Here is a 72089-nt window from a genome sequence, read left to right on the forward strand (position 1 = left end):
TTTATTTCCTCATGTATGTTGAATTTCAGGTTATTGTTTTGGAGTTATTGTTTTCAATTTTGGACACTTAAAAAGAAACCACACTCAGTAAAAAAAGACCAGATCGATTTTTTTTTGTTTTCTTTCAGACTAAAAGCAGCTTATATAAACTTTCTGTACCATCCTTTGGGCTGTTCTGCTATATTTTTAACTCATGAATTATGAACAATTCCTCTGCAGTAACGGATACCTTTCCTACAACATGTATCCATTTGTACCAAATTGCCATCTACGTTTGCTATGAGCCTGTCCTCAAAAGGTCAGGACCTCAGGAATTCCTCTGTTTTCTTACTGGGGTTGGCAACTTTATTGTTTTCCACGCGTCAAAACCACACTTTTGTATTGTCAGCTTCTCTTTTACTGATGGTCCCATTATAAGACTATAAGCAAGAGCTGCTGTGCTTACCAATATATTGTTGACTGGCTGAAGGTACGTCTTCTTTGTCACCTTGAAAATCCCTCCCAGTTGCCACAGGGAACAAATATCTTAGATAAGCCTCCTGTTGGGACCGCAAAACCTACTCCTCATGCGTTGTGCCAGTATTCGAGGATGAGAATTTGAAGTCTACCAAACACATTACTGAGGAAAGAGGTAGAACCAGACAGCTTCCAGCAACTGAAAAGAGAGAAAGATTTTAGAATTAGAGCACCTTCAGAAAAGGGTATATAAAAAAAAAAACCCAACAGCTAACATAAATGTGTATTCTTCACCGTTAGAAGGAAATGCACATAAAGACACCTGGAAAGATTTTTTTTTTTTTTTCCTCCTGACAGCATCATTTCAAATGCACATCAAGACATTAGTAATTTGAAAGATAACTCCTTTGAATGCGATTAGAGAAAAGGACTTCAGCATGAGGCCAAGAGATATAAAAGTGCAATTCAAATTGGGTCATGAAAATCCCTCGGGCTCAAGGCAATGAGAGGAGAAGCACTGCTCTGTAACAAGAACATCAAATTCTACCTGGAGCTGCTCAGCCCTGGCCTGCGTGCCCACTCAGAATGCTCCACTAGCAGTTGTAAAGCACTACTGTGTCAAGCCTCTCCCCAATTACGCTCCCATCTAGCTATCATTATAACTCTCTACCTCTTCTCCCTCACCCTTAACAGCACAGACTATTGTAACCAGACCATTCTACCTGCTACTCTCACAGTAGCTCACCAACTTAAATGGATTCTCTGCATTCTCCAAGAGATAGCCAGCTATGTAAATGAAGACAAATAAATTCTCCTCTGCTACCACATAGTAATTATACACATTTTATAACGGCAAATCTTTAACAGCCACAGGTTTGAGAGGTGGGTTTTTTTGGTGGGGAAACAAGGGCTTTTAGACAAAACAATTTAGAGACGTGTAAGGATACAAACTAAAATCCAAGTGATTAAATTTTGTAAATGTTTGGAATTATGAATCAAAAAAGACACCAAAATTAAATAAAAATATTTAAATGTTTGAAACATTAAAAAAAATCTACATGGTCTGATCGTCACTATTCACTATACATCCTCTCACATTATGCAAATACTCACTAATTCCCTTGGCAGTATATACTTGGGGACACGATATAAAAGAATGATTCATCAACAGGCATATCACAGATCAGAAGCAGGGTTACCCTTAGTAAGACACTGAATTGCCTACAGCAGCAGAGGAAGTGCTTTCATCCAGACAGAGCTCCAAAGCACTCTCCATGTGACACCACAGCCTCCTGCAAGTCTTCCAGTTAATCATACTTAATGCTGAAAACAGGGAGGAGCTCCAGTGCTCAGGAACACTCTATGCAGATCTGAAAAGCCAAGAAAGCATTCCACACTGAGTGGAGTGGAGCAATGGATCAGGTCAGAGCAGGCCTAATTAATACACATTATATTTGGGAACCTTTCTTTAAATAACAGCTAAATTGTAGAGCAGGGGGAAATACAACACAGAATCATTCGAGGGTGAGGAACTAAACAGCAGCCATTCTTCCAGTAATAGAGAGTCATCAGGAAGATATTATCCTCACTAAATGTAGATCTTTCAAAGTCAGTAAGAAATTTTATAAGCAAAAACAGACTCATCTTGGGATTATTTTATAGAAAGGTAAAGAAAAGGCTCCAATCCCAGAGTCATGCTTTCTTTAGCAAAGACTCCATTTGTCATTTCTCTTATTCTGTACTCACTGAAGAAGTGTAGAGGCTGCTGTGAACTACGGCCAACCAGATCAGAGTCAGAAAAGAGCAAAGAAAAAAACACTAGCTGGCTAACAGATGAAGCGATTAACTACACAAGGGGAATCCAGTAAAAGCAAGTGAGGCTAACTAGCAGGGAGCATGGCCTTCAAGGGCATTCAACAGAAAACTTGGCTTTTTTGGCATTTTCTGTATTTCTAAATTGCTACTTTATTGCAGTTCCTTTCTCTTGCCTGTTACCTCTTCTGTTATTTCAAATCCTTGCCTCATTGTTGCAAACCTGGAAAAATTGCTTATTTCTAAGCTATAAGAAAAAGGAAAATCCCCTAGGTTTCTGGACAAGGCTTCAAAATGATATTAAATATTCTTAACAATAAGCCCTGAAATTTGAACTGCTTATTCTCCTGGTCTTACTATCATACATGTATTAAACAAAAAGTATGATCTTTTGAGGCACTGTCTATCTCCAGCTCCTGCTAATTTCAGTCTAGATTTATGGAAATTAAATGTTTTGTACATCAGTTAAAATATGTCCTAAAATTGATAACTGAGCAAACACAAAGATTCACAAATACAGTATTTCATACACATATTCTGCCAATGGAGGGGTATGTGTTCATGATTATTAAAATTATAAAATTCTATTTATTATTTCAAAAACAATTATAACATTAGTATATAAACAATTGCCCAGAGTAGCACTCATAATGTATCTCAACGTTTCCCAGCTAAGCAGAAAAATATCCAAAGATGCAAAAATTTCCCAAATACAAAGTCAGTTTCTTGAACGTTAATCAAAAGAGTTTAGCCCGATTTTAAAACCGTTAGAAACTTCTGCAGTGAGGTATGTATTTCATAGCAATACTCACATTGCACAATTTCTCAGCAGACTATTTGAACACAAGTTGGAAGCCATGCAACAGTCCATCAAAACAGACCCTGCACTGGGAAGCAGAATGCTTGGATTTTATCCCTCTGTCTAGGCGAGACTTCAGATAAATCATTAATCTCTTTCCCTTCATGCTCATCATCTGGTTTTTGCCTACTACAATTGTAGTAATCATGTTTCTGCAATGACAATGGACCTTCCAAAAGTGGCTAGAGTCCACATTTTCTAGTATTACGTTTATTGTAGCCATAAAGCAGGTATCAAGTGTTGATGCAAAGGCAAAAATTTGTAGCTGCCTGGCCTTCAAAAAGCAGTCTGAGGGTTTGCAAGACTTGGTGACATAATCCTTTCTTAATGCACACATATACACAATATGCAACACAGAATAATTTATATCTCATGGCATTTACATGCACTGCAATTCAAAAATTTCCAAGTTTTCCATAAGATAGTCTCTTTTTGATATGTCAGTTTTATTGTGTGAAAAGATGGAAATTACATTCTGATATAGGAAGGATGCCTACTGATGAGATAAAATACGCTTTATTAAAAACAATCGGGCTTATATGAGCATTTCTGGTGGGTTAACCCTGCCCAAAATGCCAAGTGCCCACCAAAGCCACTCTATTTCCTCCCCCTCCTTAACTGGACAGGAGAGAGGAGAAGAAAAAAAAAACAACAACAGGCTTGTGGGGTTGAGATCAGGACAGGGAGATCACTCAGCATTTACCATCACAGGCAAAACAGACTCAACTAAAGGGAAATGTAATTTATTACCAATTAACTCAGAGAGGAGTAATGAGAAATAAAACCAAATCTTAAAACACCTTCCCCCCACCCCTCCCTCCTTTCCAGGCCTTAACTTTGATCCCGATTTTCCTCCCTCCTCCCCCTCAGCGGCACAGGGGGAAAACAGGGAATGGGGGTTGGGGTCAGTTCATCACACTGCTGTTTTCTGCCGCTTCTTCCTCCTCAGGGGGAGGACTTCTCACACGTTTCCCCTGCTCCAATGTGGGGTCCCCCTCACGGGAGAAAGTCCTCCATGACTTCTCCAGCGTGAGTCTTCCCACGGGTTCAGTCCTTCATGAACTGCTCCAGTGTGGGTCTCCTCCATGGGGTGCAGTCCTTCAGGAACCGACTGCTCCAGCATGAGCCCCCTCACGGGGTCACCAGCAGCAAACCTGCTCCAGCGTGGGCTTCTCTCTCTCCACGGGCCACAGGTCCTGCCAGGAGCCTGCTCCGGTGCAGGCTTCCCACGGGGTCACAGCTTCCTTCAGGCATCCACCTACTCAGGCGTGGGGGCCCTCCACGGGGTGTAGGCAGTCATCTGCTCCACCACTAATGGGCTGCAGGGGGACAGCCTGCCTCACCGTGGTCTTCACCACAGGCCGCAGGAGAATCGCTGCTCTGGCACCTGGAGCATCTCCTCCCCCTCCTTCTTCACTGACCTGGGTGTCCGCAGGATGTTTCTCTCCCATATTCTCACTCCTCTCACTCGCTGCAATTCCTGCTGCGCAACAACTTTTTCACTCTCTTACATACGTTATCACAGAGGCGAAAAATGCTGTTGCTGATGGGCTCAGCCTTGGCCAGCGGCGGGTCCGTCTTAAAGCCAGCTGGCATTGGCTATATCTGACATAGGGGAAACTTCTAGCAATTTCATACAGAAGCCACCCCTATAACCCCCCCACTACCAAAACCTTACCACGCAGACCCATTACAGAATTATATATTATCTTCTAATTAGCTGTCAAAGCAACAACCAAAAGAAACGTCTCAAGACAGAACTGAGATCGTGAAGTTGAAGCGGTGAGAAATTACAGTGGTTCACTAGGTACAAGGAAAGGTTTTGCCAGCATCTGGTTCATATAAAGGAAATTCCAGTGTCGGCAAGTTATCATACATCCGAGAAATTTTGTCAGATGCAAAATCATCACATAAAAGAAACAGTGATCTTTGTAGTTAAAAAAAGACAACACTTCTTAATTTGAGAGAGAACCTTCCAAACAACAGTACAGATGGCAGCATGTAATATGTTGTCAGATATTGTAAGATGGTTCTTCTACTGCATGTAAGATCTGCCATCCTCCTGCCTGGGAAGAACCAATCAGAACAACTCACAGAGCCTTTCATGAACTTTTGGTGCTTGCCATCAAGTTTCCTGAGGTTCCTCAGACCCAAGTATTTTTTTTCCAGATAGCAGATGCCCATTGTGACACATCATGGAGCGTATTTATGAGTGACTATAGGGTTACATAACAAATATGCACATATTTTGCATCACATGAGGGAAAGTAAACATAGTGAAATATGCATATCAGCTTGCATGGTAATGGTAAACAGACTTAAAGTGGCCATAACTGTCCAGGGCAAGAGCTGGATACCACTGATATATCCACAGTACAGTAGTAGAAAGCTAAAAACACCTGCAACGTTAGAGCACACCACACGATAGAACTGACTTTTGTGTGAAAATATGAAAGTGTGCTACAATAAAAGGCAAAGTTAAAGAAAGTTGTAAAGAGCAGAAGCTAGCTACAGCCTGCCTTTTTGGATATGCATCCCTCCTGCTACAAGCTGGCAAGTGAACTTGCCTCCCAGTATGGTGTACCACATGCATGTTTTTCACTGCTGTGGTTTCCTGGAATAGCTCAGTGTACAGTAAGAGATGGAGCATTGGCAAAGGAAGAGAAGAAAGAGGTCACATTCACAGGAATTCTCAAGTATCATAAGTTAAAATACTGCCAATCTATATTGCTGGAACTGGTCCTGCTAATGAGACAAGAAAAAGCATACAATCCACTTATTTTTTTAAGCAGCCCCTCTTTACCGCAGTACAAAGTATTCCCCTTTATCACAGCAGGCAGTACAAGGACTTTGTCCTTTCAAATGGTGTTAGCAGATAAACATAAATTTAAGGAGTTGATCTAGCCTACTGATGTAAGGTTTTCCCATTAATTAGGCAGTTTACTACTGAACCCTAATTTCCTACTATATGCTGTTAAGATACTGTATAACATTTAATCACATTTCACATTGGTAATACATATTTGCAATAACTAACTATTTCCTTTCTTCTTTATGAAAACGTGTTTATTTTTCAATGATAATAAAAGAAATATCATGACTGAAAAAATTGTGTAACCTGAGCAATTTAGATCTAAATATACAACACCTAATAAACAGTGTTATGACTCTCTACAATTCAGGCATTATATCAACTCAAACTTTTGTTTTTCATATGATCATCATTTCTGTAAAGGAAACTGAACAGAGAGAAGGTGGTTCCCTAGAGGATTTCCTTGTTTTCACAAAAAGCTAATATCTTTCTTTGAGGATAACAAGAACAACACGAAAAGTTTGTTCGAAATAAATTTTGAAACTAGGTTGACGTGAGTGTCTGGGAAATTGATGTCTCATCCACCGTGCATAATGTATCAAGGAATTTCAATCAGCATAAAATGCCGGTCAAACTCATCTCAAGAATACTTTCTATTTCAAGCCTACATTCTTGTTACATATATTTTATAGCTTTGGGTTAACATTATGAAGGTGCTGAAGCATCCCAGTATCTAGTAAACGTGTTGCAAAACAGTAAAACTAACAACGGCTCCCTGAGCAGCTCAGTGAGGACTGATAGGTTATGTGGATAACTGTACTTTTAACAGGCTTCTATAAGGAGATAGGACTTGACATCAAATGAAGCAGGCGCTCCCATTATATAGCTCAGGTTGATTTCATCAGGAACATTTTGGGACAGTTAGTTGACTAAAACTGAAAGATTTTCAAGTTCCTCCAACTTCCCTGCAGAGGGAGAAGCAGAGCACGCACACTAAACAGAAGGAACAAAACAGACAAAAAGGCTTAACGGAACAGCATTGGAGAAAAAGACTTGGTGCTTTGAAGTAACAGAAGGAAGGAAAAAGCAGGAAGATCAGACAAGTGCAGACCAGACACACTGAAGAGAAGCTCATCTGGAGCAGTCTGGATCAGTGTCCACCTGAGAACTAGATTTCCAACAACTGCATTATTTGAAGCCTTCTCTTCCATTATGTACATCATCACACTGGTGCTATAGATGTATCCACATTCCAACGTTCAAAATACATTGAAAGTATTGTTCAAAAAAGTCAGCTAATAGGCAGGTTACAAAAAAAAAAGTTAGCTTATCCTAAAATAAGCTGTCAAGGATAAATACAGAACATAGATTCTAGAAGATGCTATAAACCATTCGGGTAACAGATTAGTCGGCAACAAGTAAAATTTCTTAGGTGAATTACATAAAAAGTGGAATAACTGATACATAATCACACACACATACATGCCTTAGAATACATACTCTAAGAATAAATATAACCAGCAAAGAAAACAACAGGTGATGTTAAATCTTGTTTTATTTTTTGCCAATAGCATTATAGCATGAAGATAGTGACAGTCTACAAGAGGGACTTCCCTAGCAAATGTAACAGAAAGAATGTGCCCAAACAGATGAAAAATGAAAAGGTAAACACTCTGTACCATGATTTTTAAGGAATGCTTTCTATCATTTAGTTACAGAGCTATTTTCCACGTGTGCCTGTGGTAATCTTCCCTAAATAGTTAACGATGCAACTCCACATGTAAGTAACTTTGAGACACTTGAGAGAAAGATTGATTTGAGCCGTCTTATGTAAGTGGAGTGGAAGAATGCTAAGTAGTAGTTTCATTCAGTAAAGTCCCAGCCTAAAACAACTAGAAATGGTACTTACATTTTAAGAATTAAAAAAATTGAGTAATTGACAACAGTTTATTTGATTAAATCACAGAGGACACTTTTCCTGATATATGCCACTGCCTTTCCCTCATTTAATAAGCCAAACAACATTAGCATGTTGCAGCAATGTAAGACTGGGGGGTGTGGTGTGGTGCTTTTTTTTTTTTCCCCCAAATCTGTTACAAATACAAGCATTTTATGATTTTCCAAATTATCTGCATGCTAACGTTACCAGAACACTGAAGACAAAAGGAATTTTCAAACTAAATCACATTACAGTTAATCCCAAAGTATAAACACATCCATGTATATTTCAGTTCTTGAACAAACTTATCTTTGTTCAAAACTTCTTTTTAATGCAGCTTCCACTGTACAATGCTTCATATAAAAAGATATTCTAATGCAGAAGGGTTGAAAATCCTGTTTATTGGTTTACCTGTTCCATAAGTTTCTGTTCTGATAACCTGCAGAAACCCAAATGAGACGTTCTAAATCATAGTAAGGAACGGATACATTTAGAAACAACCCATTATGCACTCCTGCAAAGACAGGAACCCAAAACCAGGCAAGATACTTAATAGATGGACTTTCAAAACCAAAGGGTACCTGGATATGTACATAGATAGCTTACACTCACTCAGCTGAAACATAATAAAAGACTAAACCAAAAATAACTTTGCCAACTGAACATTTGAAGACAAAGAACACCAAAGCAAATTTAGGAGACCTAGTGTAATGATAACAGAATTGAATGTAGAACATACGTTTGAATGAGCTCAAGGGTTTGCATCATCAGTTGCTGTTTAAAGTGTTTTCCACATTACTCTTTGATGACTGAACCATCAATAATTAAAACACATAAATAACCAAAACATCTGATTGTTGTTCTTTCCTGTTACCTACATATTAAGAATCTATTGCTATACACCAAGCACACATACCATTGGCACTGCAGAAGCCAGTTTTACAGAGCTCCACTCAAACTGTGTTAACTTGCAGCACTGTAAGAGAAAGGCACAACGATGCAGAAGTTAGAACATATCACAAAAGAGATTTAGCTTTAGCATTCATGAATGCTTCTGCTTTTCTCCTTCCCCACTCCCTAATTTCCTACCATGAAAAAAACATTAAGTGACCATCATTGCAGTTTCTCTATACATACCAAGAAAATGCTCTTTCTAGCACAAATATATAATTTATTTTTATCCTATAAAACCTCAAGACTCAAGGATCTCCTTTATGAAGTTTCATCATATTTAAAGAACTGATGATAAAGTCATAGCAAAATGTGTGTGACAGCATCAGGAAAAAAAAACCAATATTATTTGTATTAAGATGTAATAAGGCACATTGTCCATGCTTAGGTTTAGCTGCAAACATCTTTAGTAACAGTATTTGTAAAGTAGATAAAAACAGAACTTCTAGAGCCATCATTAAAAAAAAGCTTCCCAACTTCAGAAACAAAGAAACAATTACGTATTCCATTTCCTGAAATACCAAAAATATCAAACCAGTCTAGAAGCTGGTGATTTTAATTATTTGCGTCAGAACTGAGAACCACATAGAACAGCATTTGGTGTTTGTTGACTTTCAATAATTGAGATTTCTTTCTTCTGGAATCCTCCGGGAAACAGACCATTCATATGCTTTGCTCCTGATCCCCATTTTTGGCTAGCATAATTTAAATAGCGCATCTCTCACTGACAAGTTCCTTCATGCTGACAAGGAAGAAAGTTGCAGTTTTCCCTTTTATTTTTCAGGTCTCCTTATGCTTATTTAATGAAGCTTAAATATGGATGGCACCTTCCTCCTTACATCAGTTGAAAACATACAAAAATACATTCAGCTGCAAAAGCACCTCTTTTTAAACCAGTCTTTAAATAGCTCCCTTAGTCTTCATTATTATTATAGAGACTTATGCTTCCTTCATACACGTGAGCCACTCAATCTCCGAAACAATCTGTCCACGTAAACTCACCACAATGATTTCAGAAAAAGTATGAGAAAAAACATATGCAGCACTCAGAACAAGAAAATTCTTATTATTTTGCTTAATTTCTACTTCTTATTAGATGAGTGTTCAATACTAATTTGTATATTTTGTTCTTTCTTCTTTAACTATAATTAACTCTACAAAGAGTCTATCACCTAGTCCTGCATGGGATCAGCCATATCCAACAGATAACTCTACCTAAACCCTTACTGACAAATTTCTAGTCCTGTTGCCAGACGACATGGAAAGAGTTCATTGTCTTCTTCACAGAAATATTACGCACAGTGTTTTACCAAAGGACATTCCTGTTCATCCATTTAAGCACCACTGGATGCTGCAAACTGGCTTGTAACATTTCCCTGCTCCTATTCCATCTCCTACTTGGCATGTAATCCTTCTTTCAGCTCACTGTTGTCTTTTGCCTTTTCTGTTGCTTTCTTAGTTTTGGGATTTCTTGTCCTTTTTTTTAGGCTCATTTACCCAAGTGTTCTGGAGGTGGAAAGAAAGTGGTATATAGCTGGAGCAACCAAGAAGATATCTGCCAGCAACAGGCACTGACATGTGGGTCCACACACAATACCTGACTATAGAATTTATTCAGGTCAGTTCAGATAATACGACAAAATTCACTAACATTGGCCAGGCAAACCTATTCCTATACTGATACCCAGAACAACTTTTCTATTTTGTACAGCTTTAGTTGCTTGTGATCTCTAAAAGCATTATTCATCAGCTACTTGCTAACTGCTTTTTTTGCAGATTCCATCATGAAAGTATTAACTACTCTCAAATCTCTGCACACATTCAGATCCAGGAAAAAAATTCCACATTAATAGCGTGCTTACATACCTACAGACACAGACTGCCAGGCACCAGCCCTACCCATGCTCCAGATCATTCCTTCTAAGTCCCCTTCAAACCAGAAATCGTATCGGAGTCTTAACATGATACTGAGCCTTCACTAATACACTGTCAGGGCGCAGCAAGAGCAGGCCAGTTCCACCAGGAGGTAGATCAGAAGGTAAGGATGACCAGGGCAGTGGCCTCACCAACAAGGGCACAGGCCCCCAGCATCCAAGCAGGGTAGAGCTGGCCAAAGCTTAAATGGAGCTCCCAGGTCAAGACACAGAAGAACTGGGTGGAGGTCCCAGGTGAGGCTGATTAGGGCAATTAACGGCTACCATTCTCAGCAGGCTCCTGACCTCTACCTGCTTTTTGGGCTACAGTAACTTGTGTCTGGCCAGCTCAGAGTATAGATGCATAACTCCACTTTGTGGTAAGTATCCATTTTATTAAACAGATGAGATATGCATCATATTTTCTGAACATGTTTTGCATTTGGACTTGTGAAACACTCAGATTAATTTAAAAAAATATTTCTTTATAGCACACTGTGATGTCTACTCTTTAGAAGGATCATAAATATAGTTATTAACAAAAGTGACTGAAATGTAGACATTATAGGTTTTTAAGGAAAAATGTGCTAGAATTTCAACTTAAGTTTACTAATCACAGGACCTCCTTATACATCAGAGACTATACTTTATCACTTACCATTATAGGCTATGAAAAGTTTGGTATCTAAGCTTGTAAAACTGACATAATGATTCCCAAACAGGGAAAAAAAAAAAAAAAAAAAAAAAATTCTACAAGCTAGACTGTAACCATCTTAGAATGAGTCACTCAGCAGAAAACTTCTGCTGTCACAAAAGTGAGGAAGTAATCTTAAGAAATGTACACGCATACTTTTATTTGGGCATATCTGCAAGCATTAGTATGTATCCATGTGCATATGTAACATTCAGCTTGTTCACATGCACAGACACATTGACAAAGATCTTTATTTGATAGAAAGCTAAGTGGTGGTAATTGTGGAAATCAGTACATACATCTCATTTTACATGTTCTTGGAATGCATCTTTTACAAGTTTATATACCAAGACCATAGCAAACTTCAGTATTAAGTCATGCAAGAAGCACTACACTATATTCATGCAATACAGAACTAGTTCCTTAGTATAAACTGTTTGTTTGTCAGTTCACACATTGATCCAACAAAGGGCTCCTACAAACTCTGTGTTATCATATCCAGTTAAAGAAGTCAGCAACTTGTTTGTTAGATTACAGCTGAAATACAACATTGAATATTGCATCCCTCTGAGAAAAACATCAGGAAGAACACAAGCACGTCACCACCATTTGAAGGAGAAGGAGACAATTAATCAAGCACATTCTTACTGTTTCTATGTTGAAGGACAGGAACACAGAGAAATTTTAAATACTTATACATATCATATACACAAGCATACAAATAGGGATTTTAGATTCATGCTTTTCAGATTCATATTTTTGGGGTTTTCAACTTTTTTTCCTTTAGAAGGATTAAAAAAGGGAGACAAGGCAAACTACAAAACTTTAAACTCATTTTTACCTATTCAATTTATACCAGAATAAAGGAACATACTACTAAAACTTTTTCATTCTTAACACAGGCTCTTACGTCCCTAGTTATTAAAACTGTTTTATTTGTAGCACTAAATGCTTTTTCTAGAGTTTACCAGAGGCCAAACTTATGTATGGCAGAATCAGAAACTGCTGCTATAATTACACTTTCTTATACCACCAACCGTTTAAATAAATGTTTGTTTAAAGAGTCCCACCATTTTCAGAACTATAGGCTGTACCACTGCTCACACAAACGGAAAAGAAGTGTTTAACTGCAAAAGCAACCTCTGTGCTTAAAAAAACAAAAACAAAAAAAACCACAACACACATCTACATTTAGAGTGAAGGGAATTTCATAAAAAATACAAAACTACACTCATCTCGTGTGAGTCTTAAGCTATAACCCATGTCTGAAAGCATATCTGTATTTGAGCAAGTTTATGCTGTACTAAGTAGAAACACGAAGCTTCCAGTTTCAAAATGTAATAGTGACACGTTTTATATTTAATAGTGAAATATATAGTGCATTTCTTTTGCAAAGGTCATAAAGACAAGTTATTAGGAGATGCTGCTAAGCCACTGGCACAAATATCATCTGCAAAAGAGAGTCTTTTGATCAGTTACTTTGGTTTTTAGTATTCTGGCTTTGTTGATGTCCTTCAGAGATTCATCTAATTCAGAACAGGCTGTCATGTATGTGCCTGCAGGAGAAAGGGAGCTCCTCCACAGCTGCAGGAAGAGAAGCACCTGTAGCTGACATTGGCTATGTATCCCGAACATGAGTACAACCTGTTAGTTAGAAGTCTGTTAGTAATGAACAGAAACGGGAGTTTCTCCATCTTATTTATTCTTGGCTCAAAAGTCATTATTACTCCAACTAAATGGATATTATAACTGACTTAGATTGTTCAAAGCAGCTGCCCCAAATTTTTTCTGTGCAGAGATGTAAAGCACAGTTACAGCTGTAGAAATGGCAAATAGCTAGAAAGTAAGCTTGACTACGGAAAAAAAACACGTTGAAAGGTCAAATCCAAAATCTTAACAACTTGGTTTTGCTTAGTTCCTTCAGCGTACTAAACTCAAACACAGAGCTTACATCAGTCTCTCCTAATATTTTCCCTCAGTTTTGCATTTATAAACTTCATGAATTCATATTTAAAAAACGAGTGGCTTGCAAACTTTTTCTTAAAAAAAAGGAGCTCAGTTATTCAAGTAATATTTTTTAGCAAGATACGTGAAAACAATGAAATGTTGATATTGTGACTACCCAGCATTACTCTAATCAGTGATTTAATATCTTTAGCTAAAACAAAGTGAGGAATTTTCTCCAGGAAGATACCACTGGTACACTCCATGGGTGCTTTTACTGCCCAGGAGATTCTCTAATTTGAGTGAAAAGACATAATTTTAATCAATTCGATATATTTGCTCATCTATTCTAAACCTAAAAAAAAAAGAAAGCCCATCCACTACTCAGAGCGCCACCTTTCCCTGATAGAGGATGTTCTGCTCTCCCAAATTAATATTTAAGCTACTCTCTTATTTTCTCTCTCTCCTCATAAAAGCAGTTTCATCCACATGTGCAAAAAGCTCAAGATTCCATATTTCCTAATAAACTCATCAGTGAAAATGGCTCTGCTCTTCTTTTTTTGTTCTCATTAGCAGGTTGAAAAATAATTACCCAGCAAGGCTGTGAACTGAGAAGGCAAGGAGGATCTCCTTAAACTGATTCTTCCATTCCCTTCTGTTCAGAGCAAAGCCTAAACTTCTTAAAGATGGCAGTATATGTCTACTTCCTAGTAATGTAAACAATTAATTAATCGAACATGATGGGTTGGCAAAATGCCAAGACAAAAAACACCCACAAAATCACACCACCGAAATATTTCATTCTTCAACCCACCGCAGCAGAGGAAAACGTAGTGACTAATTACAGAAGAGTCAGCACAGCACATCTACACACTTGCACTTTCAAAGAAGGCTCATTTTTGCTGCTTAGATGAGCTGCCAACTGCTCCCTTCACAGACAGTATCTCCAAGCAATCTCTTCAACTCTTCCACACAACATCCCTCTCTTTTCAGTTATGAACTCTTCTTTGTAACCATTAACTTCAAAATACCTTATTTTAAACCACTGCACGCAGAGTGCACAGGTTTAACATCCCTTCTGGATTAAAAACTACCATGTTGTACATGTTGTAGTCTGCATTTATTTCTCCATTTTCCTTTTTGCATTTGTAGAATTTTCAGCCATAATTCACCATACACCTGCAGTTGTCAAGCAACTGGAACACTTTGCAGAAGCATGGAGTTCTGTCTTTTTTTTCTTTCCTCCTGCAAAATTGTAAACCACAAAAACATAGTTTTCTAAATAGTAATTCAAAACTATTTGCAAGTTTTAGTTTTGCCTCCTCACCTTTGCTCCAATGCTTTCCTGTCAACCAGAATAATTATTTACTTTTACTGCTGATGAATACTAGTACAGCAACTAAAGACTATTATTTAAATCAATTGGTGGTTAATATTCATATATAGTATGAGAGTATATTGCTTTTGAAATTAAAATAGATTAAAATGAAACGAAACAACCAACAGGTGACTGTGCTCTGATAAGAAGCTTCAGAAGGCTCTCAAAGTCTCAGCACTGATTGGTGAAAGGTTTATGTCAAGTGTTCAGACATAGCTCTTCGTTCAGGCACGAGTCTGCATATCAGGCATTTTTCTGAACTGTTTTGAGGAACAATATTCAAAATCATGCAGTATCCAGCACATCTACAGTGGACTCAGCTCTGAGCAGCACATTCAGACTAGATGACTTCCTAAGGTTCCTTCCCACCCAAAACATTCTATAAGTCTATAAATTTCATTATAAAACTCATATTGACTTCAACAGGAGTAGAGTTAAACCAATACTAAATACATATTACCTGACTGTTAGAAACGTTAAGCATCTTCTAGCTCTCAAATGACATTAGTAAGAGCAACTGGTTACTTAGCACTTTTGAAAAGCAGACAACCTACCAATTCTCTTAAATATAAGTTATTTTTTAAGTATTTGTTATTTAAATATTGATCTCCATATAAGTTCTTATCAAAATATATCTAGAAGTACTAGGATTTTGTGCATGTGCTGTTTTCTATGCCCGGATTGAAATAATGTTTCTTGTCAGAAATATCTTGCCAGGCATTTCCTGTGTCATCGCCATAGTTGAAAAAAAAAAATAAAATGAGGGCACACATAAAAAGTCAGAAAAGAGCTTATCAAAACATGCAGCTGAGTTGTCTACAGGAGACAGCCTGTACATGTCATATTTTAGTTTTTATTTTCTTTTCTAGACCTGTATCTCTTGTTTAGTAAAAATGTACCTGGGTAAAGTACTTTTTATCTTCTATTTTCCTCATATTCTCCCTCCTGTTCCATACCACATAGTTATCATTTTTCTATATGTAGGGAGATTTTTTCAACTGGATCTCTGAGGCTGAGCTTTTGCCTTTCTACAAAGAGGAAGATAAAGTAGAGAAAGGAAGGAGAGAAGATAAAGATCCAATTAACTCACGTTGAGTGAACAGGCAAACGGATACTGCCAAGCAGGAATTGCCCCTCAAAAAAGTCATATATTCTTTTGATGACAATGAATTATACTTTTCAAAATATCTAAGTGCTATTACTCTAAACAACAGGCATTTCATTTCAAAGAAAGGAGAACATAGCAACATTCACTGTATAAGAGAATACTATAGATGAGAAAACACATCTATGAATCATAGTAGAAAGCTAACTAACCCTGCAGCAGGTTCTTCCTGCCAACCAGATACATAAAGGACAGAGTTTAAAGGATTTTTGAATTTACTCAAGCTAAAACATTCATGAGCCTGCAATATTAACACACCGCCACACTGATTCCCTGAGACAGAGCCCTGGTACTCAGCCGGGACATTCCATTCCAAGCTGACACATTTCATTACGGCTTCATTGTATTTACAGATCATTTTGGGGCACATCAAGGGCTCAGCTACAGAGTTGATCAAGTATCTGCTCTACAGTAATATATATTTTACATCAGGGCTTTGTGGAAGAAGACGGATTTCATACACTACAACAGCTTCTAAAAAGTTCCCATAAAGCGTGAAAGAAAAGTAAATTCTAGAAAACAGGGGAACGTGTTGTGGGACAGAGCTATCTTCTAAGCCTCAGCCAACAGAAAAGGAACTGAGTTCACAGTAGTAAACATACAAGACAAAATAGAAAGGAGAGATCCTAAGAAGTCTTTCTATCCATTAGCCTGCAAATTCCACAATTCCTGTGGAGTCAATATAACTGAAAAATTAGTCCCAAGACAAAATGCATCCCACTGAAGGACAACAGAAAAACTAGGGCCTCTAGCATATATGTAACAATTAAAATTGTGCCGTTTTATTCTTTCTCTATTCTTCCTTCTCCCTCTAGTATCTAACCCAATCGAGAAATTCTCATTAAAACTAGTGTTAAGAATAATTATTGCACCTCAATGCCCACTGGGCAGGATGTTGTAAATCAAGCATACTGCTTCTCCAAATAAAAAAAATATATTTGACAAAATAACCAGGTTGCATACCTCAGGCAAAAGCTCCCTAAAAGTTCTGGAAGAAGTGACTTACAAATCACTGACTCTCTTTGTGTCACAGCGTTTACTCTAAAGTAAAGCTATTTTTTGAGCAAAAGAGTTGGAGACATCTGTGTTACACGATGACCACAAACATCCCTGGGGATGTCTTCAAGCACTTTGTCCTCTTTTAATTACACAGCCTGATAACCACCAAGATACCTGCAAAGCACCTACATGTGTATTTTTCTTAGCCAGATTATCGTACTTGACATTTCCTACCCATGAGCTTCGAGATCACCATTAACAAAAGTGCAAATTCAGCTTCAGCTGAGCCCATGGATACTAACAGGTTCGGGTGCAAGGCAACACAGTGTGTCTGTTTCAGTGTCTGTTTACTGGATACATAATTACAAGCAATAAGTACACGCATCTTTCCATCCTTCTCAGAGAACCACCTTTCACACTTTATTATCAGTTATTAAAGCCTACTGTTGGCTTGATTGAAGTGTGTAGGTTGCACTATACTTCCTTGCAAATAAAGCACCTTCATTTGGTTCTAAAGCTACTTCAGAAGATCCCCCTGTTACTACATGCCTCCTTTCCGTATTATGAATTTCACACACTTCATTTAAAGTCTTGTTTATCAGTGGCACAAAAGTAAAGCTTGACTAGTAACGCCTGCCTTTTTCTTTTCATGTGTTCCTTCATGGGATGCAATTCAACTCACATTATTGATGTGAATTATTCATTTCCGAAAGTCTTTCAAGTATGTCTGAACCAAGCAGGTTCCTATGATTTCTACCCTTGGAAGGAGAGGGAAGAATCGTATTACAGAGTTTCCATCCTTTGATATATATGATTTAATGACAGAATATACATAATCATATCTTTCTCAACAGATACTGTTGAAGTTAAAATCTGTATCTAGATGGAGTACTGTGCCTAGCAAAAACCTGTTTTCTACCACAGGATCACACAATCATTTCTATGACTTCTTCAAATGTAAGGTTGTTTTTATGAACTAAAGACTGTTACACCTCAGAAGTCTCAAGACAAACATGTAAAAAAGTAAAGTAGGTAAACCAAAATATCTGCATGGTTGATTTTATTTAATATAAATCAAAAATGCATGGATTTAGAACCTATGTTTTATTCTTACACTGTGCCTACAGTATTTTGATTTCTTTGAAAAATAAGTCCTTAACTTTACCTGCTTTGAGAAACATATAATTAAAGAAAAGACAACTCTAGCAAGTCGTCTAATATCTAACTCTGTAACAGAGGTTTTGTCCACAGACTGCAAACTCAGTAACTATATGATCTCCCTTGTCCATGTAATGTTCATAAAAGCAATATATTTCTTTAGTCTTATTTTAAAAATTGGACGGGTCAGTTCACTATAACAAAAAGCACATTAGAGCTCAAGATTATGTGAAAACATAGTTGTCATCTGCTATCAGCCATTTCCTTCAGCTGTCCTCTTTTGTTAAAATGTTTGCCACACAAAAAAAAAAAAAAGTAGGTGGACAATCAATACTGCTGGAATTAGGCTTGGTTCGTGGTTTGTTTGGTTGCTTGTTGGTTTTTTTTTTTCAAAATTGGCTTGTGTTAGGTCAACAAACTGAAAGGCTGCTAGATGATCTAGTTTTTATCCTCAGGTTCTCCACTAGTCAATGTGGTTTATGTATCAGTTTATATATATCCATACACACACAAACTCAAAATGATGAGGATGCTTAACACTGTGACTTACAACACTGTAAGCTGTGCACGTCAACTTAGTTATTTGGATTTCTGTAAGTTTCAGTTAATGCAGGTTACTGAATTCTGATTGCCTATTTTGAAAATCAGAAAACTTCGCTTTCCATGCTAGTTTTGCAAGGAAATAAATAACACAGATGCACTGCCAGCCTGTCAGTTCTCATCCCCTCCCTCAAAACTTTCAAATGAATTGGGTAATTTTGATCAAAGGACCCGGTCTAAAGATACGAAGTTCCAACAAGTTTCCATGAGAACTGACAGTTGAGTAGGAGATAAAGACTGACATGAGTCTTCCCAGTGAGGAAAATATTGCTGTGTAAGCGCAGCAATTATCTATTATGCTTGACATACCTGCAAGTCGATCACTGTGTGTATATCAGCCACACAATCCACTCTCATGTAATTCAGAAGCAATCACAGGTCATCTGTTTCTCACCCAGCCACAAGCTAGAGAACAGCAGAGCGGTTGGCGGTATATTTTGTAATCAGTGGAGAAGATAGGTATTAGCAATGAAAAGGGAATGAGGAAGGTAGCTGTAGCCTGATGGGACATAATCTCATTTGAAATCAAGCTTCAGCACATGCACTGTAATCAGATGAATTTGTTAAAGTCTGCAAAGTGTTTGTAATCGTTAGCCCACTATAATCCAAAACAATAAAAAACGGTAAAAGATTGGCAAATATGATTTAATGTTGTTGCAAACAAGTTGCTATTCATATTCTCTGGCGTTAATTCAAGTAGGCCAGTATCCCAGAGTGCTCTTGAATCTTTCCGTACAATCACCACTTGATCTAGGAGGCCACATGTAATCATGAGCTTCTTAGCTGGGTCCACACTAGCTCTATCCATAATTACACAGTTGGCACTTGAGTTGTTAGGGACATATCCAAGGTTATTAACATCTCAGTAACTTGAGTCTTATAAGGTTCTTGGTATGTTGTGGAAGAACTCCTGTACCTTTCCAGGCCTTTCTCTGGATGATCTTTGGCCCACATTTAACAGAGAGAATCCAAATGTTGCCTACTCGTCGCGTCTGTTCAGTTCTGCTGATGCCAGCCTCTGGCACTGAAAGTTTTGAACATGCTGTTTCCTTCCAGTCTCCTCAATCACCCTCACCAACGCCACGTAAGGAGAAAAAACAAGCTGCCGTCCTCCCCCACTCCTGTTTACTTCCCCTGCTTGTTCAGGAAGGGGATTACATTACCTTTTTATGCAAAGCCATCACACCAGGACCTGGTGTTCTGTTATTTTTCTACTATGAATCTTTGAGATTTTCCGGTCACTGCTTTGAAAGACAGTATCCACTCTGTTGATGAAGACCTTTACTTACATCTGCTCATACCTAATAGACACTCCAGAACTGGAGGTCCATCAGTGTTACTGAAAATACTTGTTTGAGTTATCATTTAAGCAATCGTATCCATCCCTCATCCAGATGTAACAGAGCATAAACGATAAAAAATCATTCCAGAGAAATCTGCATTGCAGTCATCAGCAAAGTGAGTAAATAAAGAAAAGCTGATAAGACATCACACACTAGGCAAATTGCTGTGATCTTCATAGAGAAAGGTAATGGATTTATTTTTCTTCTTTTTTTTAAATATAGCTTTTTTTCTTTAGATTCAGAGGCCTTCATGTTAAATTCAATATTTTTAGCACCCACACGACCATCTAGAATTAAATTGCAGCAGCTCTTTAGTATCTGAGTAAGAAAGCAATGACAGATCACTGTGATTCCCCTGTGCTTGTACAGTAATCAAAGAATCATTTACTAATAGCCTGAATTGCTTCCAAAACCAGAAATCGCACAGCTCCATCTTGTGGTAGATACGATTCCTTGCGCGATGTCTCAGCTCCGTTCAAGTCGTACGGTTGATTTCTGCCTTTGTTAATGATTTAGCTTCAGATGGTTTTACCTACTGTAGACATTTTCCTTAATGCGTGATTTACACAGCTTCATGATGAGCAGGAATAATCTGCCTAGCGTTTTTATTTATATTCTCCTGTTTCATTTTATTTTCCCATACATCCTTCCCAAAGAGGTCCATACTTCAACAGTTCATGTTTGTACCAAGTGGTGCAGAATCAGCAACTTAATTTACTTTCTGTCCTCTTTCTTTGTCCTGTAAAAAATTGAACACCTTACAAAAGTGTCCTCAGTGAACATGCCATAGATTAGTACTAAAAATAAAATTTTCTTTTCAGCCTAGTGGTACTTCTTAGCAGGAAGCATTTCCAATCCAGTTTAGGTGGCACAAATGTGCAGGGCAGCAGTGTTGGTCTCATTCACGTAAATCAACACAGAACTCTAACCTGTAATGGCTCCATAATCTAATGGCATTAAAATAAACCAAGTCGTAACAACTTTTACCTCAGATGAACAAGGTAACTTTCCACAACTTTAAGAAAAATGTCTTCCTGGATTCTGGAGACAGCTGTGGGATTGATCCTTATTCATTTGTTGCAGTCTTATTGTCCCACTGAGAGCTTCAGAAGGGACTGTACATCAGAAATAAAAACATCACCATATGCACTCCACAGATGCTGATTCTATTACTGTTGTGTTGAGAAGTGTAGTCTGTAACTTCCTACTTCCTCCACCCTTCTGTGGTAAGATTAGCGTTGTGGGGAGAGAGATCTCTGAAGTGAACACAAGTTTACAATTATTCTTTATACTTCTGTCCAGCAATTTCTTAGATATTTATGGTACCGTTTGTACAAAAAAAATCCAAATTTAAGATGATGTCAGAAACGCAAACTAAGATTTTTAGAATGATAAAAAACATTAAGAATTTGAAAAATTCTGAACTATGAGGGCCTCTTTTTACAATGGCAATTATTCATCCTCTTGTATTATAATATTTGTCCATCAACTCTTTGGTCATTAAGCAAGAATTTTGTGGGAACTAAGAGAAAAGAAATCTTAAAAAAAAACCCTCATTATGTTCAAACAAATATTTAGTCTGTCACCACATACTCATTATTTTCTCCATCAACCACATTAGTGGCAATTATTTAGCAGGTTTTGTGCTTCCTTGTCATTCACTGTTCAGTACATACAGTGACCAGGTCACCACCACCATATTCTCAATGAACAACAGAAAAGGAATTTTAACAAATGTCATGAAACTCTGTATCTAATATGAACAAGTCTCAAAGATAAGATCCAAAGATTAACTACAAATTTAATACTAATAAAAATTACTAAAATAGGAGTTAATCAAACTGGAAATGAAAAATCATAAATTGTTCAACTATATAGTATTTATACATAAATTTCTATGCCATGATATCAACAAAAATTTAAATTTTATATTTTTGGCTATACATTTTACTTAGGGAAAATGTTTTAAAACGTGTATCAACAGATATCTACAAACTGAAATCCATCAAGATTCCTTGGTGTTTGGCATGTAATTCATTGCAAAGACTTCACAACATATTTTGAAGTCTGGAACAATACTTTGTGTTTGGAGAAAAAGGTATTTTTCATAAGCTGCAGTCTAACGTAATACTTCTTTATCAAATTATCCCAGCCCACATTCACTGAAGTTTTCTGGAAAAGCAGTAACACGACTCGTGGGACTATTCACAGGTGACTCTGGGAACATATTTCCCATTAGTTTACAACTGAAATGCACCAGTGGTCGCAAATGACCACAAACATTCCCTCGAGTCTTCTAATTTAATTAAAAGGAAAAATTATTCTAAGTATTTTCATCTTTTTAATTAGTTTTAAATTAATTTTCAGTCTGACAACCAGGAGTCCTAAGAGAAAAAGTAAGGAATTGTGCACGGGAGCTTCTGATCTTCAGATATACCAGATCTGCATGATGAATGTCAACATGATATCCAGAACCAGCTGCTTATTAAAATACTGTTTTGAACTACAACAGTCAGAGGCTGTCTGAATTAATGTGTACAGGCAAAAAAAAATGCAGTAGGGAAAAATCTCCTAAAAATAATCCAAAATCTATATTTTAAGCTAACATGCCAAGACTTAAGGAGGAAAAAACCAGAATGGCACCTTGATTATTTCCCTATAAAGCATTTTTCACGCCCCTATTGAGACAATTCATCACCACTTCACCCCCCTGAATTCCCCTCCCATAATGAGAAAGATGGTATTCCTCTCTTATGGTAGAAGTCAAAATAGTAACTCTCTAGATACGACTGATAAGAAAAATACTTCATCTCTTCTGCTAAGATTTTTTTATTGTATGAAATTTCAGGAACAGTATTGACTTGATTTCTTTTTATTAAGTCTTGAAGCGATTTTTGTTTCTCTGAGAAGTATAATTACTACTCTGAAATGCTGAAAACCAAAATCTACAGAAAGGATGAAGAAAAAGAAACAAAGGAAAAGACTTTCCAAGGTTCATATCCCACCTCACCAACAGCTGTCAATCCTGACAAGAAAGAGCTACCTCTGAATGTAGGTAGATGCAGTATTCGCCCTCTTTATCCAATCAGTCTTTGGACCATATTCCAGAATCTGCCAACAAGGTTGCCAATTAGTGCCAATCATGGCAGATTTTTCTGTGATACGGACAGCTATTCAAGAGAAATTGGGCTGGTACTATGGATCTACTTTGCATCTGTATCTAAAGAGCCTTTGTATGACTTTGTAACCTTCAGTTACTACCAAGACTAGCCAGGTTGAAATATTAATCCATAGATATGAAAAACATACTCATCATAAAACAAACTACATTGTGCGGCGTATAGCTGGAAGTACTCTCAGGCTTTTCAGCAAAGTGCCAAGAGACTACTGCTAGAAAGATAAAGTAATTTGTTCAATAGGGTTACAATTATTTCATTCCCCAGAAGTAGGGGATTAAAAATTATGTTAATCAGGATAAATATTAAGAAAGTATTAAAGCATTATTACAAGACAAACCAAACAACAAAAGAGTTGCTGAATACGACAACTGCTACAAATAATACTTTTCAGTGATACTCTGTGCTGCATATGGTGCTTAGAAGATATATAATTACATGCTGGCTGCCAGCAGTAGTCTGGCACATTTAATCATCCTTAACCCTATGTATTTTTACTTCGGTGCACACCATCACAACTCAAATGTTATCAAAACATGGCATTATAAATAACTTACTATTTCCTATTTTAGATTGAAAAACATATGACTAAATGTTAACTATGAGGCAGGTCATTCTAGTTAAAACCAGGACAAAGGACAGTACAAATATATCTGAATCTGCTGTTTCCCAGTCATCCATTTATCTATTCCTTTTCCAATACATGTGTATTTTGACTAAGGCATTGAAAGTTTAATCCTGAATTCCCTGGTAATCTAAATGGGAGATTTGGCTGCAGGAGGAATGAAACATCAGACTTAGGGCAGAGAGAATTAAAAAATAAAATGCCTAGAAGACTTTGCAGGTAACTAGTTTTAACATAAAGGCTCTTGTTTTGTTATGCATGAATATGAGTATGATTCGTTGGATTCTAAAGTACTTTAATCAATGTTCAAGGGTTTTTAAGAACCTCATTATATATCTCTTTTATAGGATTATGAACATTTGCAAATGGGGTCATGCAGTAATGCTTCAAAGGCTAAAAAGATAGATCAAGACATCATTTTACAAAACTCTAAAATATTTCAAAATCAGAAGCCCTGCCCAATATATATTGCCACATTCAAAGTGTTAGCATTCTCTGTGAATTTTAGCAACATCTTTTTTTCATATATCTATTACTGTTCTCCCTCCCCCACTGTTTTCCTATGATGATGGCTACATCTGTACAACTTTATCCAAAAGTAAGTAGCAAGAGTTTCATTTAAATAAAATTAAAATAAAGCTACAAAAATTAAAGCTATGTATACTAAAGACTGAATTCATTAGTTTAACTTAATGTACTAAGCAACAGTGTGCAATGATTTAAAAGAACCCTTAGATCATGGTTGAGCATGTCTACGGCAGTTTTAGAACTACCCCTTCTGAGGAGTTTTCTTTTCATTAGAGGAACAAAAAAATCAAAGCTGAATCCATAGGGCTTTTACAGATTTGTAAAAGTATCTTACAGTTACAACTTCTGTTTTCTAAATTTGTGTAGAGTGGCTCACTCTATTTTGCACAAGTAAGTTTATTTAGTGTTCAGGTATATCTACTTGGAGCCTAAATGATAATCTGAGCTCTCAAATGAAGAACTAAGTTGATACTGTGTTTACTGAAGGCAATGCTAGTGATACTGAGTTTTATGTAAGATAAATTCAGAAACTCATAATATATGAATGCAACTCCCAAATCCAAAAATAAAATGTGTGCTTGGTTTAAACTGAAAGCTTGACATTGAGCTAGAATATTTATGTAGCTTATTAAAAACTTTTAAAAGCCAAAAAGTTTTTATAAAATTAGAATTATAGACTTGACTGTCACTTCTATGTTCTAGAACTCTTTATCTGTGTAAGAAACTGAAAGAAGTTGAGTGCTCTTAACATTATTCCAGATAATCTTCAAAATAAGCTGTATTTCAGACAGCTTTTAATTGTTCAGCAATAGCATATCTGACTAAAAAGTAAAGATGTAAAAGGTTAATGAATTGCAATCATTTTAAAGATACAGTTTTCAGTATCCTCTAACAGAAAGGCAGAGTAGCTGGCAATACAAAATTGCAGGAATGATTTAGATCTGGTTCTCTAAATATTGATACGAGTGTTCTATTAAGAGCCCCATATAAAGAAAACAGATTCCTATTTTATTTTTTCAGGCCCTTAACTGCACACATTCCAATGGAAAAACTCCCTCTCAATAACATTCATCACTTCCCAATATGAAAATATGCACAGATTTAGGTACAACTGAGGAGTTCCATCTTCCTTCTTTAAGCTCTGTGACTGCAACACTATAAAGGAAAAACTGCGCATTGCTGATGAGAAAATACAGTGGTCCAGAATTGCTTGATGGATAATAACCCCAGAAAAGGAAGATTTTTTGTCAGGATCCATTAAAAGGCACAGGAAAATAACCGAATGAAGGAAGTTTCACTTCCTTTTCAATTCTGCAACAACTAAGGACAAATTGTTAGAACACAGTTTTGTTTAGCCTTTGAGAGGCTAGTAAAGTATTCCCATCAATGTCAAATAACATATGAAAAAATAAGTGTCTCAGATGTATGTGAAGTGACGGGATGCACTACAACTGACTCAATATGGCAGCACAATTGAGTTTTGGACAAGCTAAAGGAAAAAACAGGGATGTTTTAAATTGTCTCTCTTAGTGGAAACATTCCTTTATCATGTGTCAGCCTGTAGGCTGACAGAGCAGAGAATCTTCTGTAAGGTGGTAGATGAAGCTTAGGCTCAAATATAACTTCTTTCTTTTTTCTGATGTTTTGTACCAACAGAGGAAGGAATGTCACATTTACACACAGACATGTTACACAAAAAGCTTTCTAGTCAGTCTATAGATGTGTTGACGGAGGTGTGTAAACACTAGCAGTCAGGAACATAAGAGCAGCCAACCCAGATCAGAGCAAAGGTCTGTATCTGACAGTAACCTTTTGCGATGCCTAGGGAAAAGTGAAAGCACAGGCAGCATATAGTAAGACTTCCTGAATAAGAGCTCTTCCTTCCAGAGCTTAGGTCCTGTTATGTCATAGCTTTGGGTGTTTTATAACACCATTACTTTTTTAAAACCCATGTAAACGTCTTACATCCACTGTCTTCAAGATGAAAAGGAGGCTAGGAAGTTGAAGGAAGCAAGGCAAGAGGTTTAGAACAGCAAAAAGGAGAAATTACAAAGGAGAGAATAAATAGGATAGGACTGCAAAGAAAGAACGGTATTTAAGCAGCAACACTCCTTGAAGAAAAGGCTGTAAAGGGACTCGGGGCAGAGATCTTTCCATCTGCAACTCTCCATCCATAACTGACAGTACTGGGGGCTCTCTAGGAAGGTAGAGCCACCATTAAGCACACGCACTGACAGCATGAAAAGGGCACGTTGTAACCTACTGCAGCCTAAAAAAAGCATTAGGAAAGGGGTACAGTGAAATCCAGAAAGAAAATTAGTTCAAACTTCACTGGAGATACTTTTGAATTGTATGCCTCTGTATGGTATGTTAGACAATCCACCAATGAACTTATCACTTCTTACCTTTCTCAGGCATGCAGCCCTGCATACATATTGCCCTTTGTCTCTCAGTCCGTATGTATCTCATTCTGAGAGGAGCCCCTTCCAGTAGTTGTTTTCAGGAGTAAAACATTTTTTTTTTCACAGGGTGGAGGGGTTTGAGACGTTCTGTGAAAAAACTCCAGAGGGGAGACAGTGGTTGATAACAGCACAAAGGAAGATGGGAGGGCAGATTTGGTACATTAAGAGTGTGTCAAAGAAGGCATAATAATGAAGAAATAATACTTAGCCATAATGAGCTATTAATGGTACTGAAATCGTACCATTTATTTTTTAAATGAATATACTTGACAGTAGATTTTCTTGTCAGTCTATATATTTTGATTATATGCACCACACAGCTCAGCAGTTAATTACTGCAAATAACTTTGATTCTTTAAAATCCACAGGAGTAGCATATGCACATCTCACGACAGAATCTAGAATTCAACTCTAAATTCTTTTCCAAAATGTTTGTGTGAAGCAAGTGGTCACACCCACAAGTGATAAACTTCAGCAGGAATTCTACAGAGACCTAAGGCAATAATGGTTTCTTAAATTCCCCATAAGAAGAAAACTTATAAAAAATCCAAAGAAAATTTAGTATATCTGACACAGTAAAGTTTGAAAAAGAAGTACAGCTTGAGTTCATTTCTTAATACCTTAAGCATTCAGTCACCATTTTTGTGTACCAAGTACAGACATTTCAATGAGAATCTTAGCTTACAGATAAAATGGTTTTCATGCTGTTTCTTTTTAATTTTAGTAGCACATTGACTGTGAAACTAACATCGTTCCATCTGTGAAACTATGTAGAGTCAGACATTTTACCCCATAACAAATCTGCGTAGCTCGCTATTTTTTGTCTGTATGAGTACGAAAAAACTTCACACAAAACAAACTGCAAATAATCAGATGTAAGACATAGCTCTCTAGAACAAAGTTATTAGGAGAAACCACAAATCAAGTGTCAATAGAGGCTTGGCAAGGGAAGAGAGAGCAAAATATAAGAACTAAGGGAACTAAGAGAGATTCCACAGTAGAAGATCTGCCAGGAAATAGCACATATACAACTAACCCACTGAATTAAATTCGACAAAGTGTGAGAAGAGTCAAGACAGACATTTATTTCTGATAAAGAACGCTAATAGTTTTGATGTATGACACATGCTCTTCTGTTCTTGTTTTCGTAACTTCCCAGTGAACTGCTGGGCACTTCCCAGTGCTGAATTAATTTAACTTACAAATAAAGTCTGCTTTTCTTCATTGTAAAATTTACTGTGCAGAACAATTAATTGTTGCTATATCACTACAGTATAATTTAGAAAATTATATATTTATAGTAGACATAATGGAGAATTTTGTCATAACTCGGAAATCCTGTCAGTAGATCATTCAAGGACAAAAGGCAGCACGGAACGAGGCCAAATCTACTTATCAGTACTTGTTTTTTATATCACAGTAGAGTCTGAAGATCCCAAATATTGCCTGATGCTCTTTCACTAGTCAGTGCACAAACACAAAATAGAAGATTTTACAAATATCACCCGACAAGCTATGACACTACCCACTCCATTTGACTCTGCTTTGAAGAACAGCCAGTGAAATTAATCATGTCCGCACATCTCAACCACTTGCAGCTTAAACTGTGATCTGTCTGCATGAAGACAATGCCCTGTAAACTCAAATGGTTGTGGCACATGTACATGTTCCATTAAGCTACAAACGTGGGGAGATAATAATGGTATTTTTAAAATTGCTGCATTATTCACTACAGTTTTGGCAAACACAGTGAAGCCATGGTTAAGATAGCGGCTCCCTTCCCCAGAAAACTCAACAAATCCCCCTTATAACTGTATTAAGGAGCTGAGACTTGCACCATTCATCTAGTAAATAAAAATCCTTGGAAAAATGGAAACAATGAGAAAGCAGTTTCATGCATATGCAGATAGTTGTAATTGCTATGGAAACCATTGCTAGTAATTCAGTCTTTGTCTCAAAGCATCAGAGGCAAATCATGATATAATGACAGCAAAGAAAGTGTAAGACTGCCTAAGACTTCAAAGTGCAAAAATCAAGAGAAAAACCACCGTGTAGGAAAAGCCTCCATGTTATCCCATCTTCTGTGTTCTTTTTGGAGCATATTTATGTAGATTAGCTCTTTGGTATTGTTTTCTGCCTGGGCTTCCCAAATAGTTGCTTAAGTAACACTGAGGGCTGGCAGAATCACTACAGTCATTACAAAAAAAAAAGGATACTGTTTCTTTAGTCTATTCTTCAAGTGAGCATAATTTTAACCACCCTTCACTAATTGAAATTTTGGGAAACCTGAAAATGTGTGCCTATATTCAAGCAATGCCATTCATTTTCAAGCTCCTAGAAGACTGGTAAAAGGGTCAAAGAGGGTAACAGGGTCAAAGATTCAGAGACCATCAGTGACAGCAATTAGCTTTAATGTAAATAAAGGTGGGTAAAGTAAGAAGTTAGTATTTTTAGCCTAAACCTCCCAATTATTTTAGAATATTATATGCCTTGCTTTAATTTCTTTTATATGAAATATTCTCAATTTATTTTATTGCATTTGTACCACATGAATGTGCTAATGGGTAGTTCAGAATATTTTCAACATTTCACCTTGCTTCCTTGCAGTAGTTTGCCTGCTGAAAAACCAGAGGTGATCTCACAATTGTTCCTAATCAACCTCAACACCTATTTTTGAGTTTCATTGTTCCACCTTTCAAATTCATTTGCTGAATAAAATTAGTATGTGCAATATGCATACATCTAATACTCCACATCATGTCCAAAAATCATTACTTCTGATGCACTAGCCTTTATTCCTTCTAGGTACATAATTTCCAGAAAGAATACCATCTCAATTATTTGAGAAGTACACTGCATCTCAAACACTAACCACTCCCTTTTCTTTTTTCAGGTACATCCCATCCCATTACACTCTCATAGAGCAAAAGTCCACAAACACTTCGATTTATCAAAAGTTTATAGTCATAAGTCATTAATGTTGTTGTTTATAAGCAGCAACTTATGCTTTTAAAAAAGTTACTTTATTTGAAAATTCTGCACACCTGTCTTGTGAATCAGTATTTGTGTAATAAGGATTTCGTTCTAGGATCACGTGAACCTTGCCTTTCCTACCTTTTTTCAGTTAGCGTCTTCTAAGCCATAGAAACCAAGCAACTTTCCTGTTTTCCACATTACAATCAATCAGAAGTCCAGTCAGATGTCAGCAAATAACCACATTTTGTCAAGAAAAGCATAGGATGCAAATTTTATGCTAGTATTATTCTGATAATTAGAAGGCAAACAATAATTATTCTCACATAATGTCATTTGGTTTAGTATTAATCCACTGATATTTTTTTCATGTGAACTGGCAGGATGTGAACCTTACAGACAACTGTGTCATATGATCACAGCCTTTTTTTATATAGCTATTGTCAGATGTAAAGCTAGATTTATCATACCACCAAACCACACCCCAGGCTTTCAGGATCAAACGTGATCAAAATATACAGCAAGTTACACACACAATTAAACACACTTTTTAACAAGCCAAAATAATGTTTGGTACTTAAAATTATTTCAGAAAAGAAGTTTGTCTGCAAAATACTAAAAAAATCTAACACCAACACAGCAAGGACAATGATTTTGATTCTGTAAAATCCTTCATTGGGCTATCATTATCATAATTAGTGAGCTAACGTATGAAAAAATGGTATTGGTTAAAATCAACAAAAAGTTTTGTCTCTGGCACAGATTGTTCACTGTGGTTAATAAAAACTTTTTCATCCAAACAAATTAATATGTTTAAGTAAGCCTTCTACACGAGGAAAAAAAAATCATAGGAAATGCACAGGAAACACAGACTGGAATTATAGCATGGAGTTCTGGGATGACAGAGGAGAACACCCAAGAAACTGGGAGCCGAAGAGGGAAAGGCAGCAATGGAGAATCTGAAAGAATGAGTTCATGTATCGAGATTTCTAGAAGCACATATCATTCTGTGCAGAACACATTTCTACTCGAACCCAAGATTCAAGAAATTACCACTAGAGCTTTCTACATTGCAGCACCCAAAAACCTAAAAAAAAAGAAAATTTACAAGATGTGTGTACTTCCATCAAAGAAAAAAAAAATGTAGTTATTAACTTGATCTTGCGCCAGCATTAGGGTTAGTTTCCTACTTGATGTGATATATTGTCCATACATCTGGATCTGGAAATTTTGGGTTTACCTTCTCAAGGACCTGCCCCAGCCCTCTACAGATGCTTTAACAAAACCCTATGTAGCTTTACATTATGCTTATGCTGCAGGTTTAAACTGCGTTTTTATTAAGATTCATTTAATCCATACCTCTTTATTACCTATATTATCTTTACTTAGGTGGACTAGTGTGTTTAGAATTCTGTTCACTTTCCTGGATGGAAAGTGGTTTAAGTCTTTTTTCAAGTCTCAAATATAATGAGATTTTTTTAGTCGTATAACTCCTTTGACATACAAAGACTGTATCTCTAAAACTATGTACTTGTTTTCTTAGCAAGAAAAGAACTAAATGATTGGGACACCTGTAGGCCTCACCCTTTCAAGGACCTAAGAAAATGTTCAACAGTCAGATGATATTTTTGAGTGTTATATTTGTAAAACATTTTATTTGACTAACCTGTAACTCCCCAGAAACGTACACTCCAGCAGCATGCAAAGTCTCAAAGCGATTCAAAGAACTCTTAGAGCCCAGTAAAGGCAATTTACTATTTGGGTCTAAACTATGAAGCCAGCTTCAGTCTTAACTATGAAATTATTACCACTGCTTCATAATTAGAGGCTTCCTACAGGCTCTGAAGAACGTAAGCCAACAGTTTTCTCTCTACTTTAAACTGAGTTTAAAATATCACTAAAAATAGAACAGATCATACATTCATAACACTATCTTATTAAGACAGAAATCTGAGAGGTGTGATAATTTGGTACATATCTAATTTTTCAGATACAGTTACTGAAAGTAAAGAGTAGAAAAAACGTATCTATTTGAAACACAAGTAAAGATGTAGATTCCAACTCTGATTTTTGTATTCCATGATAAATGCCTGGAAATTCATTCAAGCTTATAAATGCTCTAAAGATGTTCCAGATATTGTTTACTAAAGAGAAGGTTAGTTTTCATGATGTGTTTATGGCAAATATGATACATTCAAACCAGGATGTAAAAGCCAACAATTACTCAAACAAAGAGAAGATAAAGTATCACAATCCCCGAACCGTTTCCTCTGGAATAATAAAACATTGACAGGAGGTAGCATTATTTCTCACCTTGAAAGGCTCGAAATGAAAACATTCTACAAAAATAGCGACACTGTACCGTAGAGCTTCTATAGATGGTATTTTCAGTCAGACAGTTATTCTTTCCTGTAAGCAGTTAACCACCCTCTTTACCTCACTGGAATACGCCAGCTAGGCAGATGGCTATTTTATTTACTTACAAGTCCTGTTTTACTTGGTGTAGGAGAAGCAAGGATGAGCCTTTTCCTTTGTCCAGAAATCTAAATCTCTCTTCCTAGAGAACAGTTGTCTAATGTAAGAGGTCATTTTCCTGGCTTCCTTGAACAGTCACACTTACACAGTGCATTATAGGAGAGTTGACATCACTTGGCAAGACATAAATTGATGGTGCAAATTTCAGAAGATCAAGCCTGAAATTTGAGTCCTGATGTGCTCTGCTTGGTTGCTGTCCATGTCTGGATAGCACTAAGTTCTAGTAACTGTGGTTCAACTCAGTTTTTAACCCTCAAATTCTCCTGAATATATCTACTGATTCAGAAAGTATATAAACAGAACATTGTACAACAGCATAAAAATGCTGCGATTGCTGTCTTCGCTGTATGTATTCCATAAGCAAATGCTTAGAGGAATGGAACATCCCAAGTATCAGGAAAGTTTGCTTCATGTTAACTTCACATTGTCTTTAAAAGTCAAGGAGAAGTTATAGAGGTATGAATCTGCCCTGTACAGAAAACCAGAACACTCCTTCAGTGAAGAACCTGCAGTTGCCTTCAGTTATTAACGTGTTAAGTAAATTATTATAAATGTCATCCTACCTTAGCAGCAATATCCTGTTTCAATAATAGGCTACAAGCACTCTAATTAGAAATGTCTATCATATAAAACAATACTAACACCACTTTTACAATTTCCAAATTAATATGAAAAGGTTTTTAATTGTCATGTTAGTAGATTTCCTTGCTAAACTACACTTGTACTGGAGAAACAGTAAATTTGATAGTATGCCTCAGGAAAAATGTCTGTATAAAACCGATACTTCATACTAAGTTGCAAGGTAACAATATTTTACCAGTGAAATTTAGGAGCAGCCACCATTTTGTCTCGGTTTTTTTACCCACAAGACACTACTACAGCACTGTTGTTGCTCTATACTTTATACACAGTCATCTTGTTCACTAACACAGCAAACACTAGGCTTGCAATACAGCTTTAAAAATAATGGCTAAATCTGGTTTACCCACAAAAGCAGTATGTGTTGGAAAGAACAGTAAGTCACTCCTTTCTCGACATGGGCTGGTGAGAACAAAAGGCTGAGGTGCAAATTAGCTCCTTAACTCTCTGTTTTCCCAAAATCTTGTGCAAGCTCTTCAGCAAAGTACCAACTTGACAGAACATTTGGTTTGTGAGTGTGTGTAACCTATATTTTCTTAAAGCGCCAGTTCTAATCCTTAAATTTTACAACTCTTCTGTTGGAACCAGAAGGATAAATAACATGTTCCAACAACTTATGTCACATATCTGCAGTTCAGATAAACAAGTTATAAGTAATAACATTGCAAGATCACTTCTTTTCACAAAAAACCACTTCTGGTAGCACTCAGAACACGATGTTTTTCATCAACATTTTTTCACTTAGGAAACACAAAATCTTCAACTAAAATTGCAAAACCAGATTTGCATTGCTACAGCTACACCACAGATCTGCACTGGTCACAGTGCTGCCAATGTTTACATACGTAACACCGTCTATACACATGCATGCTGAAATATTCCCCGTTGCATCATCAACTGCTTCTTCTTTTGTTAATAACAAAGTACTTAATTTGTAAAATCACTTCTATTAAATGAACAGCTAAGTATCTCTTGAATGAATATGACCATGTCCCTTAGAAATACATGATAGACTTGAACGTAAGTAATGTATTAAAACACTTCATCTATCGTCATTTTTATATATTGCTACAATAAAGAAATCTCATTGTATTTCATGACTTTTACATCCAGAAACCATTGAAGTGGAATATTCTACATGGTCACCATGTACACTATAAAAGACGCACAAGTAGAGTGGAGAAAAAAATAAAAATTAAGGCTGTTTAGGGTACTTAATTACGAACTGCACATATCTTTAAAATTTTTAACCAGCTCTGTAATTGTGGAGAAAAAATACTGTGGAAATCATTAACAGCTGCTTAAGTATAATTCTGCGTTTACTTAATACAAAGTCCACTGAATGCACTTGCTGTTACTCACATGGCACTGACACCTGAGGGGGAAAGGAAGGTGAAGGAGAAGTTCCAGGGTCTCATGGTCTGTGCAGACCCAATGTAGGGCAAGAACTTCCCTATCCCTTCCAATGCCCCCTATCCATCAGGCCACCATCCAGATCAATTCTTTTATTGGAGCTCATTTTTAACCCAGCAAAAGCATGTCATGTTTAGTTTTTACACTAGCTTCCTTGAAAAGGAATAATTAGGTTTTCCTTTATAGGGGAAATATTTTTTGACCTGTAAAGAATGTTCTATATGTAGAGTGTTGGAGAAAAAACTAGTTCTGCCAATTACAAATCACAGAGAGTGCCCACCTCAGAACTAAATATTCTAAGAACATGAATAGATATGGCTAAAAGATGGCTTATAAGAAATTCCCAAACTATGAAACACATTTTTTCAATTCCCAACATAACTTTATACCTACAGACAAACATCAGTACTTCTATTTTTGCTCTTTTTCTTAGAAAGGAAGTTTGTTTTATTTAAAAAAAAAAAATCATATATTTCCTCAGAAATGTAGATAACAAAACTATCCATGAATTCAGGCAATTTCGCTTCAGCAGTCTTATCTTTTAAGGCTAAGCTCCCACAGGTCTTTGTTTTTACTAAAGGTGTGAAAAATAATAATTGTGTAGTGTATGATATAATGATGCAAAATAACTCTAATAACAGGACTATGGACGTTAACCTCTTAAGATTCATCAGCTAATGAGTTTAGGAACTAGTATGTTGATAAATCTAATTAGCAATAATATATCAAAACGTATGTAGGATTTGCAGTAAATATAGTAGATTTTACTTATTATAAAATTGGCTGTGTTGGAAATTGCAAAATGTGATAATTTTTAGGACATTTCAAAGACATTGGCCCTAGTCATCTTAGTTGGCTAATAAAACTGAGGTTTAAAACATCCCCTAAATCAGTGAGAGATTTTTCGCTGTAGATAATGGGGTTGATCCAAAAGCTAAAATCCAAACAACAAACCAGGCCAAAGACACAATAAAAAACCCACAGAGTAGGAAATCTCACCACATTTTCACTGCTGAAAGTATTGAGTTTTACGTAAATACAAAGATAGAAGACAAAAGAAAATGCTGATGGTTTAGAAAGAAGGTAAAAAAAGTTTAAAGTAAATTATTTAAATATTGGGTTTCTTCTCACAGGGCATCGTCCTCAGCTTTTTACATTACCAGCAACAGAAGTTTATTAATATGATGCACAAGAACTGTTCCTAATTTTCATAAAAGACTGTTGACATTACACAAGTGGGCAGATTAATGACTTAGTCATGGCTTCCTGCATTTTTCTCTTCCCTGGTAGTGATTAATAACTTGTCAAAATTTAAATTTAAAAAAAATAGTTGCCAAAAGCATGTATAAAGAGATTAATATCAATATTGGTGATCTCACTAATAAAAAGTGATCCAAATAATAATCCCACCTCCAGGGATTTGTGCTATCACACTACCACACGATTAACCTGCCTTTCGTACAGTGTTACTATGACGAAGCAAATGGGCTAACGCCTTTCTAAAACAGGCCAGTAAATGTCTTTCTTGGGAAGCTGGTTAACAGGCTGTACTGACCATCTCATATAATCTATCAGTTTGAAAGTTCATAGCTTTATATGGAATGAAACTCCTGAGGTTACTCAAAATGTTTATTGCACACATATATAGAACACAAGTTTTAATGTATACAAAATTAAAAGCAAGCCTTCATTGTTGAACACAGAAATGTATTTGTGTGTACTCCCCGGAGTATCATGGCCTACTATTCCCAAGTTAAAAATTACCTATCATATTTAATTCTAAGCTAATTCTTAGACAAATGTTATCTATCCTGTTCCTATAGAAGATCTCTCTTGTGTTTTTAGGAATACTTTCTTAATATTAATCTAATGTTTTGCAAAGAAAAATCACACAAATTTAATTGCAAGATTTAGGCCTAAGCTCTGCTCTTCTAAGGTAACAAATGACAGCCCTCTACTGGTTATTAAATATGTAAGCACAAGAACTGCATTTCACTACAATTTTACATTAATACTGTATTTAAACAAAATAAAAAATATATAAATATATATATAGTACAAAATAATATCAGCCTACAGAGATGCCTGAAATATTTCATTTAGACCATTAAAAATTTATTATTTCTAATTTATGAAGGAAAGAGTAGGTCAAGGAAATGGCTAGTTCCTAAATTATATGGGTAATTCTTCAAACATTGTAATTCTTCAAAGAATTAGTCTCATTGGACTACAGCTTTTTGTACAGTACTAAAAAATAGTGATAAAAGTTAATGATAATCATCATGTTGTTGTTTAAGGCTTTGTTTTGGTCAGTCAAATGACCTGCAGGCCACAAAAATGAAATGTGGTGCAAGTAAAAATACTGGTTTTCTGACATTTTTATGGTCTAAAATAAGTTTTAAAAGCAAACATCAAAGAGCTTAGTAGCGGCCAGCTAAAAATGAGAACCAAGGCATAGTATTTGGTACAACAGCTGGCAATATTATCCAATTCGCAAAGAAAAACTGTTCAGGTATCACCATAAAATTTCAGAAATGCGACATACGTATGAGAAAAATCAAGAATAGTCTCCACACTTTATTAATGTTTGCCAGTTTTTAAAGATTTTTTTTCCTACTTTGCCCTGAGTCTCTGTACTGAATTTTAAAATGCAAATATGTAGATTATAGAATAATTTTTAAATTTCCTATATTAATTTTAAACCTTCTATAGCATAATCCTGACCATGTAGCAAATTTACAGATAACACATTGTAAAGTGCATCTTTGTTAATAATGTCAACTTGAATAAGTATGCAGTAAGAGTACCTGTTAGCAGCTATACATTTTATCTTCCCTTACTAAAAAAAAAGAAACAAAAAACAAAACAAAAACAATAGAAACCCCACTGCAATAGCCATCATGTGACAAGGCAAAACAAAGAACTGAAAGTATTTATTTGACTGTATTAGTTAGTTGACTCATTGCCCTGATGGCATTTTACCAAAAGAAGACGATATTGGGGGAAATAGCAGGAATTTATACCCAGTGTAAATAAAAGCTATTTGGAACATCTTCCACACCTGTGCACTAGGGATAAAGCTGGTTGTACACTGTCCCTCTGCCCAATAACCTGCAGAAAAAGCTGTCAGTCTTCCCCTCTGCTTTCTCAGAGGGGGGTTTTGACTCAGTTGAAGTTGCATCCATCTCCCCTGCAGCAGGCCCAGAAAAATTGCTTATTTTAAGAGGGGCTGGAGACAAGTTCACCTGCCCTTCACCAAGCTGAATTGTAGGGTCACTCTGAGGACTGTCCATTTTCAGCTGCTTCCGAAAGCAGGTCTGAGGGGTCTCTCAACCCCGTGGCAGCAACCAGGCTTTTTTGTACCGACTGAGGTAGGGACGCTAAAAAATGAGGTACCAGCAAAATAGTGAGGTACCATCGTCTTGGGTGAGGAATGCAGGCTGAAGCTCAGCCAAGTTTAGTTTTGTTGCTTAAGAAATGCAAGTAATTAGTAACAAGCAACAAAATATTTATAATAAAAAAAAGGAAAAGACCCCCTATGTGATATTTACACTCAGCACTCACACGAGGAGGAGAGGGGGCTTCAGGTCGCCTCAGTGCGAGCACCGTGGGGAGCCTGCAGGGCAGAGGAGTCCCGTCCCCATCTCCACGCCGGCCGTTCCCGGGATCCTCCTCCTCGACCGCCGCCGCCCGCCGGAGCTTCGCCTGAGGCGCCTCGCGCTCGGGGCGGGAAAACTCACCGCGCCCGCGCTGGAGGACCTCGTCGCCTGAGCCCGGCAGGGGGCAGCGCCGCGGCGGCGCCCACCGCAGCAGCGGGAGGGGGCGGCGGCTGGCACGCATGCGCTGCTCCACGAGCGGCGGGTGCGGCGGCCATGGCGGCGCTGCTGGAGCATGAGAGTCAGATCTTCCTGGACCTCTTCCACCAGGACGGGCTGGTGATCTGCGCCCGCGGGCTCGGCATCGACCGCCTGCTGCTGCGCTTCCTCCGCCTCTACTGCGAGCCCGCCAGCCTGGTGCTGGTGCTGAACACCGGCCCCGCCGAGGAGGTGAGGGCAGCCGCTCTCAGCGGCGTCGCGCCCGCTCGCCCCTTCCCCCTCACCGGGCGCCGCTCCGTTTCGGCGGGCGCGGCCCGCGGCGGCCCCGTCCGTGCCTCGGCCCGGGGGGGAGGGTGCTGCCCGCTCCCCCGAGCGGAGGGGCGGCCGCGGCGGGGCGCGGTGGCCGGGCGGGCTGGCGGCGCGGGGGGCCGGGCCCTCTCTGGGAGCAGCGGTCGGACCTGGCGCGTTCGGCGTCGGGGCAAGGGCCGGGTTCGTTCTCGTGCATCTCGGCGGAGCCCTGACGATGATAACGGGCTGGAACAAGCTCACGTACCTGGCTCGTAGAGAGCAGAGAGCTGTTAGCTGCCGGCGAGCGGAGAGGGGTGACACGTGCTGACAGATTGTCCCCGCTTGTACCAAAAAATGCCGCCCTGTTTTGCCTGGAACCAGGGAGACTTCCCACCGTCAGGGAGATGATGTTGGGGTTTTTTTTTGTGGTGGCCGTAGGTGAATGAATGTCACAGCTGTAGTTTATAAGATTAAGCTTGGTGTATGTGACCTACCTGCTGCAGTTGTCTTTGATAGCAGTGAGTGGACTAAAGGACAGTCACTTCCCAATTCTCTCTTCTTCAGTTGATATTAAACTTGCCTGTTCCTTAAAAAAGAGCTAGTAAAATGTAAAAGAAAATGTAAGCTTCTTTGAGTGTCAGTGGCTCATATGTGGTTAAGTACTGTCTAGCTGCTGCTGAAAATACATACATTTTTAAATCACCTGGATGAGTTTAAAACTGAACAAAGTTCCTCAGAAAATCATGATAGTTCAGACTTCCTTAGGTAGTGTGTCATACTATCATGCTTTTAATTTGATTTGGACAGCTCCTCAGAGTTAACAGAGTATGTATGATGAATGTTTTTTCACATCCATTTCATCAGTTGCTACAATGAAGTCGTGTTTTTATTGTATTTGGTTTAGGAGTATTTTATTGATCAGCTGAGGTCAGATGGAGTGGTTCATCTTCCTCGGCGGGTTACAAATGAAATTACAAATAATACTCGATATGAATTTTATACACAAGGAGGAGTCATCTTTGCAACAAGTCGAATCCTTGTGGTAGATTTCCTTACTGACAGAATTCCTGCAAACCTCATTACCGGTAAGAGTTTAATGAAATAAAGCTAAGGCTGTTCTGTTTGAAAATATGTAAAGCTTAATTCTATATGAAGAGTTCTGTTAACCCAGATTGAAATTGAAGAGTTATTCCTTTTTTTCCACAAAGACTGAAGTAAAAACAGCAAATATCTAGTTTGTTCTTTTTTTTTTTTTTTTTAGTGGTTTTCTTTGCTCCAAACTCATTTGCCTTATTTAATTGTACAATTTGAAAACATCCACATTATTTTTAGATACCGGATCGTGTATTTCTATGGCTGATATCAATAAGTGCCTGGAAAACAAATCAGCAGTTAAACTATGCCATTGACATAAGAAGCATAAAGTTCAGAGTGGCTTTCAAAGAAGAATAATTGATTGTACTTGGCGAGATAGTGTCCTGTAGTCTGTAGGGCACTGGCCTATGGTTAAAACCGATTGTAGATGTCATGTGTTATCAACCATGCACACTACCTAGTTTTTGCATTAACAAATTACTTCTGGTGACTTTTCCTATCAAAAAATAGCAATACCTTACTAATGTTTGCTTGGCACACCGTGAACGCTATCTAAGTTGCAGTATTATGAAGTAGTGCTCTTACTGTCCTTGTAAAGATTTTGGGAAGAGCTTCTGACCTTTTTTTTTGTTATATAAAAGTTATACATGAAAGATGTTACAGTTGTCTTTTTCCTCTCATGTTCTGTTCACCTTCTCCCCCAGCCACCACTGTTTTTGTGTTCCTGTCTAAGCTGGAAACCTTGTTACAGCCTGGAGAGCTAATGAAAGAGCCAGGAATATAAGAATATTTTATTGTTCTCTAAATGTTAACATCTTAATGGCTAAACATAACCAAATATTGAATGCTTAGAAGAATGTAAGTTTCTGCTTCAGAAGCTGTGTCCCCTTCCTTTTAGTCCATGTATGACAAGCTCTAATCTGTAAAACATTTTCAACAGTTTTATGCTAGAGCCAAAAGACACCAAATTTGTCAATTCTGATATTTCTACATTAAAAAAAAAGTTAACACATTTTCTGGGCAACCTACTTTAATTTCTTTTCTTCCCCTTGACCCCTTCTTCTCTAACTTTCTCCCTACCAAAAAAAAGGGGGGGGGGAATAAAAAAATCAAGCAAGCACACCTTTGGAGTTGGTCAGTATGAAAAGAAGAAATACACTAAAAGATCTAAAAAGTAGTGCTGTGCTCTACTGACACAGAGCTGTTACAGTTTTTGCATTGCCACTAGAGGTCAGTGTGACAGCACCTTTGATAGACCTGCTGCTTCATCTGAACCTTGGGTAACGCCTGGTTCTGTTGGAGATGTATATTATCTCTGTGTGAAATTGCACGGCAAAACCAACAAAAACTCGTAACAGTGTTTCTTGAGGAGTAAATATATCAAAAAAAAAACCAAAACCAACAGTGAAGTGTTTTTAGGTGTTATAAATGTTGTTTATAAAATCAGTGTAGGATCACATGTGAGTTAACATCTGATGAACTCATAAATTCAGCTAAATGAAGAAGTTATCACTGCAGTACAGAAGGATTATCCCTGGTGGTTTTGGCCAAACAGAAATTATGTACTTAATAGCATAAACTGATGCACGTTGATGGCAAGTTGTTTCTACCAAGGCTTATGCAGCAGTATGAACTCATTTCATAAACAGAGAAGTACTGACTATAAGTAGGATGGTATTATGCTAAACAGATAGTTTGTTCAGCCATCACTTTAGAAGATTTAAATTCCTGTTTTACTTTATTTAAGAAAAAAAAAGTTAAAAGAATAAGACAGTTTTGAGGAAAAATGTATACAAAATTGGACCTTTCTTTACTTTTCTGTAACTTGAAAACCTTTTGATTTGCCAGGCATTTTGGTATACAAAGCGCACAGAATCATTGAGTCCTGTCAGGAAGCATTTATCTTGCGACTGTATCGCCAGAAGAACAAGCAAGGCTTCATTAAAGCTTTTACAGATAACGCAGTTGCATTTAACACTGGCTTTTGCCAGGTGGAAAGAGTGATGAGAAATCTTTTCGTCAGGAAACTTTATCTGTGGCCAAGGTAAGGCACCTCTTTACTTCACTGGAGAGTTAAAAAAAAGATGAAGGATGTTACAATGGGCTCCTAAGAAAATGAGGTGTATGCAGTCACTTGCTGATCTCTGTTCCCTCTTATATTCCCAAACAAATTTCACTCAATTTTTGACAGATGAAGTGGTCTTCAAGATCCTAAATTTCTGTAAGTATTTTTGAAGAGAGACCCAAATGAAATCTGTAGGGGGCTGAACGCAATGGTATAGCTGTCCTTGTACCCAACAAAAATCACAGCAGAAAGTGACATTCTTAATAGCTTAAGAAAAACTTTGCTTATTAAACAGATTATTTAAGCCATGAAGTAACAGGAATACAATCTCTCAGTTCTGCCATTCATGGAGGTATTTGTTTCCAGCTGCAATGAAACTCCACGGATCTCTTTCTACCTGCCAGATTTTTTTAATCTTCTTTTACATGTATGTTGTGTATGAAGAATATTTCTTGGTGAGTGATGGAAAGCAAATTGCCATGTTTGTGACATGCATTAAGTCAGGAGCAGAGCCACAAATGGAACTGGGCACTTCAGCTGCTTACCCATGCAGTGCTCTTGCCTTGGGCGGGAGGTCTGCCCGTTTGTGCCTTTAGTCCAGTCTAGAATGCGGTTCACTCCATCTTAACGTACCGTTACTCTGCAATGTAAACTGTCTAACAGCCTTTCTTTCACAAAGAAATAAAGTGGACATAACTAGGGGTTTGGGCATTGAGTTTCAGAAGTCAGCAGGCGTAATGTTCTCTGAGCTTCGTCCTGTTAATAAAAATCAGGTAGCATCTCTGTCCCCGTCCAGTGGGGCTGGCTGGAAGGGCAGGGTTCTGACATGGACCTGCTGCTTGTAATCAGAAGCTGGCAATGTCAGAATCTGCTGCTGGATCCGTGTGATTCCAAAGGATTTAGGAACCCTTTCCAGTTTCTCCCTTATGAGATGTTTTGGGTTTATTTTAATGTTTGTTACATGTAATAATGATGTAGGATCTAGTGCCATAATTTTCCGTGGATCATTCACCAGCACTGTAGGCTCGCATGAATAGAATGACAAGAGTCATAATTGTGGAACAGATGGTTTTCTGAGGCTGTTCGTAAGATTGCAGTCTTCACATCAGTAGAAACGGATCTATTTTGCAATTAACTTACTTGTTTACATTTAAAACAATTGTAATTGTTGTTTATACAAACTTCTGAATAATTGTAGCTGAAGCAAACCATCCATGTAGGTCTTAATGTGCTGTTTTCCTCTTAGATTTCATATAGCAGTCAACTCATTTCTAGAGAAGCATAAACCTGAAGTGGTGGAAATACACGTGTCAATGACCCCTGCTATGCTTGCTATCCAGACTTCAGTCCTGGACATTTTGAACGCATGTCTGAGAGAACTCAAACGTTATAATCCAGCTCTTGAAGTAGAAGATTTATCTTTAGAAAATGCTATTGGTAAACCTTTTGACAAGGTAACTTTTGTTTGTTTTGCTGTGTCTAACTAAAGGAATGTAGGTCTTCAAACTGTCTGCCATGCAAACAAAAATATAATTTGTAAAATAAATAACCAGCAGCCACCGAGTATTCTCCCATGACATGTTTATTGGTGCTACAAGGAGAGAAACTGTGTTAATCTGTAATGGTGAAGTGGCAGTTGCCAGAAGGATTTTGGGGGTATTGGTATTATGTTCTTCCAAAGTCCCTACAGTAAGAACATCCTGATTCATGGTTGCTTCTTTATTATTATTATTATTATTATTATTATTATTATTATTATTATTATTATTATTAAGATGGCTGTAATTTCAGCTCAGAATACTTTAAAGATAGGTATGCAGTTATTTCCACACACATACCCCCTTTTTTCCTCTTGAATTTCCTGCTTGTATCTTTTATTTTCTCTATTAGGAGAAGCATTGTATGTAATACATGACACGCACATGCTTGCATCTGTTGTCTCTTTTAAACATTATGTATGTCATTAATTGTGTGGGTATTGTTGTTTTTGGCAGATCTACAATGTTTGGCGTACATATGCTCTCTGAGGGGTAAAATGATAAACTTCAACCATCCTAGTGAAACATGGTTATTTGTTTCCTGTGATTTAATCTTGATGTGAGGCCTGCTGTACTTGAAATATTTGGAGGGTTTTTCTCTTACGCTCTGTAGGTTGCATATCTGCATGGTACTCATCTTATTTTGGATGACATTATAATGTTTTTTCCTTTACCTAAGTAAAGGATACTACAGACTAAAGGCACAGGCCAGTACCAGTAAATAAGTTTGGGTGCTTTTTTTCTATTTTACCAGTATTTTATTGTTATATGGAAAGGCAAATACGTACTGAAAGCATTAAATTACATACATTGGCTAATTGTTGAAATGTTTTACGTAAAGGCGTCTCTATTATGTTAACGTTGCAAAAAAATGATTACTTACCAAAACAAATACCTCACCATCACATCTTTAATTTGGTAGTTTAATAACTTTGGGAAACTAGTGGCATGTCCTGTAAAGGAAGAAAAAAGTGCATTATTATCTTGGGTAGTATACTGTGTATTTGACACCCAGAACTTTCCAATTTATATTTCTAGACGATACGTCACTATTTAGATCCTCTCTGGCATCAGCTTGGAGCTAAGACAAAGTCTTTGGTCCAGGATCTGAAGATACTACGTACTTTGCTACTGTACCTAACTCAGTATGATTGTGTCACTTTCCTTAATCTTCTGGAGTCACTGAAAGCAAGTGAAAAAGCTTTTGGTGAGAATTCAGGTAAACACTGAATAGCCATACAAGTTAATGCATGAACAGTGAAATGTTGATATTTTTAATTAACATTCCCAAACATATGAAGGTATCTAATTAGGTTTTACATAACCAGCCATAAGGACGTAGGTTTTTATTGACAGATAATGCTTTCATCTTCCCACTTAACTGCTGTTACTTAACAGTGTGAGATTTGCATCACATTTCTTGTCTTTTACTAAGCTAGTAATTACATAGCAAGCAGGTAGCACAGGTATTCCAGATGAGAGATTTGGGGCTTTTACTGGAAAGGACTGAAACACATACACATTGCAAATGTCAAACTACTGCTGCTTTGTTCTCCTCTTCAGGTTGGCTGTTTCTTGACTCCAGTACTTCGATGTTTGTAAATGCTCGAGCTAGAGTTTATCGCATTGCAGATGAGAAACTGCATCAGAAAGGCAAAGTCTCTGAAAAAAGTGATGTAAAGAAGGAAAATGGTACTGATCATTCCTAATTTTAAGTTTGAGAGTGTCACACGATTCAAACGCTCTGCATATTATTATTTGTGCTATGGTTCCCTACACAGCTCAAGATCTCAATCTGTTAGCTGGAATAAGTTGAGACATAATCTTGGTTCAAAAATCGTATCGTAAACAACATAAAACAGAGTCACGAAGAAGGGGCTCTTTTAAGCTTGCCCAGCCGATCATTGTGAGAGCTTTTATGGAATTGTTGTTGATTTACATCGGTGTTTACCTTGATCTTTTTTATTTTATGTGAACAGGCAGGAGGCTGCTGTTGCTTTTATTAAAAAAAAATAAATTCAGGAGTTTCAGAATTGAAGAACGAGTCAATATTTTAACTTTTTGCTTCACTAAAGCACTTATCCCCATTTTTAAATGTTTCTGTAAGAGCACTCTCCAACCCATTAGCATAACAAGTTGCATATGTAGGCTGTTGAATATTGTATTTGCCAACAACCGTCATGCTATTGACATCTAACCACTAATTTAAAGTTCTGAAGGGTATTTTGGCTGTAAGAGCTGCTGTGTTCAATCTTACTTTGTTTCAGAACTGGAAAGGGAATTGGTTCTAGAAAGTAACCCAAAATGGGAAGCTTTGAGAGAAGTACTGAAAGAAATTGAAAATGAGAATAAGAACAGTGAAGACCTTGGTGGTCCAGGTGAGAGAATACTAAATTATGTAAATGTTCACAGTACAGCTTGTTTCTACTTCTACTTGACTTTTGAAGAAGGAACCTAACTCTTTACTGTAGTTTCATTAAAGAGCTGTTTTTAAATTTAATGATTTGTGGACTTAGGAGTTTATGTACAGATGTATGTATGTACATAAACTGTGTAAAACTAAATAGTTTTACATAAACTCCTACTTAGTTCTTGCTCTAAAAGAGAAATGCTGTTGGTTACTGTGCAATACTGTTTAAGAAAGAACTTGTATTATTAAGAAAAAATATTTTAACTTACATTTCTATATTGCAGTGATACCTTAGTCTCAAAACCACTAAAACCAGTAATGTGGAAATTTGTAATAATCAAGGTACCATTCACTCATTTCTCAAGTTCAGGTTCAAAAGAAATAGGGGTTCTGTCTTATGCCCTTTCCACCTCACACATTCTTCTCATGCACCTGAAAACTTGCTGCTTCAGGAGATGCACCTAAATGGGGTAGAGAGTAGAAGGCAAGTGTGTTTCAAACTAACTGCTTTGCTGCCTTTCCTATTTTAAGGCTTTTCATCCCCTTAAATTTCACCAGGTTTTATTTTAGGAAGTAGTAAGGGTAAAAAAGTGCTTTTCTCTCCCACCCACAGTGTTCTGACTCTGGATAAGAACTGGCTCCCTCATCTAGTGTTGTAGGAGTTTATCTGAGTCAGCTTGTGGAGAATTGTTATTCAAGGCCCACAAACGTCAGTAATACTGTGTGAAACATGTATTTTTTAGACTCTGTAACACAGCTGACAGAGGCTGAAAATTAGAATGGTCTAAATTAAGCTCTCTTTTATTCCACGTTCTAAAAAAAAAAACCCAAACCAAAACACACTGTCCGAGTATCTTTCGATGCATGCAATGTCTGCCTCGTTTCAGGGGGTCAAAGGGAAAACCTCGCTAGTTTAGATGGTGTAGCAGTAAGGAATGCTGAACTCCCATTAACCTTCTCTAATCTGGTTTGGTACGAAACACCATGCGATGCAGACTCCCTGCAAGTGACATCCAAATGCTAAAGCATTTGGCAGGCGTGCTTCTAGGAGCATTAAAAACAATTTGCTCGAGAGATGTCTGGTAGCTGGATAAGAGGTACAGCAGAGCAGACTATAAACATGATACTGTTTCTTGACTGCAGGGCAAGTGCTTATTTGTGCCAGTGATGACCGAGCTTGTGCCCAGCTCAGGGAGTATATTATTGCTGGAGCAGAAGCTTTTTTAACAAGACTGTATAACAAAACTTTCGGAAAGGATGAGAAAGCTGGAGAAGTGTGGATTAAGGACAGAAAAGCTGTGAAGTCCAAAGGAAATGCCGGACCAAACACAGGGCCTCCAACCAAAAAAGCCAAGCTCACAACTTCTTCAAAACAAAATAAACACAAGAAACAGCAAGACCGGACTATAATCCAAATGGTAGGGAGAACTGAGGAGGAGAAGAGAGAGGAGCTAGAGGTGGAAGATAACAAAGAGTTAAGCAGTAGCCAAGAAAGCAGCATTGAAGAGACTGTTCCTGAAGATTTCCATGTGAACTTACCCTCAGACTGTTACTACGGTATTTTCAAGAGCCCGCTGACAATCATTCACCCGTTGCAGGGCTGCAGCGATCCCTACGCGCTCACTCGGGTGCTGCATGAAGTAGAACCAAGATACGTTGTGTTGTATGATGCAGAGCTGACTTTTGTTCGGCAGCTGGAAATCTACAAGGCAAGCAGGCCTGGGAAGCCTTTGAGGCAAGTTGGTCTGGGCAGGGTGATTTTAGTCTTCCAAGGGCACTTTCAGCAGTCAAGGCGGGACGTGCATCTAGTGATTTTCTTTAGCTGCCCTTTGATTCCTGTTCAGCCCTCTTCTTGATTTTAAACAAAAGTATAATGTCTGATGTAACCAAAACGTAATTTTTACTTCCCAGCAGGTATTTAGTCCCTTAACAACAGAAACATACCTGTTAAAAAAAAAAAAAAAAAAAAAAATTGTTCATTCCATCTTCTGCCAGACCTCTGCCAAGGTGATCTTAGTGGCAATAGATCTATTTTGCTGTAGTCTCACTTTAAACTGTCTCTATAGCTATTATTTTTACACAATAAGCTTCATCTTGGATTTTATTAATTTTCAGTTTTCCTGGTGTCTGGTCATGCTAAAGACCAGTAATTCAGAAACTACTAGAAGAACAAGTAAAGGAAAATGCAGTAAAGAAAATGAGAAGTATTTGCACTTATGCTCGGTATTTGGAGTTATACTCCGTTCTGGTGTTAGCTGAAAGATAGATTTCCGTATTGTGTGTATATATTTGATGCACTTGTAAATTGCAAAACTCACTTTTATGAATAGATGTTACAGAAAATGTTAAAGATATCGAAAACTTAAAATTTAATAAATATGAGGTTTTGCATTATCTTTCATTTATATGGCTACCTGATACAGCATTTCTTGAATACAGTTAACAGTAGTTACACCTCTAGCTCTCTGAAAATAACCTCTGGCAATTTCTGAAGTCTTAGAATAAACACGCTTTACTTCCAACAGTTGAAACACAATTTATTGGCATATGAAATTGTTTCCTTTTGAATTATAATGCTTTATACTTTAATCACCTCATGAAAGTTATCTGCATAAATTTAACAGAGCAGCTGTGATTTTTCTAGTCACAGATTTGTATTTGTGTGACGTACCTGACAATGGAAGCCAGTCTGGCAGTTCTTAGTGTGTCTGTACCTGGTATCCAGGTGGGGACCCTCTAGTGCAGATACGAATGATGGGACTCACAAAGTATCTTGCATGAGGATAATTACCGGGTTATTTGTACAATTTATTTTTAATTGCCTAATCAGCATGTGTTGTAACTACACTTCAAAGCAGGACAATCAGATGCAGTCAGGCAAGTAGGGGTTAGATGCAGCGCGTGGAAAAAAGTAATAGAAATAAAATCCTATCAGTCTGTCAAAATGGACCTCAATTGAGATATACTGGAAAAAAATGACTGTGCTGAAAACTATAGGCAATTAATTTCTGAAGTTAATTATTAATTCTTATACATTCTGTATAAATCCCTATTTGCAGAATAAAACTTCATTTGTCAGTGTGTTCATCTTTGCGAGACACATGACAGCACATTCTTTGTAGAACCTGCAGTTTAAAACCTTAAATGGTGTTTATCCTAACCCAGGATGATTGCATATTTTTTAGTTTGTTATATGTATTCTACTGGGAAGAATTTTAAAACAGTAAGAAAGCAGCTTCTCCATTATATTTGCTTTGTGTCCTTGCTGAATGGCTGACTGCAGTCTGAGTCCAGTCCGGCTGCATCCCAGATTTCCAGTACGTGTATCTGCCACTGGGGAAAGAGGAAACACCGGATGTAAGAATTTTTATTGCTGATTGTGGAATCTCTTTACAGAAGATATTTTTGCAGAAAAAGATAGTGGTTTTCCACTTACCTTTTTTAAGGCAAATACTGACTTCTCAAGCATTTACTGATACTAATCTTAAATATTGGTTGTGGGTGTTTTTAACTTAATGTGAAGTTTTGTGATCTCTCTCTTTTTCCATTTTTTTTTTTTTTCCTCCTCCAAACCTACAGGGTTTATTTCCTTATATATGGGGGCTCGACAGAAGAACAGCGCTATCTCACAGCTCTAAGAAAAGAGAAGGAGGCCTTCGAAAAACTCATTCGGTAACAAGAGTAGTTTACAACCTTTATTATTCAAGTTCCGTGTAATTCCCTTATCCACTTACATTTTAAATAGAGTGAAGTTCTTGCTTCTGTAAAGGCTTTAAATAAACTTTTAATTCAATCACTTTTCAGATGTTTAGAGAACTTTCCTATTGAAAATCAAAGAAAAGTCAAAACCTTCCTTTTCAAAGCGCCTGATATTTTAGTTATTAGTTTTAGGGGTTTTAATATTAAATTTCAAAGGCTAAACAGCACGACTTGTATTTTTCCCTAATTGTCTATGAATTTAATTTCTGTAAATGTGTTTTTGTCTGCGGGTAACATTTCTTGGAAGATATTTCTATAGCTTTTATGACTAAGTTGTTTTGGGGAACAAAACAATTATTTTTCTTAGACTGTATAAAACAGTATTTTTACTGACAGTGTCTTCTCACAGGTTATGCTGCCATTACTAGTCATTAGTTCCTTTGTTTCATGGGCCCTGAGAAGTTATAAAATTAAAAAAGGAGATGCTAAAAAGCACTAACAACTGATACTAAAAACATAGCATCTAGCCCAACCATCTGTAAAACTTAGGAAATTGCATTTCTGATCAGCTTTGCAATTAGTACTAAACTATATATAAATTTACATCTGGCTGTATTTTGATCTGTTTTTCTCACATAATTGCAGTTTTCAGTGTTTCTTTGTTTGTGGTTCCTTAGAGAAAAGGCCGGCATGGTTATTCCTGAAGAAAGAGAAGGAAGAGATGAAACCAACTTGGACCTCGTAAGAGATGCTAAATCTGCCTCTGTTTCTGCTGACACACGCAAAGCAGGTGAGCCCTTCCTGAGGTGCGGCTGGTCCCTCTGGGCTTTGGGAAAGGGCCCCGTCGCTGTTGCATTGAAATCCCATCCCAAGCGTCTGGCCGTAGCCACACTGCACAGTGACTTTGCGGGCCTGATCTCCCTTCCTCTGCCTGCCTCCGTCCATGCAATGACAGTGAATTATGTTTTTCTTTTGAAAAGAACATACTACTTAATGAAGTATTTTACCATTAAGACAGATACATTCGGATTGTTACTAGGCAGCTTGTTGGTTATGAGACTGTCTTGCATTGCTTGTAGGGAGGTGGACAGAAGTTAAAACATTAAAACTGAAGGCTACAGGTAGTCAAAGGCATGTTGTCCTTGAGCTAGTAAATGCTGGGGACTTCCTTTGATCTTGGCAAAATGGACTGCCTGGGTAAACAGCTGCGGGTTGTGGGGTTTGTCTGCTTGCTTTGCAATGAAGCATCTTTTTCTTTTGTTGCAGTTCTAACCACGTTTTTGTTCCTTTCCTCCGATACGTATACTCTTGTCCTCATCTTTACAGCTCTGCCCCTGTTTTTCTTTGCTGTCATTTCTGTAATCCTGCTCTCCTTTACCATATGCTCTCTGATCTTTGCTGTTATGTCTTTTGTGGCCATGATGCTGCAGTCTCTTCATGTGTCCTTCTACAGATCTAGAGAGGCTAAAGTGCAGCTCCTGCAATAAAATACCATATTTCTGCGGGAAACAGCTGGGAATAAAAAGGATCAGCTTCATTATCTTGTTTTCCAGGCAACTTTTTAACAATTTTGCTGGTGCATTTAAATAAAGTTTCTCTACAGTTTAACGTATTTCATTGTCACTTATACAAAGCTTACAGCAGGTAGTGATAGTTCTGTTAGACTGCAGAGCATACTCCATAAACTGCAGTGTATAATTTGGCAAGCAATTTTTCTCTGTAACAGTGAAAAATTCAATGAAGTCTGGATGTATTATACTGCTGAATATGAGGCATAATTTGAGATGTGAAGTCCATCCATTACAGAAGCATTGGCAGCACACAGGAAAGCTCTACAACCAGAGTCAGAGGTCATAAGCATTCGGTTAATGGTATTTCTTTTGTTCTGTAGGTGGGCAGGAACAGCAGAGTGTTCAGCAAACTGTAATAGTGGATATGCGGGAATTCCGTAGTGAGCTTCCGTCATTGATTCATCGTCGCGGTATTGACATTGAGCCTGTTACTTTGGAAGTTGGAGATTATATTTTAACTCCTGATATCTGTGTAGAGCGGAAAAGTATCAGCGATCTAATTGGTTCCTTAAATAACGGCAGACTGTATTCACAATGCATTTCTATGTCCCGTTACTATAAGCGACCAATTCTCCTCATTGAATTTGATCCTCACAAATCTTTCTCCTTGATTCCACGAGGCTCTCTACATCAGGAAATCTCCAGTAATGATGTCACTTCTAAACTAACCCTGCTTACACTCCATTTCCCGAAGTTGCGTATCCTGTGGTGTCCCTCTCCTCATGCTACTGCTGAACTGTTTGAGGAGCTAAAACAAAACCACCCCCAACCTGATGCAGAAACAGCAATGGCTGTCACCGCAGATTCTGAGATTCTTCCGGAGTCAGACAAGTACAACCCCGGTCCTCAGGACTTTCTGTTAAAAATGCCAGGTATTAACGCAAAAAACTGCCGTGCCTTAATGAACCGCGTTAAAAGCGTTGCAGAGCTAGTGACACTGTCCAGGGACGAACTCTCCAAAATTTTGGGTAATGCTGCCAATGCCACGCAACTATTTGACTTTATTCACCTGACCTACGGAGAGGCAATATCTAAAGGAAAAAGCAAAAGATGACTAAAACCAGTACTGTTCAACACAGGGTGTAGATAAGCTTTTCTTGCACAGTGCTTTGGTGAAGTACCTGAAATGTTTTAATAAATGCCCTCTGAGGTAAGCAGCTGTTTTTTGATAATGCTGTTCCGTCAGTTTTAACATGTGAGTTATTACTGAAGGCAAGTCTCAAGAGGAATAAAAAAGGGTTTTAATAGAGAAAAGCAAATTATTTTTATCCTTTCTACAGCACTTTAATCAGTTCTGTATCACTGAATGAACAAAATTAAGTTCTTCACCGAGTCCATAAGAATTAAGTGCTAAGAGACTAATTGATAAAGGTGCTTTCTTTTGAAAGTCGTGATGTCTTGTTAAAGCTAAAAATGTACTGTGTTTTGGTTGATATGTGTGCCCTGCTTCATGGTACATCACTTCGCTCTTGCTATTTTTATTAACATCTTACTCTCTGGAAACTGCCAGGTTTTGACTGACAGTGATGGAGCTGTTTGAAACACATCATGGTCTTTTGTTAGGACTTCTTTTAGGAGAACATACTTGGACTCAATCATGAACTTTAGAACATCATCATAAGCCTTTGTCACAGTAAACTACAATTGTGTGGTATGTTCTCCATTGTATTTGCTTACTTTACTAAAAGTTTTACTTTCTTTTTTGACTTCCGAAGTCAGTAAGCTCTGTCTTGTTAGATTTTGCGAAGTGCATTCCTTTGGTCTAGGCTGGATAGAGTTTCTGTGGTGGCACAATACAGCTTAATTCTCAGCGTGCCTTACTTAAAGTTTAAGATGCTCTATTTTTTTAGTCAGTTTTGATAGTTCTTTCACCCCATTCACTTGAAAGTGAAAAATCTAGGTGTACCGTTGGGACTAGTCCTTTGCACCTCTCAAAAAATACAATAGTTTTCTAAGTAAGGTTTTCCAAAAGCATTGACAGTTCTTCCAATATTGTCTTCTTTCTGTGTCCTATTGCACTTGCATTTTAATGTCTTAAATAGACTGCCTGTCAATAAATTCAGTAAAGCTGTCGTCACCTGGAAGATAAATCTTCTGGCATTCTGTGTAGCATAAAACAGGGAAAAGTTATTCTTCTTTTGATAGTTGTGAACGTGTATATTGTTAAAGACTTCTCTTCTGCTCTGAACCTCGGTGTGACAGCTGTGTAACAAACTGGCATAGCCGGAAGGGTTGGTCCTGTGTCCCTACGTGCTAATGCATTTCCATTCACTGTTTACAAAGTCTTTATCTGTAATGACTTGCACATATCTATTTATACAATTCCAATGCTAACAACAGGTCAGTAGAATCTCCATCGTTAAAGGAGAAAATCCTGATTTCTGCATTCAGGTTCAGTAAAAACTGCTGTGCACTTTCAGGTTCAGTGTTTACTGGTCTGTGTGAATTATGAATTTGTTAACTTACAGGCTAGGACTGAGCTGTGACAGATTGCCAAAGTGAACATTTTTCTGCAGGTGCAAATTTCAGTATTAAATACATCCATAATGAAATTTAAAATTATTAATTATCTTGTTTCTCATCTGGCTGAATTGATACTAGAACATTTTTATTTTTAGTGTGTGGTTTATAATCCAGATCTCAGGGTTTCTATTGCCCTATATTCTGATTTATTTAATTTTGTATTTAAAGAAGCCTTTCATGTGACTTTTGCTTATTCGAAGCAATAAGGTCAGAAACGCCCAGGCTTGAGAATGCCTGTAAAGTGGTGCTAAGAGAACAGAAAATTGGAGTAAGAACCTAACTCTCCTGAATGCATGGCCTATAGAGCCTGATTCAGGAAAGGAGAGCTGAGCAACCTTTGAAGAAGATGTGTTGGTCGTGCATTTGCATCATGAACATGCTACAGGAACTGTGGGTTTGGGGGTTTTTCAGAGGCACTGCATCTCAGCTTTGTCAGTGGTCTTTTTTCTTAGGTGTGTGTAAGGTGAAAATGAAGGGTATACAAAGAGGTTATAAAGTTGTAGCTTTCTGTTGTACGCTTGATCAGTCACATAATGCAATGAAATAATTAATATTGGTATATATTTAGATTAAAATGCCTTTTGTTTATATGTGTGGAATTTTTGTAAGGTTTTTTGTTGTTTTTTTTTTTCCAGTGCAGGATTTGGCTTTTTCTTTAGAACAACCACAAGTAACATTGTTGTATGTTATTGTTGCTTATTTGTGATTTGGCATTTTACTGTATTTGCTTAGGTTGCAAGTTAGTGGTGTGTCCTTCTGGGGCAGTAGGTACAAACTGGGAACAAAGATGGAAGAGGGCTTGTCTCCTGAAACCTCCCAACCCTGAAATAACCAAGCCAAGGAGTCTGCCTGTGTGCAGGTGCAACAGAACGTTGGGGTGAATGATGATGATCCTTAGGCTGCATTCCCTGGCCTTAGGGTGGTGTTTAGCTTGGTCTCATCAACAGTAATGAAATTTTGTGTATCTTCGGGTCATTGCTTGATGTATTAAGTTTGTGCTTTTTTATTGGAGGAAAAAAAAAAAAAAAAGATCCTGCCTTCAGTTTGGGAGTGTGTCAGATTCTTTCTTGCGCACAAAGCAACGTGACACGTTTCAAGGTCCCTGACTCGGTGAGAGCAGTGGGGTTTACGTGCTGTCGGGAAGGAGGTTAGCCAGCTGCTTGTTTCTGCAGTTTGTGCTAAGCTTTGATGGCACAAGGTTTCTTCTAGAATAATAAAACCAAAATCTCTCAGGAGCAAATGCAGCTTCTATTAGCAAATACATTTTGCACAGGATAGATTATGTTTGTGGTTCCTATGTATGAACTTCCTATGTAGTTCCTAGCAGGGTGCTACTCCTGCTAGTGGGGACACCTGCAGTTTCTAGTTGCAATTGCAAAGGAGTCGTTTTGTCTGCCATGTTGTCTGTGTGCAGTTCCCAGCCAAAACAAACTTTACCTTCTAAAATCGCTTTTTCTGGATGAACATGTATAGTAGGGCTTTTCTAGTACTGGCTGTGTTGATCGCTTTCAGATTTACGCTTGCAAAACTTTAGTGTAAAGTTTGACCAGAAATCCCCACTGCTTATAAAATATGCACCTATACTGTAAAAAAAGAGTGACTCTTAAAATGTACAAAAGTTTAAATGTGAGGATTTTTGTGATCATGAGGCCTTCTCAGCTGCAGAGTGATAGTACAACAATAAACAACTTAATTTTTAAAAATAAAAACATTTGTCTGTAAAGCTTTGCTTAGTCATCCAGAATTCCAGTTCTGTGACTGTAGAATAGAATCCAAAAGCAAGGATCTGGCAAAAAAGTAGTTACTAAACAAACAGCATAACGAAATATTACTGAGGGTCGATAAAGAAACTTGTCATGTGGGGGCTTACCGATGGCAATTTTTATTTCAGGCTCCACAAGCTGGGTGCTACCAAGGTTTACAGTCCTTTTATAGGGACTATTTTAGGATAAAGTTCTCCTTAGATTTTACTCAAAGATAGCCTAAATTAAAACAATATTCAGTTGATCTGTTTTCTACAATATGTGGGTTTAAGAAATGCAAGTAGGGTCGTAAACCAAAAAGTTCAGAAACTTTTGCTCCAGAATTTTGAATACTTTGTAATTAGAACGTATTTCACGTGTTCACTCTTTCTTGATGTGATGTTTCTGGCTGGAATAGCGAATGAAGAAGAACGATTTCAGATGAGGCCCTGAGAACAGCAAGCGGAACAGACGCCGTGCCCAGCAGGTGAGGCTGTGGGAAGGAGAAGGAAGGGAGGACGTTGGGAGCGATGGCGTTTGTCCTGCCAAGCAGCCGTTCCACGTGGCGGAGCCCTGCTGTCCTGGAGACAGCTGAGCACCCGCCTGCGAAGCGGGGAATGAACCCCTTGGTGTGCCTGGCTCACTCTGACCCTTCCATTTCCCTCCCCATCCCATGGGGGGAGGGAGCGAGTGCCTGGGTGGGGCTTAGTTGCCGGCTGGGGTTAAACCATGACACTTGACATAATAGCAAGAATTTAGGATATTTGCAGAACCATCTCAAACTAAGCAGAAACTCTTTTATGTTTTTCATATGAAGTCCTTAATAGCTACTTAACTGTGAGCTACCTTCTTGCATTGAAAATACACTCACTAACAAGATAGGCACACACCTTGTTCCCAAAGTTTTCCATTTTTTTCTATAGTCGTCCTTTCCAAAACTTCCTCTCTCAAATAATATTCCTAATACCCTGTTCCACAGCTGGCTAGCAATCTAGTCAAGACATAACTGATACATGTATTTGTCAATAATATTTATTGTTTCTATTCTTTTTTTTACTTCCAGTTTATTCTAAGTTCAGCTTCAAACCATGAGAAATAATAGCCCTCATATACAAGATGAGGGGAAAAGTTAAACACCAAGAATCTTTCATGATTATCAGTTAAAAATGACTTAACTGTGATAACAGCAAGTTTGGTGAGATTAGTACTGTGTTAATTGTTGGGTACATCTCTGGTAATCTGGGCTTGCTTTTGTCTGTTTATTTTTAAATCACAATTCAAGTTCTAACGTGTGAATTGGAAAGGTTGCATGATTCACGTGGTACAGAAGGATGGCAAAGATGAAGTATTGGGAAAGAGTTCCTTTAAACCTTCCCGCCCCCCGGCCAGCCACTAAAAATGGGATCAGAGTGACTGTGAAATTTAACCCAGGGTGTGGTTGGGAGGTAATTCAAAGCTACTGTGGTCTCTTTGGCTTCAACTGATGAAACACGGGTGTTTGAAATTGTTTGTTTCTTGGCTTAATCCTCTCCTAACACTCTTTAAGGAAACCAGTAGTGTAATGACTGAATAAAAACACTTCTGTTTTTTCCCCACTAACTTGATGCAGCTAAGACAGACAGCTGGCTAGATGAGTAGATAGATACAGAAGGCTCAGAGAAACTGATACTAAATAAGAGGGAACTAAGATGATCCTGTAGAAAACAAACACCTTAGCACTACTCTCTTCCTTTGTGTTTTATTCTTCGAATCAGCCAGTAGGTTCTGGGGGGAAAAAAATTTACTCTATTGTACAAGGTCAGAGACAGCGAGAATGTACATGACTGACTAAATGTTTTGATAAGGTTGTACAAGGAAATATTCAAATGTTTTAATGCTTCAGTGCCATTTTTTATTTTGAGTACAAAATGTTAAGAGTTCATCTCCCAGGCTTCTCAATACAAATAGGCTGGCCATTTTTTTACTGGAGTTTTGATATGGTTTTTACGAGCTTCTCTCAATAAAAGGAAGAAATACTCTCAGGCACAGAGTCTTGAAAACAAGGAAGAAATGTTCAGTAGTGTGGCGAGCCAACTCCTACCTAAGAGAGGAATTCTTTAGTCTTCCTGAACTTACTAAGGGTAACCAGGGCTGCGACACTGCTATGGTGATTTGTTGTCTGACCAGAAGATGTTGCTGCATTATATCAAAATGGGCCTGCATACGTACTAATTTTAGTGTGATTTTTAGAGTATAGCAAAATTACCTTAATCCACGATTATACGGCAAATAAAGCAGTCTTCCTAGGAACATTAAATTGGGGTTAAATAGATACTGTTTTCTTAGCTTGCATTTTACCATGGTTGGTTGTAAGATCTTCCCTCTAAATAAAAACATCGATTTCATTTTTAGGGACCTCTGTCACTTAGCATTACTTCTTTTTTCCTTCAACTTTATCATCTACTGTCAAGGAACAATAGACCATAGTTATTAAACAACTGACACTGTTTCCAAACTGGAGTTACTATTCGGCAATGCAATCTTGTTCTCAAGCTCCCAGCTTCTTCCTCAACTCTCAGAATGGCACTGAGACCATTTTTATTCTTTCTTTTTGTTTATGAAAAGAGTGGTCAGGTGGCAAAAAAAGTTTTGCAGCTGACTTTTTAATTGGTACCTTTCTCACATAAGTTTGTGCAGCAGATCACAATAAATAGTCTTTTTATGGGGACTCAAAGTAAAACCACACATAAGTCTGTCTATGAGAGGGTAAGGCTAACCATGAGTTAGGTCCAAACAGGAGTAAACACAGTTTTGGAAGCTGTTAAGCTAGCAACTACAGCTGGGTCTACTGAATAAAGGATTTTAGACAGGGGCCTTACAGGAGGATTTTCAGAAGTGCCAGAGAGAAAAATTATAATTTTTGAGGGCAGAATTTTCAAAATCACTGCTAAATCTATCGCATATGTACTAAAAATTTAGAGAAGTTTTATGTTTAGATCAGCATTCCCCACTGCTCCAGCTTCTCTTTGATAACTATAGTTCAGCTGAATCCAGACTCCAGCAACCCTAACTCAGAAAGCTCGCAAGTATGTGCTGGCATATTACACACGTGGGTCAGCGAGGAGAGAAACGGATTTCCATGTGTAGATTCAGTGAAATAGCTCTGCTTTATCTCTCTTTATCTATTGTCCACAGAAACACACTAAAGTTCAAATTTCAAGCATGTACAAAACGATCTCCCAAGTGAGTCAAAGCCCAGGAGTTTGCCCAGCAGAATTGGCACATACTGCCTGAACTTGACATTGCTGCATTTCAGCCCCCCAAAAATAGGCTGCATCGTTCTACTTGGAGTTATTTGCGTAAAGCTACTCAGTTCCCATTAGTGTAGCAGTGGGACACGCACGTTACCAGCCATCTTCTGAACGTCCTCTTGGGTGAATGGAGCGTCACAGGGGCCGGGGGCACCAGGAATGTGCAGCTGCAGAGGTCTGTGTGTCATATACCTGCAGCATCATTTCAGTAACTTCGTACAGTTTCTTCTTCTTAAGTAACATCTTACAGTTTCTTTGTAACTTTTTTTGCATGATGCTGTGTTTGCATTATTCTCAGATTTTCCATTCAACATTTATCTTTCTTCTGTTTTTCCTCCGGAATCCCCTGATTTATTTCTTTTTTGGTTCTCTTACACTAATGATGTTGGTCTGTATTCTTGTCCATTTGTTTGCTTTCAAGAATGCTGCTAAAATATCGCTGCAGTTCACGATGTCTGTTGAGCACACCTAACACTGAGGTCTTTGCAAGACTGGCTGCACTGGAGCCTTATCCAGTACTTACTATCCAGGGGTTTATATAAAAATTGTGTTGTACTTCATTTTCATTTTGGTCTCGGACTTGAGATGCGTCTCACTCGGAAAACTGATGTGTCGAGAAAACACAGAGCAGCAGGTTGGCAGTTCTTGCAACATGTAATTCTCATTTTTGTCTCATTAAAACCAGGCCAAATATAGATACAAAAATTTATAATAGGTTTATTTTAGAAATTATTCCCAGCCATGGAAAACTTTCAAAGCATTTTTTATGTGTAACAAAATTCTTTAAATCTTACACATAGATAGCAGAAGTTGCAAATTTCTTGCGGCATTTATATCCCATGGCCCTTTTAACACATTGCAGTAATACAATTGGCAAGTTTTCAGAGCCTGCAAAAACTCATATTCCATGCGTAATCATTTATATTGGGACTTGAGAGATCTGCAACAGCAAAAATATTAACACTATGTCCTACTTCCATCTAAATTTTCTTTCATGAAATCCCCCTATCTAGCTCTTCCCATTGTCAAGATACGCGCTGTTCCTGCTCCACCTTAAAATCTGTGAATGGTAAGTGTTGGAAAGAACTATGGTCTTTAAAAATCAACATAAATTTGTGTTGAACTACTACGTGATTCTAACTGCTGAAGTCTATGTAATCCACTTGTTTTGTTTGTTACAGATGCATTCTCAGGTGTTTCATTCCACTTTTTCTGTAACTTACAGAATGTCACACCATGTTTATAACACTTGCAGTCTGAAGCATTGTGTTATGACCACTAGTTGGAGACAAGAGACACCCCTGACACAGAGATGGCCAGTATGTAAATGTTCAGATCACTTTCAACTATACCACAACAGCAAAAATCTAGAGATCCTTCAAGAAAAGAGTCCTGCCCATACCAAATATGAAAAAGTACCTAGAAACTTTTGAGGCATGTTCCAGGCAAATCTGGGTGCATGAGGTACTACCTGTACAGGTGGCCTTTAAGATAGCGAAGCTGTCTCAAGCAAAGCTTGAATTGCAGCAATAAATCTGCTGTATTATATTTCGTATAACTATTACAGTGAATTAGGGTTTTCTTAATATTAGCATTACGCTGCACATCACTAGCTGACAGAAGTCATAATCAAGATTTTCTTTTTCACTTTAATATTTACTTGACAGAAGGTTTGAATGATCTAAGTCATCTGATTTTTTTTCTACAAAGTGTTACTGATATTAAAATACAGCAGGGTTTTTTTTCTTTCTCCACCTCATCAGCTTCTTAGGGATCCCTGATATATTTCTAGTGGCTTCAGTAACACATGCATTATTACCCAAATAGAGGAATTTCAACTGATATCCACCAGGAATCTCTGACTTTCCCTCCCTCATTATCAGCTTTGCCCATAGCATACCCGTTTGCACGTGCACGTACACCCACAGATGCGGGGTATCAGCTGTGTTGGGGAACATGAGCCTGCACAGCTTCAGTGTTCACGTCTCTGAAAATGACCCTGAAAAGTAAGCAAAGCCCATCCCTGTTTCTATATATAGAACTGCTTGTTTAATTGGTGGACTGTACCAAGAATAAATAATGAGGTAATTCTGAAGATCATTCCCAGAAGAGTCAGCTAGTATTGTTTCTGCAAGTCAGCTATCTCCTCCCCTTTGTTGGGTTTTGGGGATTTTTTTGTTTGTTTTTTTTAAATTGTCTGAAGATGAAGAGCTTTTATCTAAATGCAATTTTAGGAACAGTACAATATTTCAAGAATTAAGCATTCTGTACATAAGTGAGGTTTTGGAGTGTTTGTTTACTGAATGTAAAAACTGTTAAAAGTTCAAATCCTAAAACTGGAGCAAGGATTCTAACCAGATTGGAAATGAAGTTCCTTCCATTAAAAAATAAATAAATAAATAAATATTTATTTCTTAGTCAATTAGGGAAGACTACCATTAGATTTTTTTCAAGGTATTGTACAGATCTTATTTACATTGAGTAAGAACAGCTTAAACTAGGAACTTAGCCACAAATTTTACCTCAGAAAAAAAAAGATTTTAAAAAGACTTAACCAGGCTTTTTCTTAACTCTTCAGTTGTAACAGGTCATAAAGGCTTGAGAATAATAATTTTAAAAAACCCTTCTGGTTTTGCTCCTATTATATTTTGCTTTGTTTCTTCTAATGGCTCCTCTATGTTTTGGTCTGTGCAATAACAAATAGATGAGGTAAAAAGCAGCGTACAAAGCTCAAAGTTAAGGAAAATTACTGCCCAGTAATGGGGCAGGCTTGCTCACAGGCCTGCTGGCGATTCCTTATATTAATACAGTAATTATCTTTCTTAATGACTATCGACATAAATGGAACCTGCATAACTTGACCCATTGTGGCTGAAAGAATACAACTTCTAGTCAAATACCAAACAGACCCTATGAGGAAAGTACTGTAGCTGTCTGATAGATCATAAAATTAAGAGATTAATTTTGTGATGCACTTGGTGATGTATTTATTTTATCTCACAAATAAGGACCCAGAAAAACTAAAGGCAAAGGGATATGCCCCAGCTGACAAAGCAAGTCTGTGATGAAGTGTGAAATTGAAACTAGTCACTGACTCATAGATCAGTTTATACCTTAAAAGTCTAATCTTTCGTATCCCTCCACATGCTTTTTCACTTCTGAGATGCTATTATTTATTACCAGTTTAAGGTAAAAGCCTTAATTTCAGTAACTGTCTAGTGATACTTCGAGTTGCATACACTGAAATTTCTCTTGATTCCTAGGGCTGGTGCACTGATTCACTCTAAGCCAGTCTCAGCCCCAGGCAGAAATGTTCTGCCACCTGCAGTATAGCTTTGGTAGCCAATATGGCACCGATCCTGTGGCACTAACTCACCAATAAAACCTTTCAAGAAGCCAGTTTCATCTTACGTTCTGGGTTGTCTCTAACTACACTATAGAGAGGAAAGCTGGGGATTAAGTGGTAGCATGGAATCAAGAACCAAGAATTTACTGGTTTGCTGCTAGACTTTTTCAGTTTAAGTCCTTGTTCAAAAAGTGAGTTTCAAATCCTACAGATTGAAATCTGAGGCAGGCAGGACCCAGCTCAGACCTAGAAAACCTGGATTTCTAAGCAACTGTAATTAGCTTGACCCTTACTGTTAGGGTTACACTGCTTGATTCCAAAATAGGATCAGGGCCACATCAGTTATCATCTGTTTTTATTTATCTAAAAGGTCATGTGGGCTTAATTTGCTATTGTGTGTTAAGAAATAATGAACAGGTAGAAAGGATTATGTTTGGCCTAGAAAGGAAGAGAGAATGCAGCCATAACTTCAAATTTTGAAATGTCTTGTTTCATCATAAGCTTAACATTCAAAGCTGACATGGCAATTTTGGTACATAATGTCTCATTTTCAACTAATTTCATCTTAACTGAACATCCAAACCTTCAATTTAGAAGCTCTAATTAGCAGCTATACGATCGGGTTTTTTCAAATGTGTGTAGATGCCAACCAGAGGATCTAGGCATCTTATAAGTACCGTACAAAATAGATTGAAATAGAAATGAGAACTCTTTAATCAACTTTAGCCAAGGAAGAGGGAAACTGTGGGGAAGAAATGGTGATGCAACCCAGGAAAGAGGAGGAGAGAGAGTCTTTTCAGCAGAGGAGACTTGTGTCCTATCCCCTCTGCTTACATTGACACTTCTGCTTTCTCTCTTTGCGTTCAAGAATAAGTAAAAACCTATGCTTACTGCACTAGCTATTATTTAATTATTTAGCGGTTCTTATAATGTACCTTTTTAGGACTCAAAAGTCTTTCTTCAAATGCAGGCAAATAATCCATACAGCAGACTATTTTATGCTAAGTGTAAAAGAAAAAAAAAAAAAATTCAAATGTTCAAATGCCATAAACAAGATTATTAGCAAATAAAACAATTAACAAAGAGCAAATAAATAGACCAGCAGCTTAGATTCTAGCTATATTTCATTTTATGAGAGTACATTATAAAAGCAATCGACCTAAGAAGAATTAGTATTTCCCAGCTCTTTTTCATCACTTGTGAAGGTTAAACTTATTTCTGTAACTATGCTTATGTAACCTTCTGTAACCTGCTTTGCCTTTCAAGCTCTGTTAACATGGGGAGAGCACAAAATTGTTGCTAACGCTGAAGGATTTCCCATAGATATCAAAAATTAATTAATTTATATTAAAATAGCACTCAAATATCTAAATAGTTTCCGAATGTAGTATACATAGCTGGGACTCACTGTAACCATTGCATGTAACAAGGAGTATCACTCTGTGACGTACTCATATAGCAGACTGCTTGCTCATTGAGACCATCCCAATTTTTATAACTACAAATCCACCTTAGGTCCCAATTAGCACTATGTCAAAGGAGTCTAGAATTCTTAATATGGGCCTGCATAATCTCCAAGAGAAGAACAAGGGCTTCTTCTCACCGGAACCAATATTTGATCGTGAACAACTCACAATGCTGTACGCTACTTGTCCGTGTCTCCAGACCACATATGGTTCAGCAAGTCCCTAAAGTACAAACTGGTGGAACCTGGAAGTACATCATCTAGGCTTCCCTGTGCATCCACCTTTTTGTCCGGTGTCAGAAACACTATCAGGCAAGTCAGACCTCTGGTCCTCTGCAGCACAGATATTCATCTGCACATTGATTATAAATAACCAGCACTTTCATAACTCTACTTTTCATCCTGAATCTCTTAAAACAGACACACGTACCAGATGCACTTCTTCCTAACGGCGCTTCTGGGTAACTCTGTAAAGCCCACGATCACCTGCCTCTGCTACACCAGATTACTATGCTCGTTGGCAAAAAAAAAGAAGAAAAAAAAAAAGAAAACTTGAGGGCCCCTCTATGCATTGTTTTAAATAATTATGGCATGTAATGTAAAGTACATCTTTCTTAAATCAGAGAGCAAGATGGTCTTTTTTACAGTGCATTCTTTCAGGAATTTAAAATGCTCATTACTTTTATTAGTGCCTATTCATATACTGGTAAATGCTGTTCTACGTTCTTTATAAAAAGAAGTATCCTTTCTGTTTAAGTGGCTTTATATGCCTCTGAGGCATACAATGAAGGCAGTAGTAACTTCTAGGCTTTGAAAACTCAAGTCTTTAAACATGCTTCTATTAAGTAATAAGCATAATCAATGCGTGACGACAGTCTTTACAAAGAAACTTCTTATAATCTGCTGTTTCAATCCTAATCAATATCTTGAGTAATTCACCCTGAAGTCTTCTCAGCTGTGTATGTAGAGAAAACCAGTATCCTTAATTGAAGGTGCCTTGCTTTAAGGTTAAGAGGAAACAAAGAAAAATTTAACTTTTCTGAATAACTCCCATGTTATGTCAAAACTGCATTTTAAAAGTTGAAGTCAACCCAGTGAAGAGTACAAACATCCCAACAAAGACTTTTTGCACCTGTCAGGCAAGATTTCATCTGATAGCATGTACCAGTTAAATATGAATGCAAATCACTGCTCCTTAACTATTTTGGCAAATTAATTTTTCAGTTGAGTATGAGGTGCTTATATTTAAGCCTACCAAACTGATTAACAACTTGGTCAACGTGAGCCTTGGTTCACACAGAAAGCATCTGCAGGTAAATAAATCAGACACTACTTGCCAATTTATAATATTGTATTTACGCTCCCCGCCTGTGCGTGCTGAACAATGTCAGCAGCAAGTGAATCAAATGGGAACTTCCCAAATGCCACAATCTGAGAATATTTCGTTAGCAATATTTACAAAATCATTTTTTCAATTGGGGATCTGATTAATTTCCTAAGGAAAATCAAACTTAGAAACAAAAGCAACCCTGTGCTCTGTGAAAGCATGAAAAAAGACACATGAATTCAAACTGTTGGTGAACTAGGTGTGAGAAGAAGTTGCAGAGAAGAAGTTCCAGCAAAGGTTGGTGGTGCTAGTTGAGACAGAAATGTGCTTAATAAAACAACCCTCTACAGAAACTGCATAGTCTGTGGTGTCCTTCCTTCCTAGGGCACCTTTGCGCCCTATTCCCTGCGGACCAGCACATATGACGTACAGCACAGTGGGACAGAGAACTGAAGAAGTCTGAGCCAGAGCTCTGAAGCTGAATCACAGCTGCATCAGCATGAGTATGGGTGCTAATAAAACTGGGTTATACGACTCAGCCAGTCGCTAATCCCAAGGAACGAGCAGAACAGGGCATGAAAAGGATGGTGCTTAAAAGGTAGGATGAACATGAATAATTAATTTTCAGGGAGTGTAAAATTATGTGATCGCCTTCAGATTTTCCCCATCTGTTGCTAAGCAGCATTCTTTAGTCACAAGCTTTGACTTACAAAATGAACAGCAGCCTCCGCACTTTTTGCTATTTTTACATTTTAAACTGTTCTTTTGCCAAGCTTTCATTATAACTATATTTCAGAATGCTCTAGAACAAAGTAAGATGAGCACTGAGATATATGCATCCCTTGGGAAAAGGTCTCTGTTACTACCTGGGACGGACAGCCCATAGACTCTTCAGTCTCCAATAAGGAATTAGGACAGCCTCCATCTCCCATGTACCAAAATAAGCGCTTTTTGCCTCTCAGGCCTGAGCTGTATATGAAAAATTGAACTTGCACCATGGAAAAGGCAAGAGTATCATACATTCTATTCTGTATAGTCATCATCAGTTTCAATCTGCATAAACAAAATCCCAGAATTTTTCCCATGGCAGCAGTGAATTAATTGTATTAATTCTTTCAATCTGTACTAAGGGTGTTGTTCCAATGATCAGACACCCAATCATTGCTCTGGGCATTCTGACAAAAATTAAAATTAAATCAGCTACCTCTCAGTGTGAGAAATTATCTCTCATTTAATTAGAAGTAAAGGGCTGGCTGCCAATGTTCCAAAACTAATACCAAACATCCCCACTGCAAACACCCTCTCCTCAAATGATTTGATACAAGATCAGAAATTTCAGAAATTCTCGTTCTGGAAGACCAAGAGAAACAACTGGCAAAGAGTTCAGGATCTTTCACAAACTGTGGGCTCCTAATCATAGAATCATAAGTTTGGAAGAGACCCCTGAGATCATCAAGTCCAACTGTTGACCCAACACCCCCATGCCCACTAAACCATGTCCTGAAGTGCCACATCTACACGTTTTTTGAACACCTCCAGGGATGGTGACTCCACCACTTCCCTGGGCAGCCTGTTCCAATGTTTGACCACTCTTTCAGTAAAGAAATTTATCCTAATCTAAACCTCCCCTGGCACAACTTGAGGCCATTTCCTCTCATCCTATCACTTGTTAGTTGGGAGAAGAGACCGACACCCACCTCAGTACAACCTCCTTTCAGGTAGTTGTAGAGAGCAGTAAGGTCTCCTCTCAGCCTCCTTTTGTCCAGGCTAAACAACCCCAGTTCTCTCAGCTGCTCCTCACCAGACCTGTTCTCCAGACCCTTCACCAGTTTCGTTGCCCTTCTCCGGATACGCTCCAGCACCTCAATGTCTGTCTTGTAATGAGGGGCCCAAAACTGCACACAGTACTCAAGGTGTGGCCTCACCAGTGCTAAGTACAGGGGCACGATCACCTCCCTGCTCCTGCTGGTCACGTTATTTCTGATACAGGCCAGGATGCTGTTGGCCACCTTGGCCACCTGAGCAGCTACACTCAGCTCCCATGTGTCTGCAATTTATACACTGGTAACTCGGTTAAACAAAATGAGTAATCATTTTAAAGTGCAAATTGACCATCAGCTCCATCTTCTTTGATATTCATGAAATGAACAAATCATAAAGTAGAATGGCAGTCCTGTGGAGTATGTGACCTGGAGCAGAAGATGCCTTCCAGGGAGAGAAAAGACATATTCAGTAGTTACAGCAGGTCTTTTCCTACACTTCTACAGAAAAGGCACAAGGTTTTTGCAAGGTCTGCTGAACTGGCACCAAGGGAATAAATTATACTCTTTTCTTGCTAGTCTCTCTACTGCATAGCAGTAAGTAGGACTATAGCTACCATTATTAGGCCTTCTTTTTTGTTTTGTTTGTTTTCCCACTGGCAAGAGACTGACTAGAGATTTTGCTGAACCACAGAATTGATCTTCAGCTCTCTAGAATAACATTTCCCGAAGGGCTATCTCCAAAGCTTCCCAAGTCTCCTTGGCTAACTGTAAAAGCCTTTAGAGCCACACCGCTAACAACTGCTTCTCACAGCCGCCGGCCCAAATCCACACCCATCTGTCTTTTTGTGTCCTTACAGATGCCTCAGCGCTCACAGAAGCAACAGTTCTACCTGGCCCCATCATTCAGCTATACCCCCAGACTTCACGCAGCCGCATTGTTGTGCCACTGTTTAGGCCACCACTGTTTTGGCATAGAGTATTGCCTATTGAGGAAGATTTTTTGTTTCATATAAATTAATTTATCAGCAAAATAGCTTTAACAACCTGGGCATTTATATTCACATACTGCCTGGGAATAGCTGCGGACCTACACCTTACATCTACACGAGAATATGTCCCAAGCCAAATTTTTTGCAGTAGCAAGAGTCAACAGTGCCTTTCTCCCTCTTTTTGGTATACCTGGAGGAAAGAGAAGCAGAGACTTTTTTTTTTAATCTTTGTTCACCTCTTTTTTCCCCCACCAGCTGCTGAGTAAAAGGTCAGGAAGCAGGGAACAAAACCTGCAGCCTACGGATAGGCTTCCATTTCCAACTCCACCTCATCGCTGCAAGCCTTCAGTTTCTGCAAAGCCACGGCTGAGCCATGAGAGAACAGCAGTGTCTGGCGGGCTGCCTGGCACTGAAAGGGACGGGCAGATGCGGAGCAGAGAGGCATAAGGCGGCAGCAGAGATGGAATACACACGTCTTGAAACTTGGGGCTGCGACTACGCAAGAGGAAAAACAGCCAGAAAAGTCTAATGCAGGCAAAATGGGCTAATACAGGTACCCCACAGGAAGAGATAACCAAAAAAAAAAGAAAGACTAACTGTGCATGGTATTATTTCAAACCCTACAGATACACCTGCCATTCAGGGATGACAGAAAAAGCTAGCTATAGAAAAAGTTTAGGCAATTTGGTTATAATCGATGACAATGACTGCTTCTTAAACAAAACACTAGTGTAACGACCTGTACATTACTTTCACTGTTGAAGGCAGATCAAGCACAGGCTTTGGTATTTTTCATAGGATAAGAAAAGGTTCAAGAACAGTATTCTAGTTGTATTTATTTCCGCTTTTAACTTTGAATTTCAGAAGATTACCAATATTCCCAGTTTTTCAGAAACAAAGATATTTAATGAAGGTTTGCCTTGAATGTTTGCTGGTGGGTTTGTTTGACCTTCAAACTGGAGAAAGTAAAAACACAGATTCTGAGCTTTTAATCTTAGCACTGTTAACATTCAACCACCAACACAAATGAAAAAATAGAATTTAAATGCAATTAATAAATACCTTTCTTGTGACAGACTATTCAAGCTTCAGTGCAAGACTGAATTTACAGTTCATATAAATAACTGCTGTTTGTTAGTGCTGCAACCTAATGTAGTAGCAGCCAATGTTCATGAGTTATAATTATATCCTCAGATGTTCTTTTACAAGAACCCACTGATGCCCTCCAGTGAGCTCCATTCAGTGAGGTCAGCATGACTACAGTTGGCAACGCAGCCTAAAACTGTTTGCAGGGTCACTGCTTCCTGATATCGAGTCCCCTCTGTATGAGCACTGGGCTGAAATGACTGCAAGTTTCTCCAGAGAACACAGAAAAATCAAGGCAGAGCTAAGGCTGGCCTACTGTTCCTGTCACACAGCTGCTTCGAATTTATGATGGTGTATATAATTCTTTAACCCGCTAATGGAACCAGTTACCCAGTGGGAGGATTTTGTGTTGTTTGTTTGGTTGGTTTGTTCGAAGCTATTACGCTGATAAATGCTGTCTTTCTCAATTTCCTGGTCATACAGAAATAAGAACTGGTACTGTGGCTTACTCTAAAAGTCTAACTAGCCCAGCATCCTCCTCCTAAGAGTGGTCACCACTGGACACTTCACACAAACATTCCCACCCTTTGTTTCCTCTTAAGCTTAAGGAGTTGTTTGTGAGAGAACCACCCCTTTTTAACTATGCTGCCATTTTGTAAGAGCCTTTGTAAAAGGAGCATTAAAAGCTTATTCAGATATGAAAAACACTGTATCAGCAAGGCATCCACTTCCCCCTCAGTTATTTGAAATAACTCAGAAAGACTTTTGGAGAAAGTTCTGTGGAGAAAGGAGTAATTTTTACACTGCATAGCATGTTTTGTCAATCTTATCTTGATCTCAGGCCTTCAAGGAATATATTAGAATATAATCATTACTATTTTTATGACACTAACAGAAGCCATAGTTTCGTCCTAGTTTCAAAATAGCTTGCTCAATTGTAAGCTAACTGCATTACTATTCTGTAATTCTGCAAGTTACATGGCAAAATTGTGATACTCAATGAATTCTACCAAGAAATGAAATACACCCCATCAAATACGTAGCTGACATTTGGCTTTGGGAGCCAAGGCTAATAATTGCATTTATTTTTCTGCAGGTAGTCCAAACCTTTGAGGATATAACCTGCCTAAAATGATGAAAAAGCACAGATGATAGATATCTGCAAAAGCTAAGGTATCCCCTACTTAAGGGCCTACCCAAAGAAATAGGGGCTTATCTCTTTGGAAAGTGAAAATAAGGTAATCACACCTGCGAGCTGATAGAAAGTTTCATCTAGATCTTCCTTCTCCCTCTAGCTTGGACATAATCAACATTTTCTAACAGCGAGCAATTTCTGCAGTCATATCCTGTATTAAATTCTCTTGAGCCTCAAGGTTCATTGCTCCTTTGTGAACTGTGGATACTCCATAGATAGGCTTCAAAAACTGGAACTACTTTCTGACAAAAACACTCGGAGCAAAGAAGAAGTATTACAAAATGCTTTTCTCAGCATTTGAATTCTAACTGTAATTAAACTTCTTAAAGCTTAATCATTCAATAAACATTCATGCTGAGCAAAAACCCCTCATACCCTATGTACCAATGGCAACCTGAACAGAAAAAAAACAAAGTAGTTCACTGGTGCTCTGGATAAAGGCAGATTACACAAATTCTCTGAAATGCTTAATTCTTAATCTCATGTGCAGAAATTGATTTTTTAAATGTATATGAATATATTATTTTCAGTGCTTCAATTAAGGTGTATTTCCAACGTATTCTAAAGCAGCATTTAAAATTTTCTTAACAGCTTCAAGACATTCTTATGCCCATAAATAACAAAAAATAAATAAAAATTCTTACGTTTAATACAATCGTTTACATGGCATTTCTGTTTGTAGAGAGGTGTAACTGGATGATACACTTCATCTGAGTGGGTGCTAATTGCAGTTGGCAAGGTAATCCACAAATAAAAGCTTGTCTCTGAGGTAGCATAAATTTGGCTATGTTTGAAACAAAATACTTCAGTTATTTGTGTTAGCAGATACAGGCTTCAAGTGCTTTTTTGAGAAGGATGTTACAAATGAATGTCACAATTCCCGAAAATTAGGATAATGAAACAAACACTACTTGAAAATGCACGCTAACATTTTTTCCTTTAATTCTTCACTAGAGTTTACACAGAATGTGGTTTTATTGAATGGTGTATATGAACTTCCTCCTCATAAAGTGTGATTCTTGTATATAGTTACCAAATATCTTTCCAGAAACAACAGTAGCAAGTTATTATTGATAATTACTCAATTGGATCCACTGATATTGCATTAACAGCAGTTAAGCTGTACATACATACATGAGATATATATACACATATATATATATGAAGCTAATATGTACAGGCAGGATGACAGCAAGACATTCTTAGTATTTCTGGACAACAGTATCTTCTCTTTATCAACCCATATATGGACTTGTTGGTCTAGAAGTCATATAATAAACCCTCTCTTTTCTAATATACTTGAGAAAAGAACAGATGGAAAGCTTTTGGAAAAAAATTCAAATGACTTTGAGGTGTCATCTGTAAGATTTTTACAGATACATCTCAGACAAGTACACTCATGATTTTACTGCTACTTGCTTGTATCCAATACGATTTTGACATGTAAAAACATACAGAACCGTATGGGTGAATTTGATCATTCTTGTGCTAATTTTAAATTAATTACAGAATATCTTTATTTATGTTTTAAACAATGAATTGTCTTTAATAACAAATCTGAACATAGTGTTTACATCTCTAGAACAATCACATCCTTTATATAAAGCCTGTACTAGAACTGAAAAGCATCTGTAGTTTCTGAATAATTACTAAAAAATGTTTTGCATTGTTTCATTGAATCAACAATCCTTCCCTAAAATACACAGCTTACAACTGCATGATGAAACACGTATTTGTTATAAATCACAACAAATATTTTTATTTGTGCATTACTTTGGATATTAAAATACTGATATTGTGTCACTTTGCTTTTCACGTTTAGCAGTATCTAACAGCAGGGTGCCAGGTCAAAAGCAACAGAGGGAGAGTTAGGTCCATCTTTTCAAACAGCAGCCACACTCTAGCAGCTAAAATCACTGTACCTCTGTTTCTTACGCTTCCTTCTGCTGCAGGAAAGGCAATACAGAGTCCATTGGTATTCTGGGAAGCAAATGCCAAGTGCTCTAGTTGAACTTTTCTGTAGCAAGAAGGAAGTGCCATACATTTTCACGCCCAAGATAGAGGAAAGGTGGTGCTCAAAAGACAAGAGCTATTGTGTGGAGTTGGACAGTTTCCACAGAGTGATTTTATGGGAGAAACTGTTTTCCAGCAGTTATTTGCTGCTTGAAATGCATCTTCCTCTTCACTGGCTAGTATCACCACGTTGTCTTAAAAAGCTCAAACACCTTCAAGAAATGAGTATCCTCTGTGTTCAATGTCAACCTTTTAACACACCTTTGCCTCTGACACTTTTTTCCCAGGTTTTTAGTAGTCTATAGTATTCCTTATCATGGAATACTCAAGGTATTCCATAGCATGAGCCACATCTATACCCTTCTAATCAATTAGTTGGCAGTGCCTTAATACATGCAGCAGTCGAAATAACCAGAATAATCTAGACTGCATTGTGACATTAAACAGATTTTACACCTCTTGCGCAATGTTCTTGTACGTGCTCGTTGTCCCATA

General features: G+C 37.8%; 1 protein-coding gene across 1 annotated transcript; it reads left to right on the forward strand.

The window, feature by feature from the left end:
• The first annotated feature begins 38246 nt into the window (after positions 1-38246).
• ERCC4 (ERCC excision repair 4, endonuclease catalytic subunit) lies at positions 38247-51989 on the forward strand. Its single transcript, XM_086473068.1, has 11 exons — positions 38247-38420; positions 39382-39562; positions 41421-41616; positions 42884-43091; positions 44214-44394; positions 44739-44867; positions 45443-45553; positions 46729-47320; positions 49165-49257; positions 49962-50074; positions 51176-51989. Exons 1-11 carry the CDS (start codon positions 38247-38249, stop codon positions 51907-51909), a joined length of 2712 nt encoding a protein of 903 aa, XP_086329194.1. The 3' UTR covers positions 51910-51989.
• The last annotated feature ends 20100 nt before the right edge of the window (positions 51990-72089 follow it).

Source organism: Leptosomus discolor, chromosome 14 (genome assembly GCF_034619465.1).
Source record: "Leptosomus discolor isolate bLepDis1 chromosome 14, bLepDis1.hap2, whole genome shotgun sequence".
Taxonomy (NCBI): domain Eukaryota; kingdom Metazoa; phylum Chordata; class Aves; order Leptosomiformes; family Leptosomidae; genus Leptosomus; species Leptosomus discolor.

What these genes read in the sequence shown, in the direction of transcription:
- ERCC4 (XM_086473068.1), top strand. Translation starts at nt 38,247, where the DNA reads ATGGCGGCGCTGCTGGAGCATGAGAGTCAGATCTTCCTGGACCTCTTC. An exon ending in AGCTTTTGGTGAGAATTCAG is followed by an intron (nt 44,395 to 44,738) that starts GTAAACACTGAA and finishes TCTCCTCTTCAG; the next exon opens with GTTGGCTGTTTCTTGACTCC. An exon ending in TGAAGACCTTGGTGGTCCAG is followed by an intron (nt 45,554 to 46,728) that starts GTGAGAGAATAC and finishes TCTTGACTGCAG; the next exon opens with GGCAAGTGCTTATTTGTGCC.